The sequence below is a fragment of the Macaca mulatta genome, chromosome 4 (genome assembly GCF_049350105.2).
Source record: "Macaca mulatta isolate MMU2019108-1 chromosome 4, T2T-MMU8v2.0, whole genome shotgun sequence".
In the NCBI taxonomy this organism is placed as follows: Eukaryota; Metazoa; Chordata; class Mammalia; order Primates; family Cercopithecidae; genus Macaca; species Macaca mulatta.
Window position 1 is genome coordinate 24,417,840 of NC_133409.1, and position 72,089 is coordinate 24,489,928.

Consider the following 72,089-nt stretch of genomic DNA (forward strand, 5'->3'; position numbering starts at 1 on the left):
GTAACTATTTTGGAAAGCAAAATGAATACAAGTTATTGGTAGAGTGTTGCAGAAGAATTTTTCTTTTTGAGCTTACAGTTCCTATGGGAAGGAATGCAGAATTCTTCTATTGAAAAGCATTGGAGTGTGATGGCAGAGCTTAAATAATGTCCTGTTTTTAGTCAGAGAAAGGGTTCGATATGTCCCTTGTGTACCACGGTGAGAACAAATATACAAATACTTACATGACATTGGGCTGTTTTCCTCTAAATGTTTTTGTTCTGTCAGTGCTGTAAAGGGGGGAAAAAGCTGGTAACTAATAAAAATCACATTTCTCCATTTCATTTCAAGTGCAAGTTTTGTTCCAGAGACATATTCAAAGTGGTGAATAGGACAAAATATGTTTTATGTTCCCATTCATCTTTAAAATAGCCTCTCGACACTGTTAGCTTGTGACCGGACAATTACTTGGCACATAACCCATGCAGACACCAACCTTGACAGAATTAGAGGAAATCCTTCTCCAAGGATGAAGTGTTCTTGAACAATTCACTGGAAGCACTAGATACAAATTCGCTCTTTTTTTCTGTATCTCATGCATGCCAGCTTGCTTGCTTACTCATTTTCATGTGTTATAAATGGTTTTGCTTGTTTCCTGTTTCATTTCCACAATTATCCCTTCCCTGTGGTTCAGATCAGTTAAGCAGAAGATGGAGGTATTCTACACACTTGTAATTCAGGTCTTCTCAGAGCATTTTTCTAGGTTATTTTAGACGGTGCTTACATGGTGTCAGCAATAACCTACATAATTCTTCAAGTGTCGTAACATCTGTAAAAAAAAAAAAAAGCTTCCATTTAGATCACTATTCTTGCTGAACAAAACACATTCTCTGAGCATGGTTTATAGTTATAAAGAATAGCATTTATTCCAGCCCAACCCTAGGCTTCCCTATGCTCAAGTAATAGAGTGAATGACTTGCTTACTTAGGGAGACTGTTAGCTGCCATTCTGGATCTTCAGGGAGTATGGTAGAAACATCTTCAGCACTGCCCCACCCCCCTCCCCAAATGACAGTAGTATATGTGAGGAGAAGAATGGGGGTACAATCCTGAGAATTTCTTGAGAAGCACAGTGCCCTAACTACTCCCACCTAACCTCCTCCCCAAGAAAACAGATACAGAGACTCTCATACCCTTTATCTGTAGTGTGTCAAGGAACATTTTTAAGCTCAGTCTCCTGAACTCATTCTCTTGGTTTTGCCTGTTCTCATTCTTTCAGACTTCTAGCTTCAGATCCCATTTTTCTACCTGGCCTTGGCCTTGATGCTTTAGACTTTCCCTTGCCTTCCAGCATACTCATGTCTAGGATGACTGCTCCTCTCTGATTTGATGTCCTGCTTCCATGGGTAACCTTTACCTTTGTGTGGCTTCAGATTTCTCCCTGCTGCTTACTGGTGCTCATCACCAGCCACAGCCTCAAGGGACTGTGGCCAGGGTCAGAGTTAAAGGAAGGGGAGGCTGTAGAGAAAAGAAAATGCTTTTTCTTCATCCTCCTTTGTTTGAATCATGGTCATGAGTATCTGTAAGCTACGAGCAGAATTCTAGCAATTTGTGCATGCCTGGAGAGAAAGAGATTTATAAGGAGGAGATTTCTTACTCATTTACGTGACTCATTTTAAGCCTCTTTCTTTTCACTCTATAAAGTAGACCACTCTCTGATGATATCCATGCATTTATCTTTTACTCACATGAATGTGTCTCTGTGGCTTCTGTGACTCAGTGACAATTTGGGAAGGACTGAACTGAGGTTTCATTCCCCGTTTACCTTCCGTGACTGTCCTTGTGCTCTGTTTTCACCATAGCAAAGGCAGGACCACCAGATAATCATCCCCAAAGCAAGCCAAGATCAAGCGGATAACTTGAAAAAGGTCTGTCCACTGGGAATGTGTTCATGGGTGGTCATCCTTCACCACATCTTACACAGTGCCCTGTTGTGCTCTCCAGAGGGACATGGGCATGTGGAAATCAGGAGCCAGGCAAACCAGCACAGAAGGTACTCATGGTTATTACAAAAGTGGGGTTCAAAGACTCACAACATTTTAATGTTACAAAGAGTTAGATTTTAGCATTCTATTGCTTCAAAGATTATCAAATGAAAGTCTTCTTCTGGAGTGTTATAATAAGCATAGATCTTTTGAACATAATGGGCAGACTTCAACATAAATGATGATAGTGGTCTTATTCCCCTGTTAGAAGTTTTAGCTTGGAATCTGAGAATTGTTAAATTATTATACAGTTCAGAGTGGTATTGAATCCATTCATTTTTGCAGCACCAGAGCCAAAAAAAAAGTCTTTTAATGCCTTCCTAAAGACTCCCACTAGTAACAGTTTTAAACAAGGTGAAAATATATTTATGTTATCTAAAGTTTTAGAGTAAGTTTGCTTTGGAAAGATCTTTCAAAAGAAGAATTGTTTGAAGCATCTAGTTGATTTACAATTTATTTTATTATAATTTCAAAGGAGTTATCATTTTTCACCCGTTACCCATGGCACAGAAGACATGAGCATTACCAGGCAACCTTGGTAAAGTTGGGTTTTCAATGTGAGATGCATACTGATAAATAATGCAGGTTCTTTCTCTTATCTCTATTCGTAGAGATGGCTTAGTGGTATTGAAACTACAGGAAAATTATAAATTGATGTAATTCTGACAGAGGATAGCCCCCTGAAAAAAAAGTTGACTCATAATCTCTACTTTGGCATTGACCCTTTAAATCCATTCCAGTCACTGTTAGCCACACTTATGCTGGTTTGTTAAAGAAAAAAAAGTTGAAAACACTGTTGTTTGAGTGATTCAATACTAATTTTTGGAACAAGTGCTATATATGTCAGGGACTGTGCTGGGCTCTAGGGATAGAGCAGGGAACAAAAAGACAAGAGCCTGCTCTCAAAAACTTGAGTGAAACAACATACCTAGATGACTCAAATAATTTCTCCAGATGATTTTGTCCTTGCCTTTTCCCCGCTCTAATGAACTCCTGGATCTAGACCCAAACATTGGTTCCCACCATTTGGGAACCATACCATATTTGAAGCTTTGCCACTCATCTCTGGGCATTAAGGATCTTGGCACAACTTACCACCACTTTCAGTTTTTCACCTGTCTTTGACTTCTGCTTCCCACATTGCTTCAGGCTAGGACTTACTGCAGGTGACCCTGGCCCTAAAAGACCTACCCATTTCTACCTCCCCATGCCCTGACACCCAGAAATCTTGGTGCCTACATGGTGATGGTTTCTGTGACCACAGAGTCCACTTGGAAGTGATGTGGATCTGTCTCTACTTCTATGATTGCAGCTGGGAAATTACATGGAGAAATTTGGGGGACTGTAGCTGAAACCCCACCATGACAGATATTCAAATATGAGACAATAATGCAAGGATGACAATAATTTGGAAGAAAAACTTCTGAGAATTGTTTGATTTGCCCTCCTGATAGTTTCATTTCTTATAAATAAAAAGGGGAACTGCCATCTTGGATCTAATTCTGATGAATAAGGGAAGCCGTTGCTGAAGGGGAAGTGACTATGTTATCCTATATGTACTAACCAGAGGAAACAGCCCTCAATTTCTGGGGGGAGGTGGATTTTTCAAAAAGCAAAATTCTAAAACCTAATATTCCAGAAGGGATCCAAGAGGCATGAATGACTCTTAAAAAATAAAATAAAATAAAGATAAAATAAAATTCTGATAGTCCTGCAAGAAATGGTTCTTATAAGGGATAAAAGTCATCTTTACAAGAAGTAGGGAGCTCTCAGGTGAGTTCTCATCTTGAATTGTAGTTCCTATAATCCCATGTGTCATGGGAGGGAGCCGGTGGGACATAATTGAGTCATGGGGGCAGTTACTTCCATGCTGTTCTCATGATAGTGAGTTCTCACGTGATCTAATGGTTTTATAAGGGGCTTTTCACCCTTTTATTCAGCACTCCTCTTTGCTGCCACCATGTGAAGGATGTGTTCGCTTCCCCTTCTGCCATGGTTGTGTTTCCTGAGGCCTCCCCAGCTCTGTGGAACTGTGAGTCAATTAAGCCTCTTTCCTTTATAAATTACCCAGTCTCAGGTATGTTTTTATTGGCAGTGTGAGAACGGACTAATACAGAACATAAACCCATTGTTGGAATGTAAAGTGAGTGTAGATAATCAGTAGCTGTTTTATCAAGGCATGTCTTTCCTACTCACCATTGTTTAGCTTACCTTGTTTGCCCTTTAATGCTTCCTCTGGCTTTTGATTTCCTTCTGCCTGTGAATTTACCTATGTATTTAAATTTCTCTTTCTCTCTTTCTCTCTCTCTCTCGTGCATCTCTTTATTTGTTTCTTGGAATTTCTCTCCTTAGATTTCAGCCTATTTCTACCTATATTTGCATGTGATCTCTTTCTCCTTCGTGGTCTTGCTATACTCCTGGTACCATACTTACACTTTATTGGTTTCTTCTTCCCCTTCCCTAACCCTTGTTCCCAGTTGTGATGACCAGAAAGACTGCAGAAAAACTGTGTCCTCAGTAGGGATGGGGGTCTGAAAGATTCGGAAGCTTTCTACAGTGATGCTTCCTTCTCATCAACCCTACCATGGCAGCTCCACTTTTTACATTTGAACACTTACCTGAAAATTTAAAGATAAATTCAAGAGTGAATTCATTCACTTTATAAAGTAAAGAGGGATGAGAGTCCCTTTAAGTAACATCTTCTCAAGTGTTTGTTTACAGATCATTAAATATTTAACTTAGTGAGAAACTAAAAGCTGAAAATGTTCCAAACCACTGTTGATTAAATAGCAAACTAGAATTAAGATAAGGCAAATCTGAAATTAAAATAACAACCAATTTGAAATTTTCATGTTATCAGACTAGAAGTTACAATACTTGACTGTCTGGTTCAACAGGGGACATCTGGCAAGCTCAGGTCTTGCCTTTTCTGGTAACTGAGACCTGATGTTCAGCTTTTGGGTCATTCTGAAACCTGTACTGCATCTCTTCAGGGCAGAGGGTGCCTGCTCCATTCTTAGCCCTGCTCCCTACCCACTTTTGTGTCTTCACCCTTGGCCAAGATACGAACGATTGAAGGATGAGCTCATTTCCAAGAATGAATATTGCTAACGTGGCTAAAAATCCAAGAATATAATCAGCAAGTCTAACCCTCATCATAAAAGTGCTAAAGGTAATACAAAAGGATGTCCAAAACTGTACCTCGAACCAAAGAATGAGGAATGAATAAAGGCTTGATGGAGCAGAGATGGGTGGGGTAAGGCTAAATGACTGAGAAAACAGAACAACTTTGAATTCACCTTTGTCTACTCTAGCAAGGAGACTGATCTTCAAACTAGAAAGAACAAAGCAAACAGTTAAGAAGGAACAGAAACCCCAGATCAGGAAAATGATAGTGAGAAAACACTTAGCTGACAAAGGGTTCAATTCTCTGGATAAACTGCATTCTGGTAGAATTACAGTGTTTAAAAAACTACTCTTGGTAATTGTGGAGAATTTATGAAGAGAGATACAGAAAGACTAGATGGATAAACATCTTAATTGTTAATAAGGGGAGAAAGTGGATTTTAGACACTAAAGACAGATGAATTTGAAATCAAGATCTAGAAAGGGACATAATGACTCCTAGTATCAGCATGGATTTAGAAAGTATTTCATTGCCTTTTTCCTATGTGAGTATTTAATTTCTTTTTATAAAAGTTGTTGTACACTGTGCCATTATTTACTTTACTGATTCAGGCATTTATAAATACATACATATGAAGTACTTACCTGGCTCTGAGTCCAGCTATGGGAGGACAGAGATAATCAGACCCTGACTTTGACCTTGAGACCTCCCAGTCTATTTGAGAACATAAGGAATCATGAAGCAGAACAGATTTGGGTCAGTAGATGATGAGTTTGGTCTTTGGGTGTGGTGATTTTGAGGTGCCATGGGTCTCCAGGTTGGGATATCTAGTAGTCATTTGGAGATGTCTGGAGCTCTGGACAGAGCTCTTGTCTGGGAATATAGGTAGGAAGTAAGTAAAGCTGTGGTCATATTGAGAAGAAATGAGAGTGAATTATGGAAAGGGATCAAAATACACATATCAGGAAAGAAGCCAGTTACTGTGACTAAGACTGAATCAGCAGAAAGTTAGAAGGACCGTGAAAGGCTGCCATGTGGAAACCAAGGGAAGTGAGACTGTCACAAAGGAAAGGATATGGAGGTTCGAAAGATGAATTCTGCAGAGTCTACTACTTTCAGAATTAGATCATTGATGGTCTTAGCAAGGACAGCTTAGTGGAGTGGTAGGGACAGCAGCCAATTGCAGTTAGCTAAAGAGCGATGGAATGTGAAGAACTAGAGTGCCATGGGCTGGATGTGGTTTGTCCCCACCAAATCACATGTTGAAATTTAATTGTCAATGTGGTGGTTTTGGGAGGCGGGACCATTGAGAGGTGATTATGTTGTTCAAATAGATTAATGTCTTTCTTGAGAGACTGGATTAATTTCTTCAGGAGTAGGTTGTTATACAGTGAAGTTGCCTCTCCTGTTTTGCTCTCTGCATGTGTCCATTTCTTCATCCACTTGTTTGCCATGATGTGATACAGCCTGAAGCCCTCACCAGAAGCCAAGCAAATGCTGGTGCCATGCATCTTGGACTTCCCAGCCTCCAGAATCACGAACCAAATAAACCTCTTTTTAAAAGTATGTAAATTACCTAGTCTCATGTATTCTGTTATAGCTTCAGATAAATGGACCAAGATCTGGAAATAGTGAATGAAGATTTTCATGGTCTTGGTTATGAAGGTTAGAGTGGGGCATGAAGTAGATGGAGAAATTTTTTTCTTTCAAATGATGATAAAGATTTAGTCACCTTCTAATAGATAATGCAAATATAGCTTCCATTTATTGGATATTTAGGCATTGTGCTGTGCATTTTACCTACATTATACCATTTCATCTTCATACCATCTATGGAGGTAGGTACTATCCTTCTCAGTTTATAGATTAAAATATTGAGGCTTAGAGATGGTAAGTCATATGACCTCAGTACACAGATTGGAAGGGGCAAAGCAGGGCTCCAAACTCAGATTTCTCTGATTGCAAATCTCTGTCTGTACTCAATATGCAGAGCAATGGTTCTCAAACTTTAGCATGTAAGAGAATTACCTGGAGATAAATACCTGTTGAAACACAGACTGATGGGCCCCAACTCTGGAATTTCTGATTCAGTAGGTCTGAAGTGGGGCCTGAGAATTGTGCATGTGTAACCAGTTCCAGGTATGATTCTTGTCCCAGGACCACACTTTGAGAACCACTAGAAATGCAAACTCTTGGGTCCTAGCAATCTGTGTTTTACCAAGTCTCCCAGATGACTCTGATGCACGCTAAAGTTTGAGAACCACTTTCCTAATGTAAAGAAGAAGTTGGTGGAAAGGAGGAGGTAGAAAATAAAGGAGAATAAAAAAAGTGATGCATTAAGGACCTGGAGGGGATGGGAAGTGTTGGGATTCATGACACAGGTGGGCCTTGGTAAAAAGAGTGAATTAGCTCTGAAGTGGGAGGAGGGGATGAGGATTTGCAAGTATGTGAGAGAAGACTGGGGACTGGAAAATGGAGGGCATTGCTATGGCTTTCAGTGTTTCAGGATTTTAGCAAGACCCTTGACAGTACCTCTTTTGATATCTGTGTTGGAAGGTGAGGAAATGAGAACTCACTGAGAGTGTATTAAGTGGCTTTGAGGCTGGCTGTCTCCTAGAAGAAATTTTTTAGGGATGTGCCACTAGGTTCTGTTGAACTTTTAATCAACCAGTGGCAAAGCACAGAAAGTACACTCTTCAAATCTAAAGATGACGTGAAGCTGGGAGCAACGACTAATTACTGGGATGACAGAGTCAAGATTCAAAAAGATACTGACTGGCTGGATTGATGGGCCAAATGAAACAGGATGAAATTTAATAGGTATAAATGTAACTTCCTGCACTTAAGGTTTTTAAAAAAATCAGCCTTACCATTAGAGGGGAAATTTCAGGAACCTGAGGCCAGTAGCTCAGGTGCTCTGCATTGTATTAGCCTTGTGGCTGCCTGGTTTAGCATTAAATCTGGGTTCTATAACGAAATTATTGACTTATTCCTTATGCCGAATTCTTTCCTTGTCACCTACCTCTGGTAACATTTCACCTTTTATTCCTGTGTCCCCATGTGTCCCACACTCCTGACCTGGTTTTTCTGTTCCTAAGTTTTTCTGGAATCACAGTTGGCCTTTACTCTTGCTATTCCTTCCTGAGCCCACAGACTTGGCCTGAACTCAAGGGCCTACATCTCTCGAGGATTTCAGCCCCTGGGGATGCCTGACCTCCCGGATACCTACCACATCTCTTCAAGTCTTGGTGTATTATCTGTCTGTGATGCATCATTGCTGTTACAAAAACTGTGTGGGTCCTATTGCTACTTGGCAGTATTTCTGACATCATCTGCTTTCTGCCACTTCCTCTTGTTTTCTGCTGTTGGGTCCACCCAATGCTACAGGAAATAAATAACTACAGAGATTTCTAATGAAGTTTCATTTTGAATGAGTGAGAGCTTTAGTTTCAACTTATGTGTAATTACTCACAAAAATAAAATCTTGTACTCATATTGCACTGTAAATTTTAAGAAGTACTTTCATGTATTCTTTATTTTTCATTTAAATGTGACTGTAATCCTGTAGATAGGTTTTGGAATCTTCATTTTGCAGCTGAGGAAATTGGAGCTCAGGATGGTGAAATGACTTGCCTAAAGCCACACAGCTACTAATTGGTAGAACTGGGATGGAAAGCCAGGCCTTCTGATGCCAGCTACTGCCTCACAGCTGCACCTGTTAATCAACTGTTTGAAACCTTGGTTTTTCTCCCAAGTATTAGCTTTTTCTAAAGATATATATTGTGAGAGTGTCAAGTAGATAATGACTTCAGTGCATTCAAGTACTGCAAGGCCTTAAGAAGGGATTACCAAATGTGACATATCAGAGGGTTTTTAAAAATTATTACTAAACACATCAGCAACCACATCACACTTAAACTCTCTAAGTAACTAAAGTAGATAATTGTCTTAAGGAAACATAAGAAATGTAGCTTAGTTCAATGTTGAGACATCATTCATGTTTCTCCTGTTCTTGTCTAGGCCCTCATTAGTTTATGTTTGAATTTCTGTACCAATGGTTCGCTGATGCACCTGGTTCCATTCTCTTTAGTGCCAGTTCATTCTGCATCACACTATGAGGTGACTGTTTCTTAAGCATTGCTTTTATTATTGCCTTGCCTTGGATCAAAGACTTTTATTGGCTTCCTCTTGCCTGCAGCATCAAGTTTAAATTCCTTGCCTGGCTTTCAGTGCCCTTCATAATTTGATCATATCTTATCTGGCACAAACCTATTCCTTAGGAAAGACCAGTCTCCTCTCTATTTTATCCATGCTGGTTACTCTTCATGTTTTCTGAACTCCTCAGATGGAATTCACTTCTTCATACATTTTAATTATCTACCATAGGCAGTACACTGTGCTCAGCCTTGCATACTTGTGGGAATATTATTATAGTGACTGATTTAGCTGGAGAAAGCATTTGCCACCTAAAACAAGTAATTGTAGTGGAAAGCCAGGTTTCCAAGCATGACTGAGAAAATTTCCTTGAAGAGAACACAGATTGGGAGTTTAAAACCAACCCTAATAAAAAAAAAGCTTGACACTGAGGAAGATATTGTTTGAAATCTGTGAAAATTATGACTTTACAGAGGTCATGAAAACTCTTTGTTTCAGATATGGAAGGGGCATGAGAGGTTCCTTTTAGATGATAAATATACTATAGTAGAAAGAACAAGGGTGTCAACATCTCGTCTCTAACATTTACCAATTTGCTAACTTTGACAAACATTTTGCCTCCTCAGGCCTCATTTTCCTCCATCTGTAAAATGATAATGATACTCACCTAGATATATGGTTGCCGAAAAAACAAATGAGTGAAGTGACTCACATAACTGTATACAGTACTTACCACATAGTGTGGTGCTTAATAAAGGAGAAATGTTAATTTTGATGTTATAATGTTTGCTGGGAAACTCAGATCCAGAGTATCTAATCCTGTCTTATTCTTTAGGAAATACCAGTACAAAATAAACAACCCCAAACATACGCACATAAGGCCATTGTCCTCCAACCCAATGTCCCGGCCTTCCCTGGGGAGCTGTAAGTTCTTTCTCTCAGGCACTAAGGAAGAGACCAAAGAAAGAAGCATGTGCGTCAGTGTGGGCAAACCCTTCACCTCTTATGGACATCACCCTTTCACACTCAGTGCACTCCTTCATGGGCTGACGTGAAGTACGCAAGAGCAGGAGACTATGCATCTCCTTGCCTGGTCTAGCGTCCAGCTTCCCAAAATCTTACTGATGTGAACTTTCTTCCACAGACTAAAATTGTATATTTTTTATGTGAATACAAAACAGAGAGAACTGGCCCTTCTTGGGGACAGTACTTTAGAAAGCAGGATGTCAAAAAGTCTCATGTGGAATCTATTTATCTTTAGAAAATCGTTGGTTAAAAATAATAATCTGGGGTCCTGGCCACATAAAGAACAAATTGAAACCAACTTTGTGCCTTTTTCCTTCTAGGGAGTGAAAATTTGGAAATTTTAAATTGCTTAGCTTTTCCTTAAAAAAGGAAAATAGAATGTACTCTTTGATCTAACAAAAAACTGTAACTAAATGATGTGTATTATGGCCGTTTGAGGAAGAGTTAAATAATTGAGGAAGAAAAAAATTAGGAAAAAAGAAGAGGAGAAACCAAGGGAGATGGGAAAAGCAATGCCTGGGAATAAAGAAGTTGATAGGAATAGGGAGTGAAAGGAGAAATAACAAATGTGTGGAAAAGAGGGAGAGAGGATAAGAAAGAGAGGAGGGGATGGGCCAGGGGCAGATATCTATGTAGAAACATTTAATTTCAATATGGTAGCTGAGAAGACTTTCCTGGTTACCTCTGTAACTCCATACCAGGCAAGGAAATGGGGACTGAGATTACAAAATGAATGTATGTATGGAGCGGAGGGGAATGGTAGGAGTATGAAAAAGCCCAGAAAACAACAAAAGCAAGGGAGAGAGAGTCTTCTAAACCCCTAGCAGAGTTGCCTACAAGATGAAGTTCTATGTGCCGGGCAGGATACTGAAGCAGTGAGGAGAGGAGCTGGCCTGAAGAGACGGGCTAATGAGGATGTGATTGTCACCTGGCTGACAGTGACCTGTGGGGACTGCTGACCAAAGACCACAGGGCCCGAGGGTATCTCACTGATGCTGCCATGGATAGACAATATCCCAAGGGGCGAGATCCTGCATTGACTGAAACTTGAAGTTCATTGCTCAGAGGAATGGGGGAATTCAAAATAGAGATAAAGTTACAGAAAAAAAAAAAAAAAAAAAAAAAGGAAGGTATATTTCTTTGTATCCGAATTTAGTGTCTGAGAATTTGGTCCCACTACATAGAAAGTAAGCATGGTTATACAGTTCCCTTATTCTGTGCCTGTACTGGGCTGAATCGTGCCCCCTCCACCACCCCTGCCCAAAACAGATGTCCACATCCTAATCCTGGAACCTGTGGATGTTAACTTACTTGGAGAAAGAGTCTTTGCAGATGTAATTAAGTTAAGGAGCTTGAGATAAGATCATCCTGGATTATCTGGGCAGGCCCTAAATTCAATGACAAGTGTCATTATGAGAGGCACACAGAGGAGAGACACAGAAGCGGAAGGGACGTGCAGATGGAGGCACAAGTCAAGGAATCCTGAGAGTGACCAGAGGCTAGAGGAGGCAAGGAACAAAATCTCTCCTGGAACCACTACAGGGAGTGTGGCCCTGTTGACACCTTGATTTCAGACTTTAGGCCTCCAGAATCATGAGGGACTAAGTTTTTCTTGTTTTAAGCCACCGAGTTTGTATTAATTTGTTACAGCAGCCACAGGAAAACTAATACAGTGTCCAAATTCATCTTGCTAGAGATCTGTCTCCTGGAGCAATTCTGAACAAAGACTCTTTTCTATAAATGAAAGTGAGCACTTCACATACTTGAAGACTGACATAAAATGGCAGAAATTCAAAATAAAAGGAGATCTTAGAGACAGTCTAATTGCCTTGCATTGAGGTTCTTTGCTTGTGGTTGGCAAATGAAGTACTGGCCAAACAAAGATGAGAGTCAAGTCTCTGCCTTCCCAGTTCAGTGCTCTTTCTCCTACCCTGTGCTGCCTCCTTGTAAGAACATGGGCTGTGTATTCGTCTGTTTTCACGCTGCTAATAAAGATATACCTGAGACTGGGTAATTTATAAAGGAAAGAGGTTTAATTGACTCACAGTTCCACATGGCTGGGGAGGCCTCACAATCACGGCAGAAGGCAAACAAGAAGCAAAGTCACATGTTAACATGGTGGCAGCCAAAGAAAAAGCTTGTGTAGGGGAACTCCCCTTTAGGAAACCATCAGATCTCCTGAGACTTACTCACTATCACGAGAACAGCATGGGAAAGACCCACCCCCATGGTTCAGTTAACTCCCTCCAGGTTCCTCCCACCACCCATGGGAATTATGGGAGCTACAATTGAAGATGACATTTGGGTGGAGACACAGCCAAACCATATCAGGCAGTGTCTTACACATTTTTGTTTCATATATTCATCTATCAATTACGTATTTATCACAAATGATGGGCACTCTGCTAGCTATTAAAGATATAATAAAATATACACTTTATAGTATATGTTAATATATGTAGAGGGAAGGAGGGAATGGTAGGAGTATGAGAAAGCCCAGGAAACAACAAAAACAAATCTTAAAAATAGGAAGAAGAGTCATCAGCACAGTTGCTTACATAGAGAAGGTGCTCAGATGTTGGTTTACCACTGTTGCTTTCAGTTCTTTTCTTCTCTAAAGCTTCTAAGGAAACTCCAAGATCATTTTTGACTCTGGCAAGCTGCATTTCACAGCTCCAGTTTCCTAACATTTCCTTGATGGATTATTGTGGTTTCTTAAGAATGATCTCCTTTAAAGCAATATTTATGTTACTTCTTAAAAATGAAGCATGGCATTTAAGGTACAAAGACAGATGGAGCCTACATGGACTCACCCATATTATCAACACTGATTAAATTCACACTGTGGAAATCATTCCACACACAGGCTTGGTAAAATAATATTCTCAACCAGATTGCAAATCAATTAGTAATATTCTGAATCATATGTTCCTAGACATTATACTTAATTTTAAGTTTTCTATAGTGATTAAATATCCTTTCACATGTTATATCTTAGTCATTCTTAACAAGTTTTGGTTATGCTGGCATCTTGCTAATAGAATACAAAATATTCCAGCTTTCTTAACAGCACTTCTAATAATGTTGTACTTACACTTGTCATCAACATACTTCACAGTATTTTTTCTTTTAGACCAGAATTATATTAGTATTTCTCATAGCATTAAAAAAAATCCAGTTTTGTCCACTAAAAGGTCATAGTACTTAGACAAGGAAACTGATTATATTTCTTATGTAGACAAATAGAGACACCAGGAACACTTACAGACACAGACACAGGCTGTGAATACATAACCCAAATGCCTAAATAAAAATTAAACATCAAGTTGACTTCCAATTACCTGGATACTTGCTGACTTGTGGGGAGTATTACATTTAATGGAATTTTAAAATGTTGTGGTAAAAAACTTTCTGTTTTCTAGACTGTGAGCACCATGAGAACGATGTAATTTTTATCTGTGTGACTTTGACAAGTTACTTAAAATTTTTGTGCCAGTTTCCTAATCTTTAAAATGAGGGTAACAGTAGTAGGGTACTTCAGAGGCCTTAGTGAAGACTAATTGACATATATGCCAGGAAATAGAACACAAGCACTCTTGATTAGTATTCTTGCTGCCTTGCCCAGTGACTGACACAGAGGAGATGCTCAATGATATTTGTAAATGAATATAGAAAATGATAGGCATAGAGGGAGGCACCTGGAGTGCCCCCACAGAACATGACTTAGCACATTTACAAATACATTGTGTTTCCTTATTCCAACGCAGCAGATATTTTCTTCCTTTGCTACCATCTGGCTTTTAGACTGGTTGGTTGGGGAACAGAAGCAGGAAAATGTCACAGAGTAACTTTGCAGTCTCTTCACCACTCTCAGGGCAAAGGTGTCCAGAATTTAAAGTTTATTTGGGTCTCCACCCAACTACTGATTTAGTGTCCCTCTAAGTCTTTAGTACTGCTGTGAGAGTCACTACTAGAGTGTTAATGGGTTGAGATTGAAATAAAAATTGCTAACTATTATGTACCTAACGGGCCGGGCACTAGAGGAAGCATTTCACCTGTTTTATTTCATTTAGCCTTCACAACAAACAAAAGAGGCCAGCACTATTGTTTTGACTACTTTATGGAAGGAGAAACAGAGAGTTAAAGAGTCTGACTGACTTGCTCAAGATCACCTAAATTGGCAATGGATGGTCTGGAACCCACTGGGGGCTCCTGAAGTTCATATTCTTATTTACTGGGTATTCCATGTCTGATGGCAGCCTGTGATCTTACACTCAAGAAAGTTTGGATGTCTCCCAATATTTCTCCCCAGGTTTAAGGAGTCACTAGCTGGTTGGACATTATCAGATACTGAGAGGTAGCAGTGAATATACTTATGATCACTGCCCCCATTTCACTTAGTGTGGCTAAATGCTTTTGCTCATGAGAGGAAAAAAATGAGATGGATGAGTCTTCAAGGGGGTATTGAATTCAATTACTTTAATTTTTGTGTGTGATTTAAATGCACTTACCACAGTTTAGAAAACAGAGGATCTGAAGTTGAGAGAAATATAACAAAGCTGGCATATGGAAAATGAAATCTAGGCCTTAAATCTCACTTAGTGCAGCATTTCTGCTTCTTCTTCCTCTCCCTATGCAAGAAGAGTAGTTATTTGTAGGAAAAGGAGAGCAAGAAACCAGGTGAATTTTATATACTGGGCTGAAACAAGACCAGCGGCAATGCCACTATATCAAAAAAAGTTGTGGGAAAACCAATCTTAAGACTGGTTATAAATGAACAACTTGCAGACAAATGCTTCTGATGAGAACAGCTTAAAAAATCCAGTTAAAATAGAAAAATCATATGTTTTAAAGCCTTGGCTAATTGTCAAGGCAATCAAGACTTGAAAAGCAAATCACAGAAAGAAGGGAAACCAACTAAGGTGAGCACAATATTAGAAGCTGGGCAGAAGGTGACAGCTAAGAGATAATGAGGCCAGCAGAACTTTAAGCAATTGCATAGCCATATGAATAAAAAATTAGGATTCTGGCTGGGCATGGTTTCTTACACCTATAATCCCACTGCTTTGGGAGGTCGAGGTAGGAGGATCACTTGAGGCCAGAAGTTTGAGATCAGTCTGGACAACAGCAAGACTCTGTTTATAAAAAACAAACAAACAAAAATAATTAGAATTCTACTTTGCCATGATAGGCAGAGCTTAAAAAGCAAGATCCTAGAGAAAAATGAAGTACAGAGAAGTGAGCCCAACGCTTGAGACATTTACTGATGAAGATATGCAAGGCAAGAGGCTTAAAAACTAAGCCAAAAGTAACTGAATGTAAAAAGGAATTTTATGCAGCCTTGTGTGCTGGAGAGACAAAAACTGGAGTTCAGGAATTGGTAAGAAGGAAGGGCCCTAAGAAACAACTGTAGATATTGGGCTTATTAGATACAGACTTAAAAATAATTGAGATTAACATATTTGATTAAATAGATGACAAAAATGAAGACTTTCACTAGATAATTGAACTTGTTAAAAAGCAAGTGGAAATTCTGGATAAGAAAATATAATAACAAAATTACTCGAATTAATTAACTCAGATGGGTTTAAGTGGAAACTGAACATACCTGAAAAGAGAATTAATAAGCTAGAAAATAATCAGTACAAAATATCTAGATTGAAGAGTTAAAGGTAAAAATTATAAAAAGTAGAGAAAATTGTGTAAGAGATTTATGGGGCAGGGACTATTATGTATAATTGGAGTCACAGAGGGTAAGAGAGAGACTGGAGTAGGAGCAGTATCTACTTCAATAGAAGAAGCATTAATGGCTGGGAATGTTCAAAACAAATGAAAGACATCATCACAAAATCAAAATGCACTTGCAACCCAAAGCAAGATACGTACAAAGAAGTCATAGATAAATACTTAACAGAAAAACTGCCAGGAACCAAAGTGATAGATAAGATAGTAGCATCCAGAAAAAACAAAAGCACATTACCTTCAAAAGAGTAATAACATGACTGAAAGCTGGCTTCTTAAAAGAAATACCAGAAGCTGAAAGAAAATGTCTGCCAACTTAGAATTTTATATACAGCAGAAATACCCTCCATAATTATGATGAAATAAGAAATATTTCCAGACAAAATGAAGGAAATTATCACCAGCAGCAAAAATGCAAAAGAAATATTCAGTAACTAAAGAGAGCTTTCCAGGCAGAAAGAATCTCAGCAGAAACAAAGTGAAAGCAATAACAATAGCAACAACAGCAACAACAAAAGGGAAGGAAAAGCAACAGAAATGGTAAATACAGTCAGTTCTGTTATAGCACATTTCTAAAAATCACTAAACTATCCAAAATTAATAATGAAAACCACAGGCTTAGAGGAGAAATGAGTTTACATTTACAATATTTAAAAATTTCATAGCTGACACCAAAATATAGACAGAAACCTAATGAAAACTGTAGCAAAGTTTTACACATGTTAAATGGTTAAGAAACATATCAGTTCTACAATAAATATGGCATTTTATCTTGAAAAAAACTTCGTGTGTGTGTGTGTGTGTGTGGGTGTGAACGTGGGTATCAGAAAGTTTGCAGCTTGTGATGAAGTAGTAAAAGTAAGGTTATCTGAAGTTTGACAGAAAGTTGTAATGGATGTGGCTCATACATATGGTGAACTGAGGTAGCTGGCAGATGTTTGAGATGAATACCTGTGTACATTTTTATATTTTATTTTGCCCAGTTAAGCTGAGCACAGTTTTTCTCTTTTTTTGCATTCACCTGTGTTTCTTGTGGATAAAATTTAGCAAAAGCAAATGCAAAATTTACATTATATTAAAGTAATTTTGTGGTATATCAATTGCATTAAAACAAATTCATATTTTCAAAGCAAGCATTATAGAAACACTGACTGTATGAAAGAAGACCTAAATAAATACTGGTTGTACCAAGCAATAAGAGATATGTGCATAATTAAAATTTTTGCCAATATTGGCACGAAAGGTTGCAAGGGGGAAATGATGTTAATTTTTTTTATGATCGTAATATGATTTGGGAAGTGGAAATAGTACTAATTTAGTCCTAATAACTCAAAAGGCATGTAGTAATTTCTAGGGATATAAAAAGTATATCTAGGAAACTAACAGAGGACAATAAGTGGAATTGTAAAATAAATATGGGTTAAATCCAAAGAAAAACAAGAAATGAGAGAAGGGAAGAAAAACAGGTGGACTAAATAAAAAAAGTAAAATAATAGATTCAAACTTAACTATATCAGTAACCACAGTAAATAAAAGGGATCTAAATACTCCAATCAAAAGACAGAGATTGTCAGATCGTATTTAAAAAACTCTCTGTGATACTTACAAGAGACATCATGTATATGTAAGTATGCACGAACCTGAAAAAAGTGAATCAAAAAAATAATAAGTGTATTAGTTTGCTATTGATACTGTAACAAATCACCAAAAAGATTACTTAAAACAATATGAATGTATTATCTTACAGTTTTTTTCAGGCAAAAATCTGAAATGGATCTTAAGGGACTGAAATTAAGGTGTAAGTAGAGTTGCATTCATTCGTTCTACAGAGTAGAGGAGAGAATCTGTTCCTTACCTTATGCAGCCTGCATTCTTTGTCTTGTGACCCTGTTCCAGCAATCCTATCATTCTCACCTCTGCTTTTCTCATCATATTTCTTTCTCTGATGCTCCTAACTGGCTTATATGAAACACTCTTCTTAACAATGGCACCACACATACTTTGTTTACATGCATGTGAAACATTTCTCAAAATGGAGCATATGTCATAGAGTAATTCTCAACACATTTTGAAAGATTAAAATCATCGAGAGTACAATCTTTGTGTCTGAACACATTGTAATTAAACTTGAAATCAATAATATAAAGATAATTAGAACATCCCCAAATGTTTTGGAAACAACTCATGGGTCAAGGAGGAAATAACAATGGCAATGGAAATATTGTGAATTTAATAATTTTGAAAATTAGACATACTAAGAATTGTGGAATGCAACCAAACCTGTGTTAAGAGGAAAATTTATAGCTCTAAATGCTTTACTATAAAACAAAAAAAGCTGAAAATCAATGATGTAAGTATCCAATACAAAAGTTACAAGATAACAAGAAATTAAACATGAAAAGTAGAAAGATTAAGATAATTAATGTAAAATAGGAATTAATAAAATAAAAGAAAAGAAAAATTCCCAAAGTCAAAATTTGGTTCTTTGAAAAATTAGTAAAATTGATAAACCCCAAGAAAGATTGATCAAGGAGAAAAGAGAGTACAGATTACTACAATTAGGAATTAGAGGAAATAACTACATTTTCCACAGACATTTAAAATATAAGAATATATTAAAATAATGATATATTGTCAATATATTTGGTAGTATCGATAAAATTGAAGCTCATAATTTACCAAAAATTATACAAAAAGGTAATAAAATACAAATACTCCTACATCTATTTATACATAAACACCTTCCCCCCATCCCCAAAATCTCCAGGTCCAGAGGCTTCATCCATGAAATTGAAACACTTAAAGTAATAATATCAATTTTAAGAAGCTCTTCTAGAGAATAGAATGACAGGCAACACCTTCCAACTTACCTTACAATGGCAGCGTAACTTTGATACTAAAATGTGAGAAAGATGTAAAAATACAGGCCAATTTCTTTCAAGAATATAGATGCAAAATTCTACTCAAAATGCTAGCAATTTGAACCAGTGATGTACATGCAGAGGATAATACATAAACAGTAAACTGGGTATTAACAGTAAACTGGGTATATTCCTGGTATTCCAGGTATGCAATGTGGTTTCACATGAAAAAAAATCGGTCAATGTAATAAATCACATTAATAGAAAATTAATTCAAGATGGATTAGAGATTTAAATGTTAGACTTAAAACCATAAAAACCCTAGAAGAAAACCTAGGCAATACCATTCAGGACACAGGCATGGGCAAGGGCTTCATGTCTAAAACACCAAAAACAATGGTAACAAAAGCCAAAATTGTCAAATGGGATCTAATTAAACTGAAGAGCTTCTGCACAGCAAAAGAAACTACCATCAGAGTGAACAGGCAACCTACAGAATGGGAGAAAATTTTTGCAATCTATTCATCTGACAAAGGGCTAATATCCAGAACCTACAAAGAACTCAAAGAAATTTACAAGAAAAAAACAAACAACCCCATCAAAAAGTGGGCAAAGGATATAAACAGACACTTCTCAAAAGAAGACATTTATGCAGCCAGCAGACACATGAAAAAATGCTCATCATCACTGGCCATCAGAGAAATGCAAATCAAAACCACAATGAGATACCATCTCACACCAGTTAGAATGGCGATCATTAAAAAGTCAGGAAACAACAGGTGCTGGAGAGGATGTGGCGAAATAGGAACACTTTTACACTGTTGGTGGGACTGTAAACTAGTTGAACCATTATGGAAAACAGTATGGCGATTCCTCAAGGATCTAGAACTAGAAATACCATATGACCCAGCCATCCCATTACTGGGTATATACCCAAAGGATTATAAATCATGCTGCTATAAAGACACATGCACACATATGTTTATTGCAGCACTATTCACAATAGCAAATGCTTGGAACCAACCCAAATGTCCATCAATGACAGACTGGATTAAGAACATGTGGCACATATACACCATGGAATACTATGCGACCATAAAAAAGGATGAGTTCATGTCCTTTTTAGGGACATAGATGCAGCTGGAAACCATCATTCTCAGCAAACTATCGCAAGAACAGTAAACCAAACACCGCATGTTCTCACTCATAGGTGGGAATTGAACAATGAGAACACTTGGACACAGGAAGGGGAACATCACACACTGGGGCCTATTGTGGGGAGGGGACGGGGGGAGGGATAGCATTAGGAGATATACCTAATGTAAATGATGAGTTAATGGATGCAGCACACCAACATGGCACACGTATACACATGTAACAAACCTGCACGTTGTGCACATGTAACCTAGAACTTAAAGTGTAATAAAAAATAAATAATAAAAAATAATAAATCACATACTCATCTCAATAGATGCAATAAAATATTTGACTAAATTCAGCACTCATTTCATGATTTAAAATAAACTAACACCAACCCCCCCAACCCTCATGGAAAACTAGGACTACAGAGGAATTTCTTTAACCTGATAAATGATATCTACAAAAAATATATAATAAATATTCTATTTTGTGGTGAGTTATTTAAAATTCTCCTGAGATTAAGACAATGCAAGAATTGCCTTACCACCTCTTCTTTGCAACATTGTACAGAGGTTTTAGCCAGAGCAATAAAACATGAAAAAGGTGTTAGGATTGGAGAGTATGAAATAGAACTGTCTTTATTCTTAGATGGCATGGAAATCTAAAAATTATAGAAAATACAAAATAATCTATGGTCAAACTATTCAAATAAAATTTAAGTGGGATTCTAGATACAAATTGAATGTACAAATTCAATTATATTTCTTTATGCTAGCAACAAATAATTGCAAATAAAATAATAAAAATATTATTGACATCAGCGTCAGCAATCATCAAATACCTACCATTAAATCTAACAAAAGCTATATGAAGATTTTCTACATAAATCTACAAAAACATTATTGAGAGAAATGAAAGCAGACAAATAAATGGAGAGTCATTCTATGTTTGTGGATTAGAGATTTCAGTGTTGTAAAGATTTCAATTTTTTATAATTGCTCTATGGATTCAGTGAAAAAACAATTAAAATCCTAGCACAATATTTTTCCTGGAAATGGACAAGCTAAAATCTTAATTATGTATGGAAATTCAGAGGGCCAAAAATATTCAAGGTGTTAGTTTTTCTAATTGAAGAAGAAAAACGCTAAGAGACATACTAGCAAATTTTAATATTTACTACAACATTACAGTAATTAAGACAAAGTTGTGTCAACTGGAGGATAAATAAATAGGGCAATGTAACACAGTAAGTCCAAAAATAAACCTACTAGTATATGGTCACCTGATCACCGGATATAAGATGACGTCCATAGCAGTGAAAAGAGAAAAGAATGGTCATTTCAATAAATGGAACGTTTCAGTTGGATATCCATGTGGAAAAAAGTGAATCTCACCTGTATGTCACTTTACACACAAAAGTCAAATCCAGATGGATTATATTTCTAAATGTAAAAGGTAAATCAATAAAGCTCACAGAAGACAACATAGGAGAATATAGTTGTGACTCTGGAGTAGGCAGAGAGTTTATCTTAAAGAGGACACAAAAGGCATTAATCATAAAGGGAAAGATTGATAAATTGGATTTCATTAAACTGTTTAGCTGTAAAGCTGTTTAGCGCCTCCAAAAAATACAGTTAAGAGAATGAGAAGACGAGCCACTATGGGTGAACATACTTGGGATACATATTTACAAAGATTCACATTCTCAGTATAAAACCAATTCACAATAAGAAAATGATAGACAACATAGTTAGAAATATGCATAGACTTGAACATGTATTTGAGAAAAGGATATCCAAATGGCCAATCAAGAGTGAACAAATCAATTGTAGAATATTTACAAAATATAGTAGTATATAACATGAGAATAAAGAAATAACTACTACGTGCAGTAACACTGATGAATTTCACAAACATCATGTTGCTCAGAAGAAGTCGGACAAAATAAAATACATATTGTATGAGTCTATTTATATACTGTTCAAAAACAGGCAAAAATAATGGATAGTAATTGACATCAGAACAGTGGTTACCTTTGGGGAGCCAAACTACTGGGGAAAGAGAAGTGTGGGTGATATTTTATTTCTCAGTCTGGGTGATAATTACACGTATGTGTCCACTTGTGAAAATTGAGTTAGATACAGGGTTTGTTGCATTTTTCTGTACATTTGTTACACTTCAATAAAAAGAAAATTTTAAAAATGAGGTGATAGAACACTCAAATGCAAAGCTGAACTTAGTTTAGACACTGCTAATATGTTTTTGGCACAATATGGGAATTTGAATATTATCTAGATAAGAGATGACGTTAAAATATGTTTTAGTTTTTTGATGTATCATGGTATTATGGTTATTAAGGAGGGTGTTCTCATTTTTAGCAGCGGTAAACTGAAGGGATTATGAGTTAAGTGTCAAGATGTTGGCAACATACTTTGAAATGGTTCAGTGAAACATACGCACATATAAATACACATATGTATACACACAGGGAAAGCAGACACAGTAAAATACTAACAACAAATATTTACAACTGTCAAATTTAGGATCCTTATGATCAATGTGCCAATCTTTTGACTTTTTGTATGTTTAAAAATATTTATCATAGTGAATTAGGAAAGAACATTCTGAGACTTTAGAGTTAGTGATTGTCTCCGTGTGGCTTATGTGCCTGAGGTCCTATGGCTATGTATATTCAGCCAGAATGATATGTAACGTTGTTTTGCCTGTTTCCTCCAAATCTTGATCAGCTCATTTCACATTCCCTGGAGTCAGAACACAAGGTTCAGGCCAGCTGCCGCCTCACTTGACCACTTGGACTACCAGATGACAGGCTGCCCTTTGTGGACTTCTCACTTGGCAACCTCTTCCCTTTTCCTTTTCTTCTCACGTTGGACACTGCCTTCCTTTTCTTCACCCCCTTCTCATAGCACCAAGTGGTTCAACTCCATTGTTTTGGAACAAGGGGAAGAGAAACAGGAAGATCAAATGAATGTATCACCCCAATTCACTGGAGGAGTCTGTAATTGAGCAAAATTAAAACAATTTCTCTGTAGCCAGCACCACAGCAGGAGCTGGGCTCTCTGACACATGTGAAACACTCTTTCTGTGTGTAAATATTTTCAAATTGCCTTGTTAAAGAAAAGAGGAAGCCCAGGCAGAGTCATACGTAGTCCAGATGTATCAGATCAGAAGAATGAAAGTGCAAAAGGTCAGAGACTCTATTCTGAAAAGGAGAGAATATCTCTATTATTTATAAAGGGCAGAATAAGGATTACACGCATGAAGGAGACAGATACAGACAGGCTGCCCCTGGAAAATTAATGGAGCACTGGAAGGTACAAGCAGAAAAAAATCCTGGCCACCTGTGAATTGGGTTAGAGAAAAGATGAAAGGCTTTTGTACAGATATCCTGCAATATGAGGGCTAAAGGTCCCCCGACGACTAGATGATTGGTTATTGATCCTGATTTCCCCTATGTACACTACTGAAGAACGCCAAGAAGAAAAGTTTGTCCAACAAAAACAACGTTTTGATGTCTGTCCCTCACTCAATTTTAAAAAATTTCAAGGTGGACTTTGAAGTTAGACTACTCAGACTCTACTATTTATTTATTAATGATGTGACCTTGGACAAGTCACTTAACCTCTATCTCTAAATATTTTCTCATTTATAAAATGACAGTATTATTAGTATGTACCTTATGAGCTTTGATTTAGTGTTAGTTACTATGTGTAAAAGGCTTGGAATGATGCCTGGAATAGATGAAATGCCATCTTCTTGTAAACTATGACCATGGTAATGGTGATAATGATGATGAGGAGGAGGAGGAGGAGGAAGAGGAAGAGCAAAGAGAAAGAGCAGCAAAAAGAGGACTGCATAGGCATTATCTTCTTTTCAACAATCTTCACTTATCAATTTCTGTTTATGAAACCATCAGTACAGCAGCAAGACCCCAGCTCTCCCAGTTGTTGCTGACTTCTTATTTTCTCTAACACTTCCAGCACTCAATCTATTAGTTGATGAGTTCTGTAGATTAGTTTCTCCTATCTCTTACCCCATTTCATTATCAAAAAATTTCACTCTAAGTTTGCTTCTTACCTGAAAAATTGAAGAGGACTTCTTGGTCTCACTGTCTCCCTAGACCTCTCCCCTCCATGATGTCTCCACTCCATGTGTTGACAGGTTGGGTAATGTATAAACCTGCTCAAAACCCTGCAGTGGCTGCCCATTGCCTGTCAACTAAGCATGAAACCTTTAATCCAGCATATGGAGCCTTGGGAAATTCTGATCTGCATTTCTAGACTTAATCTTTTTATTTATTGATGTGTATACTAAATGTTCTATTTACACTAGATTTCTCATGGTTACCTGAATCTTGATCAATTTCAGATTGTGCTACTTTTAGCTATATGGCTCTGGGCAATTAACCAGAGTATCAGTTTTCTCTTCTGTAAAATGGAGAGAATAATAGACTTGACTTTGTAGTTTGATTATGAAGATTACAGGATTTAACACATGTTAAGGATTTAGGATAAAGCCTCATATAAATTAAGTATTCAGTGAATGTCAGTTATGATGATGATAATGATGAAGATGAATGCTCTTGGTTATGCTGTTCTTTTACATACAACCTCCCTCATTTCTGTTTTCTTTTGACAAAATACATGTCATCCTTCAAGTCTTAAGTCTTTTCACAAACCCTTCCCATTTATAGTCTTTTCTTACTCCATCCACCCAGGTGTCTTCTTTCCCTCCTCTGAATTCTCCAGGTGCTCCCCTTTCTTTTATAAATTAGATTCCTGTGTAAGCTACAATTATTTTTGTACTTAAAAATGTCTTTCTGCAGGTTATCCTCACTTAAAACCATTGTAAAAATTTCTAAATAGGGAACTAACCCCTAACCCTTTGAAGGTAGGGACTGCTGCTTTACTCATCTTGGTATCACTTACAGTATCTTGTGCAGCCGTATGAAAAGCCCTTATAGTGTCTTTAGTTGATAAGTTTAATGGATAATGGATATAGTGTCTTTAGTTGATAAGTTTATAGTGTCTTTAGTGTTTAGTCTTTAGTTGATGAGTTTATAGTGTCTTTAGTTGATAAGTTTAATGGATAAATTAACTATTAAGCTTTTTTTTTTTTTTTTCTTTTTTAGACAGAGTGTAGGTCTGTCACTGTCCAGGCTGGAGTGCTCTGGGGCAATCTCGGCTCACTGCAACCTCCGCCTCCCAGGTTCAACCGATTCTTCTGCCTCAGCCTCCCGAGTAGCTGGGATTACAGGCGTGCATCACCATGCCTGGCTAATTTTTTTTTCTTGTATTTTTAGTAGAGACAGGGTTTCACCATGTTGGCCAGTCTGGTTTCGAACTGTTAACTTCAAGTAATCTTCCCGCCTCAGCCTCCTAAAGTGCTAGGATTACAGGCGTGAGTCACCGTGCCTGGCCAATTAACTATTAAGTTTACTTGATAAGTTCACTTTGCTAGATTATCTGTCATAGCTCCCAGGAATCCTTTATTTTGAGAAGATAACTATAGAATTATGTCTTAAATACTTCCTAAAGTCTCTGACTCCTGTAGGGGACTAGCTGTCCTTAGTAAACCATAAAATGATGGTATCCAAAATTGTTTGGAAAAAGTTTTATGTTGTACATATTATTGTTAACAAATAAAGATCAAAATAATTCACATGAGAATTATTGGGGGCAGGGAAGAATTCGCCACAATTTTTCCAGTGTTTGGGACTATAAAATTCTTAGTCTTATCCTATTTTTTCTTCTCCCTCTGCAGGGAACTTTGCCCAAGCTTACCTTTTTTCCCCCGTATATTCTTCTGCACCCGTTTTTCACTTGCGTGTGAGGTGGTGGTAGGAAGTTTAAGGAATGAAGAGGATCCCTTCTCATGGAAGACTCTGTAAACTACATTTCCTTATATCCTTTACCCCATCTGCTCAGTTCTAAGGTAGCTACTTGTCCCTAAAACCCTACAGGAGTTTTAGCAGCAGAGAGCTGCTGATTCCAGGCTTCAGAGGAAGATCAACAATTTGCTCTAGCCAAAGCAGAGACTGTTTCTCTGGAAGGGCTGTTACACCTGGAGACTGCATTCCCTGGAGCACCCTTCAGCAAACAAGACCACTTCAGGCAAGATTTTGAAAAACCAGACAGGTGCGATAATGAGGACTTTTTTTTTTTTTTTGGTTGCAGATTTATGACTTTATTGATACTCTTTCTATAGGCTGGCTATATAAGAATCCATGCCCCATAAGCTGAGTAAGTGAGAACAAATCTGACTTAACCTAAGGAAGTTATAGATTCAAGAACTAATGATTAAAAAGTCTTCATCTTAGGACCAAGGGATTGCTTATGCTTATTGGTCCTGCTATAAGGCCAGGTCGCAGTGTCTCTCACCTGGATCTACCACAGTCATGATTGAAAACTGCTGACTTACACAGGTAATAGGCTCTCTTTAACGACATCTCTTTAATGTATTTACTTTCCAGAAAGCAAAATGCCAGGCCGCTAACAGATGAGTTGTTTGTACTTTAAAAGTTTACTGTTCCAGTTAGGACATTCTTGATGGTATTTTATATTCTCTTTGCAGTGCAGCCAGCTGATTCATGCTGTATTCTGAAGGTTATGAGTCTCCATGTGATGTTAAGAACTATATGTCTGAACCATTAAAGAAGAAGTGTATAAAATGCAATGCTGCTCAGTGGAAGTATATGAACCAGAAGTATTTCATTTTATGCCACAGCTCTGGTTACATTTGTAGCTTTTGAGCACTGGCAGTTCTTCTCCTTTCTCTCACTTTTGGAGTTATAGCTGTCTCCCCTGTTGGAAAAACATAGAGCAAGGTTGTTACCAGATAAGCTCTCTGTGTTTATTAGATATATTTTCAATTCAACACGAAAATGCCTGTATCTACTGAGTTACTGCTATAAGTAAGGTTTATAGCTAGATGCCAAGAGGCCTACCAAGCTGATTATGACATAGCTCCTGTTTTTTTTTTTTGGCGGGTCAGGGGGAGCTTGTAAGTATACCCATAACTGAAAGACATGGCAGAATGTGCTAGAGATTCTCAGAGGAGTACAAAGAAATAGATTCAAAAAGAAGGGAGAAACATTTGTTTAGAAGATGTGGAAAAATTGCATGAAAAAATATATTTTGAGATGTGCACTGAAGGATGATGAGTAGGATTTGAAAAGACAGAGCTTGTTCGGGGAAAAGGAATTCCAGGAAAAAGGAACATCATGAATTCAGCTATAAAATCTGGGAAAGTGTGAAGTGCAATTAAAGAAGAATGGGTAGTCATGGCTGAGGCCTTGGGGGGCTTATAAAGGAATAGACAGATCTTTGCCCATCTAAGCCTCCTACTCCCCTCTCTAGTGTATATGAATTATAACCCAATCAAAGACTGCATTTCTCATACTACTTTGGAATGGAGGCAGAAATGATGGGTTATTTCCAGGCCTCATGTGCCAGTTAGATATTAAATTCTGGGATAACCTTGAAAGCCTCATATTGAAGTTGATATAGCTTCTGTCAGCTTGGATGCTGAGTGACTGAGTGGAGCAGAGCACTCCCTACCTTTCTTTTCCTACCTTGAGTAGGAAAAGAAAAAAAAAATCCCTTCAGTGTGTTAAACCACTGAGATACTGAGTTTTCTTAAGGCAGCTGGTGTTTACCTTTAATGTGGTGGTTAAAAGGGAAGGTTAGAACTGGCCTATGTTTTTACAACTCAGCATGATATAGTAGAAAAAACTCTAGTCTAGAAAACATGGATTTCACTTATTCATTTGTTCATTCATTCATTTGCTCATTCATTCATTTCATATTTATTGAGATTTCACAGCCTATCGAATCTGAATGCTGGACATGTTATGATTAACATATGGCCCTCTGGAGCATATGGTGGAGTGGAAGAGATGAAATATAACCAGGCTGTGAGGATACACTGCAATGTCTTATTTCTCAAAGTGTGGTCCTCAGACCAGCAGCATCAGCATCACTCAGGTGCTTGTTAGAAATGCAGAATCTCAGGCCCCACTCTCAAATCAACAGAATAATAGACTGCATTTTTGACAAGATCCTAAGGTGATTTGTGTGCATGTTAAAGTTTGAGAAACCCTGGTAAAATGAGTGGTATTGTAGGGACAGGCCGGGGGCAATGAGGACTCAAAGAAAGGACACTTAGACTTGAAAGTTTCCAGAAGGCTCCCTAGACTAGATGGCGGCTAAGCTGACTTGTGAGCAGCACGTTTCAGTCATAAAGATTGTGTGAATTTGGGTAAGCCACATACATTCAGCTTTGATTTTCTTCTCTATAAAATTAGGGATAGTATTACAAGGCTGTTTTGAGCCTCAGCACCTTCAAGATTGTTTTGAAGCTCAAATATATGTAAAAGTAAGAATGACTCGAATACTCAAAAACTGAATATGAATGGAAAACTTATACTTTTTCAGTTACAGTTAAAGTATAGAAAAAATGTGTTCTTTGGCAAAATAATGGATTTTAGCAGTGTTGAGTAAGAAAAAATATCTAGTATGGATTGTTTGTTTTGATTAAACACAGAACTGAAAGAAGTTTTTCCTCCTACTTATTGCAGAAGGGTGTAACATCTGAAAAATAGGTCTGGTATGTTGGTCAAATAGAGTGTCTGCTGGGGTTGGAAAATGCATTCTCTTGGGGTTTGTGCGGTCTGGTCTTCAATCATTTGTGTTCTTGTATAGAGTGTATCCAAAATATACATGGAGACAGTGGGAAGGGATTTTCTTCTGGCTAGGAAAAACATCAATTCCTGACACAAACAAAAATCGAACTAAGAGTTTATTCTGAATTAGTAGTACTGAGGAAGGTTAATAAAAAATAAACAAAGAATAGTCATTAATTAAAAATTTTAGCAATCTGGTAATGTAATCTCCATATGGAGCATCCTCACTAACAGGCATCTTTAGTATTTATTAGATTTCGGGCGAGGCTCTCTTTAGTAGCCTTTGTTCAGGCACACAAAATGACCTGCTCCTCTATACTTCTGTACTTTTAAACTATTTATGTATGTAGGTATGTATGTATGTATGTATTTAGATGGAGTCTCACCTGTCACTCAGGCTGGAGTGCAGTGACGCAATCTTGGCTTACTGCAGCCTCTGCCTCCCGGGTTCAAGCAATTCTCGTGCCTCAGCCTCCCAGGTAGCAGATGCCTGCCACCACGCCCAGCTAATTTTTGTATTTTTAGTACAGACGGGGTTTCACCATGTCGGCCAGGCTGGTCCTGAACTCCGGACCTCAAGTTTTCTACCCTCCTCGACCTCCCAAAGTGCTGGGATTACAGGCGTGAGCCACCACACCCAGCCCTTCTGTGCTTTTGCACATGTTTTTTTCCCGTTGCCTGGACTGTTCTTCCTCATCTTGATCACCTCGGCCACCATCTGAGCCACCAGAAGCCTTCCTGAAAGACTTGGTTCAGACATCACAGTTCAGACAGGATGAAGCCTTTATTAACCTTCCTCTGTGCTGCCATGCAGGTAAGAAAAGTGTATTGAATTACACTGTGTCCATCATTCAATGTGTTTATCTGACACCTGGTACTGTGACAGCCTGAGGACCATACTGTGTCAACTCATTTCTTATCCTTAGCATCTGGCACGGTGCCCGGCACATAACAGGTCCTAAATAAATGTTTGTTGAATGAATATAAAAGTCTGGCAGCTTTAAGAATAAATAAATAAACAAAAAACTTCATTCTAATCCTGATGGAAGCTTAGTTACTTCTTCTGTCTCTCAGAAAGGGAATCCTGTCAAATAGTCTAAGAACGTGTAAAAGGAGGTAGTTATTCACAGATCATAGAAGTTTCTATCAAAACATGCTTAGATATTAATAGGAACTTAACATTAGAAATTCCTTAATCCAGAAAGTCTACTTATAGAAATTTATCCTAAGGAAATTAAGAATATACATAAAGACCTAGCTATAAAGATGCTTATTTTATTCTCTTTATAATACCAAAAGACTGTAAATGTGCTACATAGCCAACAATTGTGAATTAGTTAAATAAATTATAGTATAAAATTAAAGCGATGATGTAAAATGTATTTACTAATTTGGAAAGATATTCATGTTACAGCAAATGTAAAAAGCAGGTTACAAAATTGCATATTCACTAAGTTGCCATTTTATTAAAAAGAACAAGAATTTAGATACTAAAAGGAGAAGTCTGGAAAGAGATATACATGAAAATACTAATGGAAATTTCCCCTAGCTGTTGAAATTATGTATCATTTAAATTTTTATCTTTGCCTATAGTTGTTCAACATTCTCACACTAAAATGTATTGACTGGATAATCGATCTTTAAATTACAAGAGAAAACATATAATCCTCTTGAAGGCTTCTAGAAAGCCCTATCGCTTTTAACATTCTTCATATTCTTTCAAAAGCCTTCCTCTTTCAGTGGATTTCTAGAATACTATAGGCTGGTGAAGAAAAAGAGGATGGAATTAAGGAAGAGAAGGTGTAGGAGATGAATTCACTTTATCCTACTCTCCAAGTTTAGCTGCTGAATGTAACCACTAGAAGTTGAAGTTTGGGCTGGATGAGTTGTCCTTTTGGGACACTGATAGCAGGACTTGCAGTGAAGAGGAAGCTGTGAGCCAGATGTCAAAGATATTGACGAATCAGGGTATGTGTTTTGTGCTTCTTAGACATGACAAGGAGCAGAGAGAGAGAGTGAAACAGCAAAGACTCATGCTCTTTAAAAGAACGTGGCTTTTTTTTTTCTTTGAAGTGAGTGAGGGAGTTTAGTTCTAAAAGCAGCAATGGGAAACAAAACAGACACTCACCACATCTATAGATCCTGAGATCCATGAGATGTGAGAGAACAAATGGGTACCCCTTGAGAGGGTTATAGGGGGATATGGAGTACTGGAAGAGCCAGGTTTCAGTTAAGGCAGGAGGTGTTGTTGGTATTAGATCATAATAGTCTTACCCCTCCAGGTCAAGTGGCAGTGGCTATCCCAGGGATTGTGGACTTTCATGTGCAGCTTAGGTTAGTTATTCTTGTGGAAAACTGCCGAAGAAGGTTGAGACATCGTTCCTGGCTTTAGGTAACTTCCTCCAGCTAGGAAACATACCTACTACACATAAAAAACAAAGAAAACATTTTGATGTTGAACCGTAGCAGTTGGCTGTCAGCCTTCGCCGATAAAACCAGTTCAGCTGGATCTAAGCTTTTGAACTCATCACCCTTTGAATGCAATCCCTGCCCCTGAGTCCTGTCTACTCTCTTGGCTGCCATCCGACACAACATGCTGAAATTCCATGTCATGAAGGAGGCACCAGACTGACTCTCAGTGCAGCAAGGCTTTAGACAAAACACATCAGAGTAGCAGGGAAGAGCTGGAATGGGGATGATGCATGAGACTGACTTAATCAGTTCTTAAAAGATGAATAAGTTTACTTCACAGACACTGGGAACAACATAAGTAAGCAAAGACACAACAGTGAGGATGAGCATCATATGAATATTATAATAATTCTTTTTGTATCATTAAATTGTATTTTGTATCATAACATTTCTAATTTCTTACCCCCTATTTTAAAATTAAGTTTATTAAGGTATAATTTACATATAATAAAATTTGCTCTTTTTAGTGTATAATTTGAGGAGTTATGCATTCAATATCACAATCAAGATACAGAACAGCATTGTCCAATAGATATAAACCACATTGTCCAGTAGAAATAAACCACATATGTAACTTTACATTTCTAGTAGCCGCATTAACAAAGTAAAAAGAAACAACTGAAATTTATTTTAATAATATGTTTTATTTAACCGAATATATAAAAATACATCACTGCTGTATTTTGGATGGATCAAACCTACTTAATTTTTAATCCTAAAGTAGAGAGATGCAACTGGGGCCTTCCATGTAGAAAGTGGGGTCAGGAGGCCAAGAAAGGGAATATGAATGTATATCCAAGTCACTCAGGAACTTTTATGCAGGTGCTAGAAACTTATGTCAAAGTGGCCACAAGATTGTTTAATAGGAGACGAACAAATGTAACTCCATGTTTACTGCTAGAAACCAAAGCTTTGTGTAAAATCTTGAATTTATGGGAAGGGAGGGTAGGAAAGCCTGTACCTGTCTGTTTTTTTCCTGATCCCTTTCCCTCATTCCTGAACTGCAGGAGACTGAGCCCCTTTGGGCTTTGGTGACCCCATCACTGGGGTGTGTTTATTTGATGGTTGATTTTGCTGTACTGGGTACTTCCTTTCCCATTTTTTAATCATTTTTTAACACATGCTGACTCTTCCCTTCCCTTCTCCTTTCCCTGGGAAAATACAGTGAATAAATAAAGACTTATTGGTACTCAAAAAAAAAAAAATACATCACTATGTAATCGATTTAAAAGTTACTGACATTTTACATTTTTTTCAAATCTTTGAAGTCTGATGTGTCTTTTATACTTTCAGCACATCTCAATTCAGACCTGGTCACATTTCAAGTGCTTGATAGCCACAGGTGTCCACTGTGTACTGCAATAGACAGTGAAGATACAGATTATCCCCATCACACCAAAAAGTTCTCTTGTATCCCTTTACAGTCAATCTGTTTTCCCCAATCCTGCTTGACCCCTGGCAACTACTGATCTGTTTCTGTCCCTGTACATATTTATCAGAGTTGGAAAAACAGATCTGAGAGAGAGACAGAGAGAGATTTTTAAGGAATTGGCTCCTGTGGTTGTAAAGGCTGGCAAATCTGAAATCTGCAGTGCAGGCCAGCAGGTTGGAGGCTCAAAGAAGAGTCGATGCTGTAGCTCAAGTCAGAAGGCAGTCTGAAGGCAGAATTTCTTATTTTTTATGGGAATCTTAATTTTTTTTCTGAAGGCCTTTATGAGGCCCACTCATATTGTGGCGGGGGGGGCAATCTGCTTTACTCAAATTTACTTATTTAAATTTTAATCACATCTGAAAAACACCTTCCCATCCTTTTGATTTAGCAACTCCACTTCTGGGTATATACCTAAAGGAATTGAAAGCAGGGTCTTAAAGAGATATTTATACACCCATGTTCATAGCAGCATTGTTCGCAATAGCCAAAAGATGGAAGCAACTCAAGTGCTCATCAAGACATGAATGGATAAACAACATGCAGCATATACTATTATTCAGCCTTAACAAAAGGAAATTCTGACATGTACTATAACACAGGTGAACCTTGAGACATCATGCTAAGTGAAATATGCCAGCCACAAAAAGGCAATAGTGTTTGATATTTACTTATATGCGGTAACTGGAGTAGTCAAATTCACAGAAACAGAAGGTAGAAGGGTGATTTCCAGGGTTTGGGGGAGGGGGAGTGGCGAGTTATTGTTTAATGGGTATAGAGTTACCGTTTTGTAGGAAGAAAAGGTTTCTGGAGATAGGTTGTACAACAATGTGAATTATCTTAAAACTACTAAACTGTACTGTTAAAAATATTTAAGATAACAAATTTTATGTTACATGTCTTTTATCACCACCACAACAAAAAACACCTTCAGAGCACATCTATACTGATATTTGATGAAAAACTGGGTACTGGGACAGGCGCGGTGACTCATATCTGTCATCTCAGCATTTTGGGAGGCTAAACTGGGAGGATCACTTGAGCCCAGGAGTTTGAGACCAACCTGGGCAACAGCAAGATCTTTCTCTCTAAAAAAAAGAAATTACAACAAAAAACTGGGTACTATGGCTTAGCTAAGCAGACACATAAAATTAACCATCACACTATAAGTTTTCTCTTTTCTGGAATATTAGACAAATGGAATTATATAATAAGTAGCCCTCAGTGGCTGGCTTCTTTCACTTAGCCTAATGCTTTTGAGATTTATCTATGTTGTTGGATGTATCAGGAGTTTATTCATTTTTATTACTGATTAATATTCCATTGTATGGATATGCTATAGTTTCCTTATCCATATATTGGTTTGTGGACACTTGAGTTGTTTCCAGTTTTGAGGTGTCACTAAGGCTGCTATGAGCATTCCCTTGTAGATCTTTGTTCTAGTTCATTTTGAGCATCGTTGTATCATGTAGAATGCTTGTGGCAACAAGTAACAGAAAAACCACCTCAAATAGAATAAAAATAAAGAAATGTATTATTTTATTCACAAAATCCAAAGAAGCATGGCTAACCCCACCCTCACCTGATGGTCCTTCTCTATCCATCCTGGTAGTGGAAGACAAAGGGCATATAATCTTGGGAGTTCTAGGGCCCTGCCCACTGCCAGTCCCTCTCCACACTACTACAGCTGATGCTTTCTGGAAAGCACACCTCCTGGCAGGAGGCCAAACATCACAAAAATAGAGCATTAAACCGCCAAAGCTAAGGACCCTCATGGAGTCCATTGCACCCTCTACTACCTCCACTGGAATAGGTGCTGGTATTCACAGCTGAGAGACCCATAGATGGTTCACATCTCAGGACTCTGTGCAGACAACCCCCAGTACTAGCCTAGAGCTGGGTAGACTCGCTGGGTAGCTAGACTCAGAAGAGAGACAACAATCACTGCAGTTTAGCTCACAGGAAGCCACATCCACAGGAAAAAGAGGAAAGTACTACATCGAGGGAACACCCTGTGGGACAAAAGAATCTGAACAACAGTCTGCAGCCCTAGACCTTCCGTCTGACGTAGCCTACACAAATGAGAAGGAACCAGAAAACCAACCCTGATAATATGACAAAATGAGGCTCTTCTGCACCCACAAAAATCACACTAGTTCAATCAGCAATGGATCGAAACCAAGAAGAAGTCCCTGATTTACCTGAAAAATAATTCAGGAGGTTAGTTATTAAGCTAATCAGGGAGGGACCACAGAAAGGTGAAGCCTAATGCAAGGAAATCCAAAAAATGATATAAGAAGTGAAGGGAGAAATATTCATGGAAATAGGTAGCTTATAAAGAAACAATAAAAATTTCAGGAAAGTTTGGACACACTTTTAGAAATGCAGAATGCTCTGGAAAGTCTCAGCAATGGAACTGAACAAGTAGAAGAAAGAAATTCAGAGCTTAAAGACAAGGTCTTCGAATTAGCCCAATTTAACAAAGACAAAGAAAAAAGAATAAGAAAATATGAACAAAGCCTCCAAGAGGTCTGAGATTATGTTAAACAACCAAACCTAAGAAAAATTGGTGTATCTGAAGAAGAAGAGAATTCTAAAAGCCTGGAAAACATATTTTGGGGAATGATCAAGGAAAACTTCCCTGGCCTTGCTAGAGACCTAGACTTTCAAATACAAGAAGCACAAAGAACACCTGGGAAATTCATTGCAAAAAGATTTTGCCTGGGCACATCAGGTTATCCAAAGTTAAGATGTAGGAAAGAATCTTAAGAGCTGTGAGACAGAAGCACCAGGTAACCTATAAAGGAAAACCTATCAGATTAACAGCAGATTTCTCAGCAGAAACCCTACAAGCTAGAAGGGATTGGGGACCTATCTTCAGCCTCCTTAAATGAAACAATTATCAGCCAAGAATTTTGTATCCAGAGAAACTAAGAATCATATATGATGGAAAGATACAGTCGTGTTCAGACAAACAAATGCTTAGAGAATTTGCTACCAAACTACCACTACAAGAACTGCTAAAAGAAGCTGTAAATCTTGAAGCAAATCCTGGAAACACATCAAAACAGCACCTCTTTAAAGCATAAATCACACAAGAACTATAAAGCAAAAATACAAGTTTAAATGCAAAAACAAAAAACAAACAAAAATCCCGAAGTATACAGGCAACAAAAAGCAGGATGAAAACAACAAAACAAAGGTACCTCACATTTCAATACTAACATTGAATGTAAATGGCCTAAATGCTCCACTTAAAAGACACAGAACCGCAGAATGGATAGGAACTCACCAACCAACTATTTTTTGCCCTCAGGAGACTCACCTAATACATAAGGACTCACATAAACTTAAAGTAACAGGGTAGAAAAAGGCATTTCATGCAAATGGACACCAAAATTGAGCAGAGGTAGCTATTCTCATATCAGAGAAAACAAACTTTAAAGCAACAGTGGTTAAAAGAGACAAAGAGAGACTGTATATAATGGTAAAAGGCCTTGTCCAACAGGAAAATATCACAATCCTAAACATACATGCACCTAACACTGGAGTTCCCAAATTTATAAAACAATTAGTAACAGACCTAAGAAATGAGATAGACAGCAACACAATAATAGTTGGGGACTTCAATGATCCACTGACAGCACTAGACAGAAAGTCAACAAAGAAACAATGGATTTAAACTAAACGTTGGAACAAATGGACTTAACAGATATCTACAGAACACTTCATCCAACAACCGCGGAATACACATTCTATTCAACGGCACATGGAACTTTCTCCAAGATAGACCATATGATAGGCCTTAAAACGAGCCTCCATAAATTTAAGAAAATTGAAATTATATCAAGGCCTCTCTCAGGAGACAGTGGAAAAAAAAAAAACTGGAAATCAACTCGAAAAGGAACCTGCAAAACCATTCAAATAATGAAAATTAAATAACCTGCTCCTGGGGTCAAAAATGAAATCAAGATAGAAATTTAAAAAATATTCAAACTGAATGACAGTAATGACACAATCTATCAAAACCTCTGGGATACATCAAAGGCAGTGCTAAGAGGAAAGTTCATTACCCTCAACGCGTATATCAAAAAGTCTGAAAAAGCACAACAGACAATCTAAGGTCATACTTCAAGGGACTAGAGAAACAAGAACAAACCAAACCCAAACCCAGCAGAAGAAAGGAAATAACAAAGATTAGAGCAGAACTAAATGAAATTGAAACAAAAAAATACAAAAGATAAATGAAACAAAAACCTGGTTTATTGAAAATATAAATAAAATTGATAGACCATTAGCAAGATTAACCATGAAGAGAGAAAATCCAAATAACTTCACTAAGAAACGAAACAGGAGATATTACAACTGATACCACTGAAATACAAAAGGTCATTCAAGGCAACTATGAACAACTTTATGCACATAAACTGGACAGCCTAGAAGAGATGGATAAATTCCTGGAAAAATACAACCCTCCTAGCTTAAATCAAGAAGAATTAGATAACCTGAACAGACCAATAACAAGCAGTGAGATTGAAATGGTAATTAAAAATTACCAACAACAAAAAAAGCCCAGGACCAGATGGATTTATAGCAAAATTCTACCAGACATTCAAAGAAGATTTGGTACCAATCCTTTTGACACCATTCCACAAGATAGAGAAAGAAGGAACCCTCCCTAATTCATTCTATGAAGCCAGCATCACCCTAACACCAAAATCAGGAAAGGACATAACCAAAAAAGAAAACTACAGACAGATATCCCTGATGAACATAGATGCTAACATTCTTAACAAAAACTAGGTAACTGATTCAAACAACATATCAAAAAGATAAGCCACCATAATCAAGTGGGTTTCATACCAGGGAAGCAGGGATGGTTTAACATACACAAGTCAATAAATGGGATACACCACATAAACAGAATTAAAAACAAAAATCACATGATCATCTCAATAGCTGCAGAAAAAGCATTGGACAAAATCCAACATTCCTTTATGATTAAAACTCTCAGCAAAATCAGCATACGAGGGACATACCTTAATGTAATAAAAGCCATCTGTAACAAACCCACAGCAAACATAATACTGAATGGGGAAAAGTTGAAAGTATTCCCTCTGAGAACGGGAACAAGACAAGGATGCCCACTCTCACCATTTCTCTTCAACATAGTACTGGATGTCCTAGCCAGAGCAATCAGAGATGAGAAAGGAATAAAGGGTATCCAAATTGGTAAAGAGGAAGTCAAACTGTCTCTGTTTGCTGATGATATGATAGTTTACCTTGAAAACCCTAAGGACTCCTCTAGAAAGATCCTAGAACTGATAAAAGAATTCAGCAAAGTCTCCGAATACAAGATTAGTGCACACAAATCAGTAGCTCTTCCACACACTAACAGCGACGAAGCAGAGAATCAAATAAAGAACTCAATCCCTTTTACAACAGCTGCAACAAACAAACAAACAAACAAACAAAAAAACTTCAGAATATACCTGATAAAGGAGTCGAAAGACCTCTACAAGGAAAACTACAAAACACTGCTGAAAGAAATCATAGATGACACAAACAAATGGAAACACATCCCATGCTCATGGATGGGTAAAATCAATATTGTGAAAATGACCGACCATACTGCCAGAAGCAATCTACAAATTGAATGCAATCCCCATAAGAATACCACCATCATTCTTCACAGAATTAGAAAAACAATTCTAAAATTCATATGGAACCAAAAAAGAGCCTGCATAGTCAAAGCAAGACTAAGCAAAAAAATCAAATCTGGAAGCATCACACTACCTGATTTCAAACTATACTATAAGGCCATAGTCACCAAAACAGTGTGGTATTGGTATAAAAATAGTCACGTAGACCAATGGAATAGAATAGAGAACCCAGAAATAAACCCAAATATTTACAGCCAACTGATCTTCGACAAAGCAAACAAAAACATAAAGTAGGGAAAAGACACCATTTTCAAAAAATGGTGCTGTGATAACTGGCTAGCCACATATAGGAGAATAAAACTGGATCCTCATTTCTTACCTTATACAAAAATCAACTCAAGATGGATTAAAGACTTAAACCTAGGACCTGAAACTGTAAAAATTCTAGAAGATAACATTGGAAAAACCCCTCTAGACATTGGCTTATGCAAAGATTTCATGAGCAAGAACCCAAAAGCAAATGCAATAAAAACAAAGATAGATACCTGGGACCTAATTAAACTAAAGAACTTTTGCACGGCAAAAGGAACAGTCAGCAGAGTAAACAGATAACCCATGGAGTGGGACAAAATCTTCACAATCTATACATCTGACAAAGGACTATACCGGAATCTACAATGAAGTCAAACAAATCACTAAGAAAAAAATCAAACAATCCCATCAATAAGTGGGCTAAGGACATGAATAGACAATTCTCAAAAGATGTACAGATGGCCAACAAACATGAAAAAATGCCCAACGTCACTAATGATCAGGGAAATGCAAAACAAAACCGCAATGCAATACCACCTTACTCCTGCAGCAATGGCTATAATCAAAAATTAAAAACACAGTAGATGCTCATGTGGATGCAGTGGAGAAGGAACACTTCTACACTGCTAGTGGGATGTAAACTAGTACAGCCACTATGGAAAACAGAGGGGAGATTCCTTAAAGAACTAAAACTAGAACTACCATTTGATCCAGAAATCCCACTACTGGGTGTCTACCCAGAGGAAAAGAAGTCATTATTTGAATAAGATACTTGCATACACATGTTAATAGCAGCACAGTTCACAATTGCAAAATCATGGAACCATCCCAAATGCCCATCAACCAACAAGTGGATAAAGAAATTGTGATATATATTAAATATATATTTATGTATTATATATAAAAATATGTTATATATAATATATATGATAGAATACTACACAGCCATAAAAAGGAATGCATTGACAGCATTTACAGTGACCTGGCTGAGACTGGAGACTATTATTCTAAGTGATGTAACTCAGGAATTGAAAACCAAACATTGTGTGTTCTCACTAATATGTGGGAGCTAGCCTATGAGGATGCAAAGGCATAAGAATGATACAATGGACTTTGGGGACTTGGGGGGAAGAATGGGAGGGAGTGAGGGATAAAAGACTACAAATTCAGTGCAGTGTATACTTCTGAGGTGATGAGTGCATCAAAATCTCACAAATCACCACTAAAGAACTACTCATGTAACCAAATACCACCTGTACCCCAATAACTTATGGAAAAAAGAACCCATTTTCTTGGGATGAGGCATGTATAAATTCCCCTAAAGCACAGAGCTGTGCAGATAAAAGTGGACACTTGAAAAAAATAGGCATTTACTTGGAGAAAGAATAAATCTGCTCCATGCCACTTTTACACTGATTAGATTGTTCCTGACTTATGACACACTCTTCAAAGTACTTGCACATCTATTATTCCATTTTTACTAAGAGTCTAACCAAAACAAAATGAAGCTCCAATCTCATCCTTTAGAATAGATAAATGAAACTTGTACTTATTCCCCCTTCAAGACTCAGTTCTAAATTGTTTCAATCGTTTATTCAACAATAATCTGCTGAACCTCTATTCTGTGGGAGGCTTTTCGGGGCAACTGAGGGGGAATAAAATTAAGATTCTTGTTCTTATTACTTTACAATCTAGTTTGGAAGACAAATGAAAAGTGATAAGTTAAATAACCACAGAAGATAGAAACAGTGGTTCTACATAACTCTGCAAAGCTGGCACAGGCGAGGTTATGATTAATGGTTAAATGCCAGTAAGTACCACAGCAGTTCAGAGGAGGACAAGATACCTGCGGGCTGGAACGAGCTGAGAAAGCTTTCCAGAAGAGGAGGGATTATAGATGGGTCTTGACAGATAGGATTTGCAGAGACAAACAGGAGCAAGGGAGGGCCCCAGCTGCAGCATCAGGAACTATTTGAACAAAGTCACGGAGCAGTAAATTATTTGCTTGTATCCAGGAAGTAGAGCAGACTGTTCAAATAATGTTTTTTTTTTTTTTCCCACCCACTCATTAGCTTAATATTTTTTTGTGGTTTATTATGTTTTAGGCAACTGTTATGGGAAATAGTGATACTGTAGGAAACCAGACAGGTAAAAATTCCTGTCACTTTAGTAGAGGAAGATAGCCACATAAATAAGGAAAATATATCTAATGTCAAATACAGTTGGGGAAATAACGAAAAGGGAGAGGCAGTATGATGCAGAGGGCATCGTGATTCTGGGGATATCTAGACCTCAGGATCTGAACTGGCTTTTCTGACACATGTATGCAAGGATACAGAGCAGGGTCAGATTGGCCTCAAAGGTTTCAAGGCAGATGATGGGGATAAGGCTGTAGAGGAGAAGATAGGGTGGGGGTCTTGCCAGGAGCACGCAGAGATCAAGACCCCCTCTTTATTCCTGCCAATGGCGAGGGAGAGCCTAGAGAAGACTCAGACTTACCAGAGCTCATGAAACTCCTGAGGTTCTTCCTTACTTCTGCCATGGAGAGGAGAAGTTGAGAGGGAGTGTCTTACTCTTATGCATGGTAGGAGTTAAGGCTGGAAAAAGAGGTTGGAGCCAGGTTACAGAGGGCCTTAAAAATCAGGGTGAGGAGATTGGGTGTGGTTTTAGTGAGCTAGAAGATGGTTCAGGTCTTGTTGGTTTGTATGTCAGTTTGTCAGCATGATAAAAGTAGTGTATACAATGAGTCCTTTCAAGTATTCCTTAAGTATCTTACATTTTGTAAAATTCCTGACATGTTATAAAACAGGAGAAAACACAAAACGGAATAGCAAAAAACTGTGGACTATTTAAAATGTGTAAATTTCATAAATGAAGGCTTTCCTTAGGTGTGAGCACAATGCAATATAATTGTGCTTTTCATAAGATGTTACAAGATTTATTTTAGAAAAGTTAGTTCAAAGTGCACTTTTGATAGTAGGTTCGGTCATGGGACTGTTATTTAAAGTTGTGTGACAAGTGCCTTCTTTCAATCCTGTCAGCATGTCTCTGCAGCCGTGTGTGTAACCTCAGCTGAGTGTACTAATCCTCTACTTTGGACTAACCTTCAACTCTTGCTGATTTTCCGGTTGTTCATTGTTGGGCCTTTTATCATTCTCTGTCCTCTGCTGTCAGTGTCCTTTTGACTTTTTTTTTTTTTTTTTTTTGGTTAATGACTTCTGACTAACCCCGTTGCTGTTGTGACCCTCATGTTTTATCTGTATCCCAGTTTCCTGGTTTTGGCTGCCTGCCTGTTTCCCTTGACCTACTGCCATTCACAGCCTGGCATGACAGATGGCCATAGGCTAATGGCAAGGGCACTCCATCAGAGCCTTGGCTCTGCCATCACTGAAGACGCGTGACAGGCAGCAGAGGGGAAAACATGACTAGGAAGCATGATGCTTTCCACAGCTCCTGTACAGTGCCAATTCTTGGCTGGACTGCTTGTTGCCCACCTAAATGAATCACTGTAAATGAGACTTTGAGTAAACAGAATCTCCCTTTGGGTTATACTACAAATTATTTTAATTCAGTGCACGCTTAAGTACCACAGCAGTTCAGAGGAGAACAAGATACCTGCGGGCTGCAATGAGCTGAGGAAGCTTTCAGGACCAGTTGTACATACAGCTGCGCTGAGTACTGTGAGGGATGACATAATACAAAGATGACATGACATTGTTACTGCCCTCAAGGAGCTTACAGTCCAAGGAGGGAGATACCCATATAGGCAGCAAATTATATGTCAAGATGGGTAAAGTCCTGTGGCAGACATCCAAATCAAGCCTCAGGAAGCACAGGGATGAAGCCGTGAACTTGACCAGGTGAAGGATACATAGAAGATTGTAGATTGTAGTTTTAATTTTGATGGCTGTTTGTGGGTCTTGAGACCCACATTCATGGCAGTTGTCCCTGCTAATTGTTTTGAATAGTTTAGCAGTTGTGATTTCAGCTTTAGATAGAATCACCATAATAAAGAATTTATTTCCTCTGTAGATGGGATTCAAAAGTCGGTCATATTTATAGAAGGGTAGGAAAAATGTAAAAAGGGCAAAGAAGAAATAGCTCATTATGGTAAAACTGTGATATATTAATCAATACATGTTAATGTTGAAGGTCAAACAGTATGTAGACTATTTTAATCATTCCATTGTCAGGGTCCCACTGGGCCAACTTCAATAAGTCATTTGTCATTTAACCATTTTAGGCTATAAGGTTTTCACCTGAAAACAAACATGTCTGTTCTTCACTCATTATATGTGGCCAAGACTGATCAGAAAAAACTCTTGAAAATGTTTTGAAGTTATGGAAAAAGGCTTTTTGGAAGTACACTATATGAACTACTTAAATGCTCCAACCGATATGCCGAGAGCTTATTTTTAAATAACTGTATTATCAACATAAGCCATCTTTTTGATAAAAACAACAACAACAAACTAATGACGATTTTAACCCCCTAGAAAAATGTACAGGAAGATTTTCTTTGTAAAATGTAGTTTTTAAATAGTAGCTGGTTAGCATTTTTCCTACCAATGTTTGCTCTGAGAAATGCTGTACATATATGCATTCGTGTAGCTGGACATATGCATGTATATAGGCATCACCTGCTAGCCCGCTGTGCCACTGGAACTCCCATATACATGTATATAGAAAAATCATATCATCCTGTTTCATGTTACGAGTCTTAATATGAACCCCAGTATACAGAATGAGGTCTGCAGGAAATAGAACTTTAATTTTCTAAAACCGTAACTTCTATTTCAAGTGTCTATTTTTCTGAGGTGGGGTTAATTTGTACTTACAAATATGAGGGTTCCTCCCATATTCCTCAGACTGATGACTGAGATATAGGGGTCTCCACTCCGTTAAGATATTGGAAAGTAGCTTGTCTAGTCCAAATGCTGTCTGTCCTTCCATAGAAAAGATATCTCTTATTTGTGTTCTGAATGATCCTAAGATAAAAACCAATTACCATCTTAAAATATCCCAAGGCATTAAATAATGTATTGTTTTACTGCAGTTCATTCTTTTAGGTATCTCGTTAAGTATTCACCCAACTGTTCTGTACATACGTAATATCTCTGTGAAACAAGAATGAAACTACGGTAAATATAATCTGAGTTTCAATTATTTTTAGATATACCTGATGGAGCCATCTTAAATCCTTTATGCAAGCAGATATAGATATAAATAAATAAATAAATAAATCATATGACTGATTAATTTGTGAATTACATTATTTATAATTTTATTTCCTCCAGGAGAATTTTAGGAAGCTAACAGAAATGAGCACAGTAATATATCATTAAAAAATAATTCATACAGTAAGTTTATGGAAAATTGCCAGAACTGGATTGCAAATTTACTTCTGAGATTTTTAGTAGTCAAAGCAAAGAGGAGAGAGATCCAGTCTACTGAAGGATTCATGTGTCACCACAGTACTGCTCAGAGGTAGCACAATTTCCCCGAGCTGGGGCCTTACAGAGAGGTCTCTTGTACTTCTTCATATATGGGACCTTAAGATTTTTATGGGCAATATCCTTAGTGGAATTCCTAAAAATGGTCTAATACTATCAAGTGCAGTTCATGAAAGGTGATTTTCTAAGGGGCCAAAGCCATATTTTTCAAGTCCTGAGTTCTTTGCTGGTGTGACTTGAACCAGGAATGGTATTTGAGACATCCAGAGGAGTAGAAGTCAAGTCAGCATTCAGCTAAAATGAACACTTCGATTTTGATTGAATGGAGGTCAGGGGTGTCCATCCAACAAGACCTCATCCCAGCATAATGCTGGTGTTTAGGAGCTTCTGTACCACTAATTGGAATCCAGTTGCTGACACACTTAGTTTAGAGTAAAAAACGTTACGTTATGACCTTAGAGTTCAGAGCAAAGCAGTCTTGGAACCCAGGACAAACAGAATGAAAAGCAAATTTGTCACCTATGTAATTTATGACGTCGCTTTCAGATAGTGCTATTATCAGAGGGTACCATCTGGTCACTGCCTGTTTTTACTAGTTATTTTTGCAGCTAAGTGCTGAGCTCATTTGTTTCTGTGTTGCTGAAAGGGGACATATACTATAAACAAGTAAATGCCACATATTTTAAAAGGAATAAATTTAAATAAATAAATAAATAAATAAATATAATTATTACTTGATTCTAAATTCTAAATTGTGATGGCCCAAGACAAAGGCCCAAGTACTCTAGTTTGCTGTAGTCACATCCCAAAATAAGCTCCTCAGAGCTTTGTCAATATCTCCTGTTTCAGAGCTGATCTCTTGTATCCTAGCCACACTCGGATCTCAGAAACCTGAGAATCAAAGTTCTTGCTGGCATATTGATTTTTATGAATTGCAAAAGTTTACTGTCTGACTCTGTATCATTTTTCAAATTTCCAGGAAGCACAAAGTATTCATTTGACTTAGACATATATTTTTAAATTTTAACTTTCAAATATTTTAAGGTATTTTTTTTGGTAAATACAAAAAGTTTAGAGAATTATTCTTTACCATATATCCACCAATCAGCATTAACAAAGGGTGACTTTCTGTCATATTTTCTTCCATCTTTTGTTAGGAGAAGAAGAGTTGAATTATAATTTACATACAATAGGATATATAAATATTAAGTGTGTGGTATGAGGGATTTTGACAATTGTATGAACCTGTTTAACAACCACCCAAACTAAAATATATGACAGTCTCATTAGTCCAAAAAGTTTCTTCATTCCACTTTTCAGTCTATTCCCTGCCCCTCAAGGGGCAATCACTTCCTGACTTTTCTGTCATAACAGATTATATTTTTCTGTTTTGGGACTTCATATAAGTGAAATCATCCAATGGACATTACTCTGTGTCCATGTTCTTTCAGTTAGCATAATATTTTTGAGATCCATTCATGTTGGTGCATGTTATAATTTCCTTATTTTCCATTGCTAATTAGTATTTCATTGCATTTGTCCATTTTCCTTGTTAATGTGTGACATTTAGTTTGTTTCCAGTTAAGGCTACTGTGAAGATTCTTGTACAAATAAGTCATTTTGTGGAACTATGTTTTTGTGTTTTTTTTGGGGTGGGATGGTGATGGTGGTATATATACTTAGGAGTGGGATTGCTGGGTCAGAGGGTAGGTGTATGTTTAACTTTGTAGGAAAATGCCAAACTATTTTTTAAAGTGGCTATAGCATTTTACAGTTTCACCAGTAATATGTGGGAGTTCTAGTTGATTCACATCCTCCTCAACATTTGGTATTGTCAGTCTCTTCAATTTTAGCCATTCTAGCAGTTTTAATTTGCATTTTTCTGATGACTAAAGATGTTGAATGCCTTTTCATGTACTTATTGGACATTCGTATATCTTCTGTAAGTGACTGTTCAAGTGTTTTTTATACTTTTTATAGTTATTGCTATTTTTCATTTCATTGTCTTTTTATTACTAAATTGTAGGAGTTACTTTATAATCTGGACACAAGTCCTTTGTTAAACATACATATTGCAAATATTTTTCCCCAGCCAGGGACTTGACATTTTCATATTTGTCTACACCAATTTGTAAAGAGGTTCTCCAATTTTTTTTTTTTTTCAAAAAGGAAACTTTAAAGTTTTAGTTTGTTTTCAGCTTGAATTAATTTTGTCTGTGGTTTCAGGGTTCTCATTTTCTCCTCTCCTCTGGATATCTAGTGATCACAGAACCATTCACTGAGAAGATTTTCTTTTCCTGTTCAAAGATTTTCTTTGGTGTCTTCATTGAAAAATCAATAGACTGGTTTAGTGTGGTCTATTTCCGAATTCTCTGTTCTGCTATATTGACCTATTTGTCTGTCCTTATGCCAATACAATCCTATCTTGATTACTGTAGCTTTTCATTAAGTCTTGAGGTTAGGTGGTCTAAGTTCTACACCTTGTTTTTTTAAGACTGATTTGGTTATTGTATTTCTAAATAAATTTTAGAACTGGCTTATAACATTCTATAATATAAGTCGGCTTCTTGGGATTAAAATTAAAATTGAATTCAACAAATTAATTTTGAAAAACTTGACACTTTAATAATATCGATTCTTCCAACTTACTATCATAGTATATCTCTTTATTTAGACCTTTGAAATATTTTCTCAATTTTTTTCATCAGTGTAGATGTTATGTTTTTGATGCTATAATAAATGGAATTATTGTTTAAATTTTACATCTAATTGTTTAGTGCCAATGTACAGAAATACAACTGAATTTTTCATATTGACCATGTATTTTATGATATTGCTAAATTCACTTTGTAGTTTCAGTAATAGCTTTGTAGATTTCTTAGCATTTGCTGTATTACAATAATTTCATCAGAAATCAAAGATAATTTCATAAAATCCCTTTCAATCTTTTTCTGTCTTTTGTTTCATTTCCTTTACTGTACATATGGTAACATTCCATTATATTTGCTTCAGGTAATTTTTATTTTCCATGGATTGCATCTGTATTACCTTATCCATGTTCTTGTTGTAGCTCTAAAACTCTCTTAATTCTTAAGATGTCCACATTTGCATTTCTGCTTGTAGATTACTCATATTTGCATTAATAATCAATAGCATTTTAAAGTATTCAAGTTAGGGAGACTCAATGAGGAGCCCTTTCATCTATGATGAATAAGATAAAATTAAAATACACATTTTTGGGGAGGGCCATACCTTACAGCCAGGAAACAGCAAAATTCTAAGTGGGTAGTAAATTCCAAGGCAGGGAATTTAGTGTAAAATTACCTGAATAAGTGAATTGCAAATAAATCCAGAAGTGACTGTTTACTACTCAGAAGTGCCAGACTCTTTCTAAGGGCATCTTGACATTGCCTAATTGTGGAGATGTAAAAGTCCTATAAATTGCAAATCATTGAGATAACAGTTTTATTTGGTTCATTTAAAATGATAAATTGATAGAAAAAATTTGTTCATGGCAGCAGATGCTCCCTCATATTACAGCAATTATAAAGAAGACCTCTTCATTCCCACTACAAGTTACAAAATGGATCATTGCATACAAGTTCTAATCATAATTTTACCTTAAAAACTTACAATTGATTTAATTAATTAATTCATATGTGAAGTACTGTTTTCTCTAAATTAACTTAGATTTCTTATAGAAACAATAAGACCATCAAGTGGTAAATTAAAATTGCTTTACCAATGTATAGTTCATGAAATAAATGGAAATCTATTTGATAAGAAGAAAATACTGATAAAATGCTGAAATCTTATCAGATTATTACTTTTCTGAATCTATGTGCCTATCCATCCACTTACTTATCTATGATAGTTTATATTTAAAATAAAATTTATGTTATATAAATACACCAAGACTCAACCTTTAAATACAATTAATTTTAGTTCTTAAAAATTAATGGGTAACAATGAAAAATTTGTGCAAGGGAAAGATGCATTCTGTATATTAAAATCCAGTATTAATTTTCAATTAATTGATGGTCCTAAATATGTGAGGATCTGTAGTAGATATGCAACACATAACCTTGAGGGCAAAGGCTTTTGTCATGGATGTCACATGAGACTCATCTGTGGTGCTTTTAAATATCTTGATGTCTAAGTGACACTTCCTTCTTCCCTGTGAGATTCATGTCATTTGTCCATATCAAGTTTTCTCCATCCTGGTCACTGGCACCATTGTATTAGCGTGCTACTGCTGCATAACAAATCACACAAAATGAGCGGCTTAAAGCAACACCCACTTATTAGCTCACAAATCTGTAGGTCACTGTCCAGGTAGGCTTGATTAGCTTCCCTGCTCAGGGAAGGCCAGAATAAAAGTGTGGCTGGGCTGGGCTTTTTCCTGGAGGATTGCTGATGGGGGTTGGGGAGGAAGACTTTCCAATCTCATTTTGTCATTAGCAGAAATTAGTTCTCTGCGTGTAGGGCTGAGGTCCCTATCTTCTTGCTGGCCGTTGAAAGTGAGGTGACCTCACCTTGTACAGATTATACTCAGGTCCTTCCCATGTACCTCCATCCTTCTTTGAGCCAGCATTGGAGAATTTCTCATGCACCAAAAACCTCCCTGTGCTTCTACTCTCTGACTTCCTCTTTGCAACCAGCCGGACAAGACTTTCAGTTTTGAAAGGGTTCATGTCATTAAGTTTGACCCGTTCAGATAATGTCCCTGTTTGTAGGTCAACCGATTAGTAAGCTTAAATACATCTGTAAATGCATTATGCTATGTAATGCAACCTAATCATAGGAATAATACCATCTTTGAGATATGAGGACCATCTTTGAATTCTGCCTACCTTGCCTATCAACCTCCAGGCCATATCCTCATATCAACTAACCACTTGAGCATCAGCCTCCAAATTCCTTCACTTTGCCTAAATGATATTCATCTCTAGACCTTGTTATCATCATCGAGAAATACTGTACATCTGAAGTCTGAAACTTATTTTCTACTCTTGGACAACTGTCTCCTAATTTTTAAATTATAATCCATATTGATTTTATCATGAGATGTAGCACAAAGAAAGGCAGAAAGTTAGCAATGGGTGCAGCCAGGGATGTGGGGACTGACTTTGAATTCCAGGAGGTTTAGTTCAGCAGAGAAGTAGCAGGTCATTCACAGTGTTCAAAAGGCAAGGCTTAGTGTTGATACCTAAGAGTTCGCTTGCCTGGCTGGGGCACAAAAGCTGGAGTTTTTGGCTTCAGTGATGCTGAAATAAGTGGAGTGGTCATGTTTTGGGACTGAAGGTCACTCTGGATTAAAGCTGGATCCCAACTCAGCAGGTGACAGCATAGCAACTAAGTTCCATGTTGGGTGTGAGGACTGTCTGGGATTAGGAGTATGGTTAGCATTGCAGGCAAGTTTTTAGTGTTATGGCAGGTCTCCACTGCCACTTTGGAGCTTTCTGAGGAATCAGGAATTGGGGTATAGAATTGGGCAGCCACTGGAGGAATTGGGGGAAGACTGTGGCTAAGGTGAAGATTATTTTAGATCCCACGTGCTAGAAGGACGAAGTCTCTAATAAAATCTTCTGGGCTTGTAGTCTAGACCCAGTGACTACATCAGGCTAAGTGTGCTGTCTAAACATCTAATTCTTCTAGCTGAATAGGGCTAGGAAGGGCAAGACCAACATCCTCTGGCTTTCTAGTCTCACTGAACTTCTCTTTCCACAGCCTCCTGCTTGGTCCTTTCTCCAGGTGGGAATTGAGGAAAGGGTCTCCTCTTCTAGTTGGTCCCACAGGGACTCAGTGGGGTGTGAGGTCCTGGATGCCTTTACCCCTGGTCACACTACAGATGGTAAGCAAGTGGACGGATACCAAGTCAGGTCCTGGGGTGGGAAGTGCTGAAGTCAAAACACAGAAAGTGAATCCAAACCCAGGAGCCTATCAAGAGGGGTCAGCTGAGCAGTGGTAGCCAGGGCACAGGGTGAAAGGAAGGGGTTAAAGAACCAGGAGAGTTAGGGCAGCAGAGAATGGGAGGCAGACTTGATGAAATGCAAGCCCCTAGGCCAATTCATTAATTCATTCATTCATTTCTCTCTCTTTTCTTTATTTTTAAATATTGTCAGTGCATTTTAATATGAGTCAGCCAGAGTAAGTAGATACATCTACATGCATCTTTTACATCACTATATTCTCCAGTGCTTAGGAAAATGTTTTTGAGTACTTAATGATAATTTAAATTAAAAAAGCATAATAAGGGAGATAAAAAAGATTTTGTTCACAATCAGGGCAGAAATCTCATCCTAACCTTGTTTAATAATAGGATTTAGCACTATCTTCCTCAAAAATGTTTGGCAACTAACAGTAGGCCCAAAGTATAGTTACTATGGGTGTTACTTGCATTTTGTTTTGTGAACTTATAGTTGAGTTAAGCATTGTAAATGTACATGGTTTATTCCATTGCAAGGGGGAAATTCCTTTCAGTCCATCCTGTTCCTGTTCTTACAGAGCTCTTGTAAGTAAAACTCGTCAAGTATTGTTACAGAGAACTGCTTTAACAGAGTGTGCCCTATTGATTGTTTCAGTGGCTCTGCTGATGTCCAGATCAGTAAACCCTCTTCCCTTTAGGGTCTGACTCTGGAGGTGCGCATGAAGTAAGAGTCACAAGACTAATGTATACCCTTTACAGCAAAACCAGATAAGGTCATGTCATGGTAATGTCTTGCCACACCCCACAGGGCACCCAGTGTTCCAGAAAGGCTGTTAGAGAGTTTGAAGAGCTGCTCAGGTTGGGGTGGTCAATTAATGTTTTCGGAGGGCTTTGCTGTTTTCTTTTCTGAGCAAGAATGTGGAAAGCTTGCAGCACCAGTGGCCTACTGTGGCCTGAAGTTTGCTGGTAGTGTTTTCTTCACCTTTCTCACCTGGCCCAAAGTGAGAGCACAGGCCTCATTCTTACCTGGCTCTCAGCAGCACTGTTGGAAACAGCTGTATATCATCAATTCCCTAATAATTCCTGAGAGACTGATGCATTTCTGTAAGAAGCTTGATTTACATGGTGTGACTACAAATTAAAAAGATGGATTTTATTCTGGCTTGTTGAAATTATACTTTACAGACAATGTTTGAAACAAAACTTATCAAATGCTCTGTGGTCTACTTACTCCCAGATATTAATCTCTGCCTGCAGTGCTGCGAGGCGCTTTTCCTCATGAAAAATTCCATTCTTGTGAATTTAGTCTATTCATGTGGAGTCAACCTTATAGGACTATTATTGCCTTCTCTCTTTTGACAGAATAGAATAAAAAAAGAAAAGGCATTGGCAACTCATTGTGTGGCTCATCGGTTCATAGAAAGGGAGACAAATTATCTTTTCTTATTTTTTAAAGATATACAAAGCTCTACTAAAATAGAACTTCATATTACAGGTTGCAGTTATTAGGAGGTAATAGGGTTTCTACTTTCTCATGATAAAGGCTTCCTATGTTAACACCACCTACTGCATAATGTCTTGGCATGATATGCAGAATTTTCTTTGTTATGTAGTTAGTGAATGGCAGCTTTTCCCTCATGCGCTCCAATTTTTAGGCAAAGATAACTGTGAGTTCTAAGAATGTAAGCTTGCATTCTTCTTAGGAACAGTGAACGAGGCAGTAAAAGAGATACTATTTTTAGATTTCTTGTTGATCTCTTGTTTTATTATATGCCACGTGTACATTATTCAGAAAACTTTCCTAAAACATGAACATGAATAAATAATTTAACTCTTTACTATCAACCTAATATTTCTAGAAAATTGTGTGGAGGAAGAAAGGAGGGTTTGTCATAAGGTTCTTTGGCCCTTCATTCTCAATCTTCCTGGCCCCTCACTCCCGACATCTATAAACTTATAACTTCGCCCATTCCCTGTTCCCGAGGACTCAGAAAGACAGGGCCAATGGATGTGACCAAGGAGACAAACTTTTGGACATTCCCAAAGCTTCCTGTAAGGGAGTGAGTGCTGAGGAAAGAAAATTTGTCTCTAACAAAAGGATTGATTTCAATTATGGCTGGGGGACGGAGGGATTTGTTCTTACTAATTAGTTAATAATGGTGACTTAAAATTGTGTAAGGCAAAATTCTTTCTTTTGGCAATCTCATTCTTATGAAGGAAACGTTTTCCTTCCACCTCACAAAGCAAATTCTTCCTTTCTTCCCTGGAATTGTAATCTTTCTACAATAGCTATTTAGAAAATGTTTATTTAGAAAATGTTTATTGACTCGTAGGACCTAGGAGTAGTGGCAAATTGTTTTCAACCAAATTGCTCCAAATCTTCATTTTGTTTTGAGATCAGAAGGACAATCGAGGAGCTATTGGATTTTCATAACATCCATAACAATTTGAGAGGTTTTTTGTTTGTTTGTTTTTTGTTTTTGACGGAGTCTCACTGTATTGCCCAGGCTGAAGTACAGTGGCACAATCTCGGTTCACTGCAACCTTTGATTCCCAGATTCAAGTGATTCTCCTGCCTCAGCCTCCTGAGTAGCTGGGATTACAGGTGCGCACCACCACGCCCAGCTAATTTTTGTATTTTTAGTAGAGACGGGGGTTTCATCGTGTTGGTCAGGCTGGTCTTGAACTCCTGACCTCGTGATCCACCCATCTCAGCCACCCAAAGTGCTGGGATTACCGGTGTGAGCTGCTGTGCCCAGCCTTGAGAGTTTTAAGTAGTGAAAAGATTTTTTAGTTTTAAAAATTTTCAGATTTATGTTACAAATTAGGATGGACTTAGGGAAATACTGGTGTGTTGGAAAAGTATAAAATATAATTCTGAATGTCTTTAGTGTAGAACAGTAGAACAGTAGATCAATAAGATTCAGAAATAATAGAATAATAAACCCATTTTTACTTTTAAAATATGGGAGTCATATTTCACTCTGCTTGTTATATAGAATAAATTGGAGGAGAAAACATTGAGAATATCATGAAGTCTTGTGTTTTTGATGTAGGATTCTGCTTAGAATGCTGATTGTCATTCACATGTTATGCATATAAAACAATATGAGTTTTATAAAATTACAAAGTTTATGAGAGGATTAGGCAGGTTTTACTTTTATAGTCATGGTGTGTGCAAATGCATTTGCATCAAATGGTAGATATAATTTCTCTTTGTAATTGAAGTTTAAATTCCGGCATAAATATAGTGCTTAGGAAACTATTTTATGAGCCTTTCTTTTATAAGGATCCTGCATGAAAAGAAGGTTACACAGCTGGAGATTGTTTAGAGACAATTAAGGCTTATTGGCTTTTCAGCTGGTGAGGAAAGAGCAGGACTCTGAGACTCTTGCCATCTTGAAATTGTCACTCAGGTGAGTTTCCTTTACAACACCAAGCTCTTTAGTATTTTAAAAAAATTATTTAGAATCAGAAACTTAAGAGATGATCCATTGGAGTTAAGCTCATAATGAATGCAAAGTGCACATTTGACTTTAACATGATTCATCTGGGTGAATCTGAGACCCTAGCCATTTTTTCAAGACTATTGCTCACCTCTTTTCCTGAGGCAAATATTGAAGTATGCTACTAGTTTTTAGCACTCTCTGCTTCCTATCTCTCACCCTCTGAAATGGTACCCCACTCCCTTTAGATTTGAACATCTACCTCCTTCCCTTCTCTCCTCCAGCCTCAGAAAAAGGCTTATCCAAATACCCTAGTAAGGAAATAATTTTGTTCAATAGCCAAAATACCTCTGATAGGGGCAAGGGTTTTATGGATGACTCTTACAAGTGAGGAGCTTTCAGAATCTGTTGTTAAAATATGTTTCATTGAAGGGATATTTCTGGTGGCTTACAAGTCAGATCTATATCTTCACAAAACCCCAGAGAATAAAATGCTTTATAGTTACACACTGTAATTTGGCAATTGGCTGGATCCACCTGCTAGAGAAACCAAAAAGTGACCCCAACACTCAGGTGCAAATAGATTACCTGAAGCAATCGATGTTTTAAGTCCTTTTATTAATGTATCTACTAAGAAATTTGACTTGTCTTATTCTTATTAGTATGAATATGGATGTTATACAGGTAAGGATGAATCTATGTTACAGAAGTTTGATTTCCGACTTGAGATTTTTTTCCCTTATTTGACTTAAATTTATCTAAATTTTAATGTGAGAGAATGTATTTCTTGACACGTAGTTCAAGGCAGGCTGAATACTAAGTTAATTAATTTGTCTTATTTTACTAGTTCTATGTGTCTATTAACTTTGTGTGGGGGGCACATATTGAACTTGTCTTTGATTTCCTGTTTCATGCAGGGACGAGAGATGGTGTCACAAATGCTTCCATCTCTGTACTTTGCTTCACTTGACATGGTTTTGTTCTCTTTGACAGATATTCAGTGGCAAAAAGTAGCATAATTATTAATTTCCCAGTTGACATTGTGAACATTTCATTGCTAAGTTAGCAAGTAAAAATGTCACAATCTATTTCTATTATATCTACTCATGAACTTCAAAGGGTTCTTAGCAATTGTTCTTGAGTCAGAAGGAAGACTACCGTGACATGCAGATACCAAGTAAAATTAACTTTGTTAACAGTACTTGACCTTTCTGTAAAATACTCAATTTTCTCAGATACTTTCTTTCATGATGATAGTTAGAAAAAAAATTAACATCCATTATCTTATATTGCTTGTGTTAACTGGAAAGAAATTACTTTAGCAACAGACGCACATCGGTCCCTCACTGACTGAGAAAACTCTACTCCTTGGGGCCACAATAACTAAGCTGTAGAGGTACAAAGAAATACCAGTCTGTTTTGCTGAAGTGGTATATGATGAGAGACAATTGCTTCTTACAAATGCACTGCTGATTAATTGGCCTTGAAGAGTTACATCTCAGTCACATTAACCTGAGTGTAGTGAAGAGCATTGGCACACAGGTATGGAGAGGGAACCTAGTTTTCAGATAATCATGACCTTACAGCTCAGCCTAATAGAAATATAATGCTTACTGGATTCAAAAGGACTTTTAGTAGCCACACAAAAATTAGACACGGGGAATACATTTTTATAATGATGTGTTTTATTTGACTCAGTATATCCAAAATATTATCATTTTGACATTTGGCACTAGTCACTTTTCCAGTACTCAATAGCCACATGTGTCTAGTCATTATTCTATTGGCCAGCACAGCTCTCAGGATCTTCGAGCTATTTGAGTTGCCAACTGCAAAGCCTATTCTCTAACCCAAATCTTGTGTCCATGTGGGATATATTGAAATATTATTTAGGCATTGTAAATATCATATTTTGCCTTTCATTGGCAGTTGTAGCTGTCTCTCTCTCTCTCTTTCTCTCTCTCTCTCTCTCTCTTTCATTAGCTGTGATCCGGATGGAAAGAAAGGGGTTTATGTGAATCTGATTGGTGTGGTGGAGAGAGTCCTGGAACAACTGTTCAGACTACTGCAGTTTGTCAGGGTCGTTTACTAGTGAGAGGGACTATTGGAGCTAACCTCACTGCATGTAATTTCCTTATCTAGCAAATAGAAATACTGTAATAAACCCCATCTAGCGAAGTACCATATGTAAGTAGGCATATAAAAGCACTTAAAAAATGACTGTGAAGAGCTGACTAGTACAAGGTACTTTTTGGGCTAAAATTGTTTGAGAAGTGTTAAAATAGTTGGAGTAATTCTTTGGGTGAACGTTGACTGAAGGCTTTATGATTGATCCTAAAGAATTCTTTCATATGAGGCTACTTTCTTCCTCTGGTTTCTGTGTCAATCTCTCCTTTAAACTTCTGGGTCAATTTTCATTCTTCTTCAAAACATTGATTTTAATTTTTTAACATTCACGGTCGACTTGATAGGTATTGGGCTGAGTGCTTGTAGACATCATCTCATTTAATTCTTATGACAACTCTACAGGTTTTGCTTAATTGTATGGATGAAAATGAAGCACAGAGAAATTAAGTAACTTGCCCAACATCCCACAGATTATAAGCGGCCATTTGAGCCAGGTCATCTGAATACAGAGACTGTGTCCTTGAGCTCTAGACTGACGATTGCCCATCTTAATTGCTGATGTGCTGTGCTGCTGAACTACAGCAGGCAGGACAGGACAATGTTAAATTGATAATAATAAACTTTTGAGTGAAATTCTGTTTTACCATACTATAGTGGTTTTTCAATTGGTGGTGGGGGGTGGGTGGGTGGGGCGGAGCATAAATAACTGCAAATGACCAAACTATCATAAAAATGACTGGAGATTTCTATAAGTTTAGTGAGGACAATCCTATGGAGAGAAAAAAGAGAATTCTCTGTGTCATTGAAACATTTAAAAGGAGAGGAATTTTCTAAGTTTTCTTTAGAGACTGGTCATGTTACAGTTAAAGTTCAGTTTTTAGAGATATGGTGAAACTGAAATTTTAATTCTTGATATAACCATGAAAAAATGTATTTGGAGAAAGACTATGAATGTGGATAACAGACGTGAGTTTAAGATTGAGTGGTGACAAAAAGAACAAAACTTCATTCTCTATTTTTGTCTGTATTGTGTCTCTAAAATGAGAAGTAAACAAATTAACAACAATTTATTGCACACACAATCTTTTTAGGGCACTGTTGGGTATAAAAATATGACAGCAATATCGTAGGCACTTGCTATCTTATTGGAGAGCTAAAACACACTACATGGAAAGCCAGGCAATGTAAAAAGGAATAAAAGATGTGGGATGTGATTACTGGCTAACAGAAGGCTCAGGTGATACTTCCTACTGTGGTCAGGATAAGGTGAGAGCATTGAACTGAGAGTGCAATGGTAGAGCCTCTAGTGAGAGCTGGGACAGATAAGGACCAGAGAGATGGTATAGGGTTTGGAAAGTCAACAAGGATAAGAGGAGATAGTAGATCTGATACTTAAGAAGGTATGTGATTGACTTAAAAAACTTGCCTTGTGGTAAAATACATAGGACATAAAATTTACCACCTTAACCATTATTGATTGTAGAGTTCAGTGGTATTAAATACATTCACAGTGTTGGGCCACCATCAGCACAGCTCATTTCAGTCTGTAAAATGGAAGCTCTATACCCATTAAATAGTAAGATACAGTATTGTCCTTTTGTGATTGGCTTATTTCACTTAACATAATATCCGCAAGGTTCATCTCCTGTTTTAGTATTATAAATGACTTACATGTCATGATTAGAATATGGCAAGAAGGTGGGAGGAGACATAATTTATCTGTGTGTTCACGTAAACTTTCATAACAAAAATGACTCTCAAATACCTCCAAAATGCAGGAGAGTGAGACCATTTGCCAGATGACTGACCTCACTGAGATGAAGCTTTGTTTGATCTATCGGGATTGAATAATTTCTCCTTAAGAAAATATATGTTTTAGTTACATGGAAGTGAAACTTAATTATAAACAGGATGAAGCTAGATGACCAGGAGGAAGGTCAAAAAACATCTCTACTTGGAAAACCAGACCCTCCATAGGGTTGTGGAGTTATTCAAGGCCGTGCTGGGACATGATAAAGTCACCTGCCTTACGAGTCTCCAAACCCTCACTGCTACAAAGATTACACTTCCTGAGATCATGAGATCTCCGTTGCTGTCTTCACCTGGCACTCTTCCAATCACTGTTTTCTGGTTTGTTCCCATTGATATGTTGGTTTTAGGTGCATATACTTGTCACAAATTGAAGGATCAGTAATATATAAGAAATGATTGATATTGCAGATTGTAGATAGGTAAACTTTATTTCACAAGCCCAAGGGGATAATTTACTTTTCATCTCCTCCCTGTCTTTCAAAATAGAGAACCTCCAGCAAATGGTATGTAAAGGAAAACAGAGCAAACAAAATAGAGAAACTTTGCAATTTATTATCTCAAGCATGAAAGCACAGAAAATAAGCAGGGCTCAACTTAGTTGGAAAAATAAGTCTGAACCTATTGCATTAAAACATGGTGTTGCACTAATCTAATGAGTTTTTGGGCAAATGAGGCATGAAACATTGCCAAAATATAAAGTCAGTAAAATATCTAAATTACCCTTTAATGTCATTACATGTTTTATTTTATTGGGAACTAGTAAAGAATAGATTATTCCTAAATATGCATTACTAGCAAAGTAAGTAGAATTATTTTATAAAGAATTTATTATTCTGATAAATTGTCAATACTTGCAGGTCAAAAGCAACTGAAACTCCAACAAAAGATACACATGTACTTAATTTAGAAGAAGGCATTAATGTAAGGACCTGCTTTTACTTCATTCATTCATATCCTAGGAATTCAAAATAATGCTAAAGGAGATAAAACATGGTAGTATATAAGCAATTTTGAGACCAGCATGAAATGATTAATATATTTTTCTTTTAAGAAAAGATACAATTATCAGACACATCCATAAGACTCATTTAGAAAGAATAAAGAAAATATCCATATCCTAGAGTTAATTCTAGAGTTATTCTATTACATTCTGGAAATGATTGAATGCAGCATTTCCTATAGCTTGAGTGGGATTAGTGAAAAGGTTTGGGTTATGTTTTCAGTAGTGAAAAATGAAAATGATTTATTCTAGAAGCACTGATTGTATTATAGTACTGTCAAATTATTAAAATATTGCCAAATTATGTACAGTTTAGTAAGAGCTGGCAGCTCATGAATTTTTTAAATCCTTATTTATACGGCTGTTTGAATCTATTTATGTGCCATTTGTAATTATTTCTGATGATTGGTACTACTGGCTATTATATGACAAAACCTTTTTGAGAGGAAAATTAATCTTTCATCCTCCACATTATCGAAGCAAACTAGTCACTTAGAGCCATCTTAAGTGACTTGTAGTGGATTTAATTTTGTGTTTATTCTGCCTAGGTTAAGCAAGACTAACTTTGCAATTTTTACCTGTCCTAGCTATCTCCAATGTGTATTGACAGTTCATTTGCTTTCGAATGGCTCTGAACGAATTCTTCACAGTTGAGTAGATGTGCTTCTCTAGGAACAAGCAGGTTTCTTGTGTGCACGTGTTTCTGTCACCTTGTACTGATTTAAATGCCCTTGCTGCTCTAGAATCATATTGCAGGAGCAGGGCATTAGAAAAAGAAGCTGGTGTGACAAGAAGGAGAGGATCCTGAATTTCTTTCTGACAGGAATGAGAAGTTGCTCATTTGGTCTCCAGTCCACCACACTGCCAGGGCCCAGCCAGAAACTCCATCATCATTCACAGTTCTCCATTACTCCCTCCTACAACCAGCTGGCACTTACCTAATCTTTTGTGTTCATGCTTTGTCTTCATCCTTATACCAAAAATTGAGACCCTCCTTCTCCTCACTCCGTGACCTAGCTCTGCTCCTTACTTTCTTGTCAAGTAGTGCTACCTGCACTTCCCTGAATGAGTTGTATTATTTCCTTCTTCATTTCCAGAAATAAAACTAATGCCAGTGCTGCTCATGCATTCCATCTGATCACCTGGCCTTTAAAAAGTCTGGTGAGATAAAATTTCCAGTTGACCACTACCAATAAGTTATAATTAGCATACAGACAGCAATGTACTTGGCCAGAAAAGAAATCTGTCTGGACTTCTTCAAAATATGCCTATGATGTTTATGGTAATGGAGCACATAATTTAATTTGCCGTTGAGTCTCCACGACAAGAGATGAAATCTTTAGTCCATATCTACACTGTTTACTTCCCTTGCTGGTATCAAGGGCAACTTGCTTTGGTTTTTTATGAGTAAGTGTGAGAGGAATAAAATAAATCTATCCTATATAAATGAATTTGTTTAGCTGTTAAACAAAATTAAGCAGATATATTTACTGATGCTTTTCTTATGTGTTACTATGCATTGTGAACCTCCAAGAGGAAGACTTCATCAGGCAGTGTTTCCTGTGCTTATGTGAGCATGTCTGTCTCTTCTCAGGAGACAGTCTGTGAGAGGCTGCCCTACCAAATGACCTGTGGAGGACTCCATAATTCTGCCTACTGTGCAGTGAAATTTAAGCCCTGCCTTCCCGATCTTTAATTGGCTTAAATGTTGAATAGCCAAATTACCAATGTCAGATCAAATATCTGTGAGCATATAACCAATACTAAAATACATCATTGTACTTATCCAAGTTTTCCTGCTATCATGTGGACTTTTCTGTTCTGCTAATGAAGAGCTCCTCGTGGCCCTGTGTGGTGGCACGTGACTCTCATTCTAGTACTCTGGGAGACCGAGGCAGGAGGATCATTTGAGCCCAGGAATTTAAGAATCAACTTGGACAACATGGCGAAACCCCACCTCTACAAAAAAATACAAAAATTAGCCAGGTGTGGTGGCCTGTGCCTGTAGTCCCAGCTACTTGGGAGGCTGAGGTGGGAGGATTGCTTGAGCCTGGGAGATCAAAGCTGCAGTGGGCCGTTGTCATGGCCACGACACTCCAGCCTGGGAGAGAGTGAGAGTCTGTCTCAAAAAAAAAAAAAAAAAAAAAAAGGTTCTCCCAAATTAACAATGTAAATCATCAGAGAAAACAAAGAAAACCATACTCTGCCTGGATTATTGTAATGTGGCTTATTTTTTTCATTGTTTTAGGGAGAGGCAGAGATTGGGGGCCCTTCTTAGACATTTTATTAGTTAGGTCACTGCTCCTTGCCTTTGCAAATGTTCCCTCAGTCTTTAATGTTATGATTCAGGGTTCTTAGCAGAGACTCATCTGTGAAAAAACCTAGGAAGAGAGTTATTGGCTCACACAAATTGAGGAAACCAGGGAAGGGCAGGAATGTAACTGGAACCAGCCCTTGAATAGAGCAAGGACTCTTTCCCTTAGTTGCTCCTTCTCTCTGCTTTTATCTGCCTGTTGACTGAATTTTTATTTTTCTCTGCAGTTCTGCTTTTTCCATGTGGCCTTGAATGTGGCTGCCAACACTTATTGCCTGACATTTTCCTTTCTTTACCACCAAAGAGCCGAAGGCTCTGTTTTCTTTCTTCTAATTTAGAAAACCAAGAAGGAGGATGCTGACCAGCCCATCTTGGATCACTTGCCACCTGGACCAATCACTGTGGCCCCAAGGGTAGCACCATCTAGGAAGATGGCAGTTTCTTGTTAGAGCATCCGTCACTACAGAGGGGAAAAAAAGCAATGCTCTGTAAGACGCAGGGTAGAGCGCTGGAATGTGAATAATTCCTCAAATATTAGACAGCCCCTTTGAATGTCCCTTTTTCTTTCCTGGTTAACTCCATCTCTTTCCCAGATCTCACCTGAGGGGGACTTGGGCCCTAGAAGCTTTTCCCAGCCTCTTCCTACGCCCAGTCAAGCTGTCCAAGAACCTGAGAACTTTTGGTGAGTGAAGGGGAAAGAAAGGACATAGGAAGGATAACAAAGCAAGCAATGTTTTCTTCATTAATATACTTAAAGTTAGTTATGTTTTGGAGAATCTCTCCCATGGTATTGGTGTGTTTAAAACAGGAACATCCGTCCCTTAACTTTGTTACTTGTAAAGGAATCAGTTTACCAGGGGTGATTTGTGTCTGTCTTTGAGATGATTCCTTAAATCTCTTCCAGTCCAGTGATTCTGGTAATTGTCCTTATATCTGAGTCCTAGTACTTGTGACATTTAAGCTAGTTCCAAATTAGTCTTTTCTATCCTCTTCAGGGAGAATGAAGAGGAGATGGGGGAGGAGGAATGATGCTTCCGTGTCTTTTCCTCCATCTGATGAACATTGCCAATGTGTGTCTGTAATTGAACTGAAATTTTGAGCATACTGAGTCTGCTACCACCAACATTTTGTTAGCTTACCTGATATCTGTGAGTGGATTAGATTTGCATAATTATAATATATTCAAAAATGGAGTTATGAATTTCATTTGGTAGGGTTTACTTCAAATACACACATAAATCAAATAGTTTTTATGTTTTATTTCTGCTAATGTCTATAATATGAAGTTAATACTTCCTAAAATTTCAGAGTGTTAGAGGTATGTAGAAATTTAGAAATCACCTGAATCAATAGTGTCTTTTTCTAGAGATAAGAATGCAAATGTCCAGCATGAAGACACAAGAGTTAGTTAAAAAAGTAGGTTGACTCCCTCTATGCCAGGGATTTTTCTAGTTTATATCGATGCCTCTTTTTTTTTTTTTTTTTTGAGACTGAGTCTAATTCTGTTGCCCAGGCTGGAGTGCAGTGGCAAGATCTCGTCTCACTGCAAGCTCCGCCTCCCGGGTTCACGCCATTCTCCTGCCTCAGTCCCCTGAGTAGCTGAGACTAGAGGCGCCTGCCACCACGCCCGGCTAATTTATTTATTTATTTTTTGTATTTTTAGTAGAGACGGGGTTTCACCGTGTTAGCCAGTATGGTCTCGATTTCCTGACCTCGTGATCCACCCGCCTCGGCCTCCCAAAGTGCTGGGATTACAGGTGTGAGCCACTGCGCCTGGCTGCCTCTTAAGTCTTAAATCAAGTAATTGGAAAATAATTAGAAACTTACACTTCATTAATTTTTTAATATTAGTCCATGTGGAGAAGTATAGATCACTGGGTTCCAAATTTAGGGCGGTGAATATAGAAACAGTATTAAAAGAGAAGTTGCCCCAGGGTTTTTCCTCTTGAAATTATTTGATTACAAACACAGTTTTAAATCTCCTTCTTTCCCCCTTCTTCTCTCCCTTCCATTCCTCTTCTCTTGCGCCCATTCTTCTTCTAGTGTAATGATCATTTTAAACGGTCAGTATGCATCTTGGTGTCCAGTTACTTGGAATTAAACATATGTCCCCAAGAAATGTACTTTTATTTTCAAGAATGTTATTGTTTAATTTAGGAAGAACAAATAAACTCACAGAGCAAGATTTGTCAGTAATAGATGAAATCACAGAAGCCTGACATGGAAACTTCTCTCATTATTTATTTCAAAGCTGTAATGGATTTTTAGAAAAACAGAGATTACATTTGCTTACATTTTTTGTAGTCTTTTATAGATGGTAAAACACTTTCATACATATATAGTCTTGCTTAATTAGAGTTGTCAGATTTAGAAAAGAAGAATACCCAGTTGAATTTGAATTCTAGGTACACAATAAATAATTGTTTTAGTGTAAGTATGTTTCAAATATTGGATGAGACATTGGAAAAATTTTTCATTGTGTATTTGGCATTCAAATGTAAGTGGCCATCCTGTATTTTATTTGACCACCCTGTATTTGATCCTTCTGACAATCCTGTAAAGCTGGTAGGACAATGTCCCCATTATACAGATGAATCTGAGTATCCCCCTATGTGTTAGGTCCTGGGCTATTCTTGAATATAGCATGATGCATAGATTATGCATAAATTATGCATACCTTAAGGATACTACAGCCCAGTAATCAGAAAACCACTTCAGTGTGATACACGTAGTAGTAGGGGAAAGAATATGGTCCTATGGAATCTTATAGACAAGACACCTAATCCAATATTGGCAAATCAGAAGGCTTCGTAAGGGGACATTTGTGTTGGATCTGGAATACTGAGTAAGACTTAAGTACAGACAAGACTGAGTAATGAAGAAAAGTTATTATGGTATTATTTAAGGAACTCTGCATTGTTCAGTATTACTGGCTGGAGGATATACTTTGACAAGTGAGGCTGAAGAGGTGAGTGAGAATGAACTCAAGAACTGACATGCATAATGCAGTTGTTCATTTTCCTTAGGGCACCAAGTACCCTTCAAGATGAGATGAAACGATCTAATTTGAGTTTTAGTATGACGATTGTGTTGCTGTTTGAAGAATGGATTGAAAGGGGAAAGGCTAAAGGAAGATCATTTATTTATTCAACAAATTTTTATTTAGTGCTAACTGTGAACTAGGAACAATTTGGGAGACCTGTAGTAATTCCAGTGACAACTGAAGTTATTGAAAACTAAGATAATGGCTCTAGGGATGGGGAGAAACAATCAACAGAAATTGATTATTAACAGGGCTTGGCATGTGAAGAGGAAGAAATAAATGAAGCCACTGGAAGCTGAATGAATGAGTGACATTGTTTGCTGATATAGGAAACAATGCCACGTGGGGAAGGGATGAAAATACTTTTCAATGTAGGATATACTGTTTGATGTGCCTGTGGGGCTTCCAAGGGGAGACATTAAGGAAGGCAGTTTTTATAAACATCGAACCTTAAGGGAGATGTGGGCTGAAGATTCTTCATGATTTATGAATCATGAGTTTTTAGAACTGGTTATTGAAATAATAGGTGAGAACAAGATCACCCAGGGAATGTTTGGAGTCAGAAGACTGGCCGCCAGACAGAATCCCCAGGGGAAATCCACACTTAAGAAGTAAAACGAACAGAGGAAGTTAACAACAGTGCAAGAAAAGCTGCAAGGGAAACTAAACAACAATGTCTGAGAAAATAGAGAAAAACCAACGAATAAGACCCCTTCAAAGATCCAGAGGTCCAGTGTGTCAGAAGCTGAGGACAGATACAGTAAGAAGAGAACTTAAAAAAACAGTTCCTTCTTCGACTATTACAAAAAAAGTTATTATTGATCTTTGGCTTAATGAGGACTGGCTCAGGAAATAAGGTGAAGTGTACATACAGAAAAGGAAGTGATCTGTACCTACAAGTGGGGCCCGTTTGTAAACAGAGTTATGAGTTTAGGAAGATCAGAATAGACCACAGCACTTGTCTAACTGTATTTCTTGGAGCATTAGTACAGTGAGAAGCTTCCTTGAAAACATTTGGAGCAAAAGAAATTTGAGAAATAATACGTATTGTGTTAGCATATTTAATACTCTGAGAAGTTTTAAAGCAATGAAATTCACCTAATCTTACTTATCCTAGTGTTGAATATAAATAGAATGTACATATATAGTGTATAAAGATACATTATACACATATACACACACAAACATACACACACAATTTATGTCGTGGAACACAGTTGGAGAAATTCTGGGCTAGAGCAAATAAGTCCGTTGGTGCAAAAAAATTGAACATAATCGTTTTAAGAAATCCAGGCAATACTAGGTCGGGCGCCGTGGCTCACACTTGTAATCCCAGCACTTTGGAAGGCTGAGACGGACAGATCACTTGAACTCAGGAGTTTGATACATGCCTAGGCAACAGTGAGACCCCATCTCATTGAAAAAAAAATACAGGTAACACTAATATAGCCTTTAACTATAGTTGTTTTGACAAGGGTACATTTTGACAAATGCTATGACTCAATCAGTGAAGTAGCCCCCCTACTCTCAATGAAACTTTAAAAAGTTAAAATATTATGAATTATTTGAAGACAAAATAAAAATTAACTATAATCCTACCACCCAGTTATAATAATTGCTAACACACTTCTCATATATACACTTAAAAAATAAAAATGAGAATATACCATTCATTTTCTTTGGTGATCTAGATCCCCCACCCTTTTAACTCTGACCCCATGTGCCAGGGGACCCTTGGAGATGCCAGACTTGCCTACTGGGGAGACTTCCAGGTTGTTAGCATGCCATCATTACCCCTTTCTTTGAAAGGTTTGGTTGATAAACTGATTCTTTGGTTTAGAGAGCTTGGCCTTTACTATTTTATTTTATAAGGTAATTTATACAAGTTACAACCAGGATAGAGCAGAAGCATAACATATTCTGCACAATATGAATGTCCTCTGTACTCTGTCCAGGACAATTGCGTATACTTGCTATTTTGTAACATTTTTATTTAGAGAATAGCAGTGACCTGGCAGTTCATGGAATTTGTCTATGGGATGAAACTCTGCTGGTGGAGAGAAGTGTATTCCCCCTACTAAGAATTTAGATTAAAAAAAATCTCCCCAACAGAAGAATGAGAAACACAATAAATATTTGCTCTGAATCTTGATCTTGCAGTTGTGTGTATTTGAAAATTGGTTTAGGCAGGCAAAGAAAAGGCCAGCATTACCTAAAACACATAAGCATCCTTTAAAGTGTCCACACAGAAACCGTCATTTAAAATTTCTAGATCCATTTTAGAGAACAATTTTTAATTTAATCAATTCCTTGTTATGAGGCATTTAGGGACTTATAATTTATTATTACTATTTATAGTACAACCCCCAAATCTTTTCATACAACATACACTCAAACACATACACTCTCATGCACACCGATACACACTCACAATCTTTTCACATCGTTTGTTATTATTTTTTTCCCCTTGGCGTTAAGTTTCAGAAGCAGGATTGATGGTTCAATGAAAATATACACTTAAAATTTAAAATCATACATAATGTCAAATGACTTCCTGAAAGGCTGTACTAATCTAACCATCTAACAGCATGGATGTTATTAAGTGTTTTAATATTTGCCAATCTAAGTAAAATCAAATATTGTTTGATTTTTATTTATTTGATTAATAATCAATTTGAACATCTTTTCACATACCAATAAACAGTATTGCTTCATTTACTTCTTTTGCAATCACCTGTACATATTTCTTAATCAGCTTTCTATTACTATATTTGTCTTTTTCTTATTGATTTGTAAAAGCTCTTCTTATATTAAAAATATTAATCCTCTTTCCATTATATATGCTCCAAATATTTTTATAGTTTTCTGTTTTTTGTAACTTTTTTGATTATTTTCGTGGTGATAGTTGAATCTATTCATCTTTCCTTTATAATCTTTGGCATTAATATTTTGCCTTATACTGACATCCCAAGTTTATATTTATAGAAATATTTATGCAAATTTCTTTCTCGATTTTCATCTCTCATATTTTGACTAATCAAAATAGATGGAATGGACATTCTCAGGTCATCCTTCAGCTTCACCAGGGCAAAGTTGGTAACTGAGACATTCGTTTCACTTAATACTTGGTTAAAAGAAAAGGAAAATCATGTTTTTACATCTCTTGGTTGTCATTTTGGTGTAGCCAAGTCAAAATATTCATGTTTAAAAGGATAGGTCAAGTCAATTGCCAAGATGTATTGTTAGGTCAGAACGAATGGAGGACTACCTTCTTCCTACAGGAATTTTATAATCTCTAGCATTGTTTGTGAAGCAGTAAGTGTAATCTTCAGCCTGCCCCACCATCCAACATTTGAATTTTTCACATGACTTTCTGTTTTCTTGAAAGCCCACAGCAATAGTATTTTGCACTGCTCTTCTGAAGAACACTAGAAATATACATTCTATTTGCCAGGAAACCTCTGCTGAGTACATGGAATTAGTTCATACATGTGACGACAGTAGCGGACATCTATTGCTTTCGCTTGATCACTATTTCTTTGTTTCTCAGAACCAACACACTAATTGTCTTCTGGGAAATATCCTCTCCTGAACTTCATGTAGTCCTGTGGTGCTATATGTTATTACGCACTCTTTTCTCTGCTCCATGTGTAGGTTTATGATCAGAATGGCCAGTTAGATCACATGTTCCTCCTTTTGGTCTTAGTGATTTGTTCAAGGATAGTCCCGTGATCCAAAACTGGCTTGATAAGTTTCCTAAAATTTGGTATGTCACTCCTTGGTGGAGAGGAAGAGAGAGTCACGTATTTTTTTGGATGACAAACTGTTTTGAAAATATTAGTTGGAATTACGAAGTTATGTTCTTTTTTTCTTTTGTAAAAGAGACTGAGGCTAACATGCAAAGAAGCAGAGAAAGAGATGAGGAGTGGAGACCTGAACCTAGTGAGCCCTAAAATCAACACTAAACTCTCTACTATTCTGTACTTATCTAATGAAGTAACTCTTTCTCTTTCTTAAAAAGCTAGGTTGAATTATTATTATTTCTCGTAACTTCCTACTAAATGATTGTTGATTAATACCTCAATAAAGCCACAGCCTTAGAAATGGTAAGATTATTACTGTTGGGTAGAGATTGATTGCTAGATTTTACTTTTGCTATAAATCTGGAAACAGGTATGGAATGTGAAAGAACATAAGGTTGAACAATAAGACAATGCTCTGGTTTCCTAGTAAAAGGGTCCTGAGAATTATTTTTAGATTTGTCACTGACTGACTACCTAATTCTGAAAATGACTGCATTATTAACGAATGATATTGGAGTTATACTAGTTAACTTTGGTAAGTCACTAAACAACGCTCTCCCATAGTTCCTGCAAATGAACAGTGGCTATTTAAGCTGCACACTATCAAACAAAGGTGTGTGATAGGGATTGATTAAATGGCTTCAAATGGCTGAAATTCCCCAGAGAATATGGCTGTGTAATAGATGGTGTCGTTGCCTGTCTTTAAACAATGTGTTTAGGGGGGCGTCGTACTGCTGTTATCATGATTGACTTGCTGTTGCAGCATACTATATAGGGCACAGTAAACACAGGTGTCACTGCTTATTACATTGCTGACTTGTGAATACCAGATAGGTGAAAATATTCAAACGATAGTCTTTTAAAAACTAAGCAGGTTATGTGTTACCCCTTTAAGATGTTAAATGTAGCTCTCAAAAAGAAAAATCCTTCCATTTTGTTATCTTCGTACATGATACATTGCACACTTTTAAAAAGGCATACAAAAATTTAAATAATTGAATGGCTTGGATGACATTCATTCTTTCCTCCTTCTTTCTTTCCTTAAGAAACAGTTTGGTTGTGGTGCTGTCTGTATTCCTATTTTCAGTTTTATTCTAATTTTTGCTATTGCTTTTTTCTCCAATAAACCCATTTCCTCTTCCCACGAGATATCCATTATCATAGAAATCCATTATATCCTTCAGAAATGTAGACAATGGAGAGGTAAGAAGATGAGTTTGACATTGATTTGTCATTTTCCCACCCTTTTAACAAAATAACATATGACTTTAGTAGCATTTTTCAGAAAAATTCACATTCAACTTGGCAAGATGATGTTAGAAACAGAAGTGAAAGAGGAGGGGAAGAATGATGACATAAGCAAGGACATAAAGCAATTGATGTTAAAATTTTCATTGAACCATAAAATACAAAAATTTCAGCAGCACCAGTGTATTAATTTTTACATGTGTATGTGTCCAAAAAAGCACCACACAGGTGAACATACAGAATATTTCTAGACCTTCAGAAATCTCTCTCTTTTCCCCTTTGGTCGGTATCCTTCCCAGTGATAACCACTGTTGTGATGTTTATCATCATGAATTGGTGTTTGTCTGTTCTTAAATTTCTATAAATGGAATCATATAGCATATGCATTTTTTTGGCTTGGCTACTTATGTTCAATATTTTGTCTGAGAGATTCATTATTGTTGTTGAGTGTAGCTGTAATTTTTGCTTTATAAAAAATATAACACAATTTACTTTTTGTAAGAATATAACACAATTAAGCAAATCTGTAGAGACAGAAAATAAATTAGTGGTTGCCTGGAGCTCAGGGTGAGAAAAGGAACTGTAAAGGAACATGAGGGATCTTATCAAAGTAATGCAATTTTTCTAAAACTAGGCTACAGTGATGGTTGCACAACTTAGTAAATTTTCTAAAAATCATTGAGTTGCACATTTTAAATTGGGTGAATATTATGGCATATAAATTATATTTCACTAAAGCTTTTTAAAAATGCCACAATTTATTTATCCATTCTACAGTTAATGGATACTTTAATTGGTTCTAGTTTTGTGCTATTATGAATAAAGGTGCAATAAACATTCTTCAGTGTGTCCTTTGGTGAACATATGCACTCATTTAGGTTGGAGTAAGATTGTTTGCTCAAAGTTCATTACTTTTTATAAACTTATTGTAATGCAGTATTTTATTGATTACTAAAAGTTTTACATGTGTATTATAGTATTCATCTTTAAAAGACAAAGACAAGAATCCAGGATGATCATACTTACCGTCCAGAATTGAAAGGTGACAGCACCCTGTAATTTACTTTAGATATTTGTCTTTCCTTTTGAAAGAAAAGAAATGCAAGCCTTGTTCATTGACATCAGGCATATAATCAGTATTCATCAAATATTAGTGAAATAAATGTATTTAAAGTAACAGTTTTTAGATTGCAAGAGGAATGCACACTCAATGTAAGAGTCTTTTATAAACGGTATATTGAATATGCTTTTTTACTGCTTACTTTAAAAAATAATACTTAATATTTATTTTTTGTGTTCTCTGTGTCAGAAAGTTCTACTAAGCACTTCATAGACCTTATTTCATGAAAAACATATTTTGTGCACACAATTATTGTAACATAATTTGTGATGATTGAATGTATTTCTTTGTGTGAATTTATCATAATTTATTTTAATAATCTTCTATTCTTGAACATTAGTTTGTTTCCAAATTTTTACTTTTCTAAGTGACAAATCAAATAAATTCTTTATACGTAACTTTGATTATTTCCTTAGTGTAGAGCTTTGGAACTAGAACTATAAGACCAAGGAATAGATAGATTTTAGAGTTGTATGGTTTGTTTTGCCAGAATAAACTTCAGAAAAGTTGTACCCTTGTAGACTCTCACCAGTAGTATAGGAGACCAGCTTAAGGCAAAGAAGTAAGTTTTGTTTCGATACAGGAAATAACATTTTCACAAAATAGCTGTCCTGAAGATATTCAGGCAGGTGTTGAGTGAACATCTGTCAAGGATGCTGGAAAGGGAGAAACTCACATTGGGTGGCAGTTGGTTTATAAATTTTAATGACCTTTTCCACTCTCAAATTTGTAAAAATACTATTTCCTATTCCTCATTCCTTGCTGCTTAATTCTCTTTGAACAACATTTTAATAAAGACTTGTTGATCTTAATGTCAAGATTGCCTTCTGTTTGCTATTTACAATTCTCATTAGGTCCAATGTTTGCATTTCCAAGTAAATAAACTGACATCTCTTTATTATTTTATTCATGACGAAACTCTTTCTAAAAAGGCATCAGCACTGTACCCATAAGAATAATTTCATGTGAGAAATTCATTTAAAAATCATGTTTTGGATCCTTGGTAAAACCACTCTTTTCTTTTCGTATTGGGAAATGAATATACAGTGTTAATACTTGATCCCTGTGAGATTAGAATCTCCATGAGAAAGCATTCTCAAATTGCTCACTATGAGAATAAAAATATGGACATAAAAATTAGAAAAATAATGTACTTAAGTGAACTTCGGAAGGGTTTTTCCACTATACTTTTACACGAAAGTCTTTTGAGACCAGCACTATTACTTATGTTTTAGGTTTGTGTAAGATAAAGTATTTCATTGGAGGATTGACTGTTTCATAATTAAATCACCACTGAGCACAGTGGCAGTGGGTTTCATTTTGTAAAAATTATTGACATGATATTGTGCTGCAATATCACACATGTATAAAAAGTACAACAATATAAGTTCTTTGTCTTTGAACACTGTACAATCAATATTCGATTACCACAATGCTGGTTTTGCTGCATTGTAGCTAAATTAGTGTGTCAGGTATAGAGATGCTTAAACCAGACATTCATGTAATGAGGCTGATGCAAGAATTCTAATCATTTTGTCACCTAATACACATTTGTCTTTTTCCCCTAGATGTTTCAGAAATACCTCTCAATTTAAAAGTCATTAAGACATTTATAAATATCTAAGGAAGTGTGTTAATTTGTATTGTTAGAGATAAAATTGTATGATAAAACCCACATTTTAGTAATAATGATAATATTCATATAGTTAGCGTCCAGTGGGTGTTAATTCTCAACTTGGTATGAATATAAATCCTTAAAAGTATGGAAATGCAAACTATTTAAGAAATATAAATGGAATATGGAAATGTTACTGAAATACTAATAATATTACATAGTGAGTCCTAAAGCGTGTCTAAAGTACAAGCTATCTGTATAACCCTTTAACTGGAAACTCACTAGGAGACAGGGAAAATATAGTGGCATATACATATGTTATGACAATATGTAACATACCACCTTAAAAATGCATAGAAGCTAATGGAAATCCTTTGAGCTTATCCCAAGCAATGCTATATCATCTTAATATTTTAATTAATATAAAATCTAAATTACTAAGGACAAATACTATATTGTATTGAAATATTTATTGCATTCATTTTTATTTACTAACAGGAATTAACAAGTGTAAGTGTATATGTT

The 72,089-nt window shown here is 37.0% G+C and overlaps 1 long non-coding RNA gene across 1 annotated transcript; it reads right to left on the reverse strand.

The window, feature by feature from the left end:
- Positions 1-25,878: 25,878 nt before the first annotated feature.
- LOC144340269 (uncharacterized) lies at positions 25,879-37,855 on the reverse strand. Its single transcript, XR_013416174.1, has 3 exons — positions 37,719-37,855; positions 31,053-31,200; positions 25,879-26,898 (listed from the first exon to the last, which is right to left on the reverse strand). It is a non-coding gene; the product is annotated as an uncharacterized LOC144340269 (long non-coding RNA).
- Between the last annotated feature and the right edge of the window lie 34,234 nt (positions 37,856-72,089).